This window comes from Plutella xylostella, chromosome 18, assembly GCF_932276165.1.
Source record: "Plutella xylostella chromosome 18, ilPluXylo3.1, whole genome shotgun sequence".
Taxonomy (NCBI): Eukaryota; Metazoa; Arthropoda; class Insecta; order Lepidoptera; family Plutellidae; genus Plutella; species Plutella xylostella.
This window is the reverse complement of record NC_063998.1, coordinates 10,695,305-10,767,393: the sequence shown is the minus strand read 5'-3', so window position 1 is coordinate 10,767,393 and position 72,089 is coordinate 10,695,305. Positions and strand designations below refer to the sequence as shown.

The following is a 72,089-nucleotide window of genomic DNA, read 5'->3' as shown; positions in this document are numbered from 1 at the left end:
GCGTGGCAATTAATGGAAGAACATCGACCCATCGATCCCTTATCAGGTACACCTTGTATGAAGTTGGTCCAAATATAAACATGATTATCAGTTCAATGTCACGAGGCTACATCGCATTCCTTAGTCACACGAAGTCCCAAAAAGGAAGCAAGTACGTGAGTATGTCGGATATGAACCGTTCACTCTCCTACTGACCACCCATAATAACGACACATAAGTACACTTGGTTTTAATACATGTATCTCAATGAAGTTGTTATAAATCCAACTAGGTATCGAACTAACGAAACCTATTAAAATAATGATGCTCCTATATTACATTACCATAACTATACATTTATTAACTTAAGTATAGACTTTTATCTTCATGAAATGAGAACGAACGTTAAGTATATGATTAAGGAGTTAAAAGCAGCAATATAAATGTTTACTACTTAAAGGTAGGAAATATGTATAATATTAGATATGGATATGTATTTTTAAGTAAATATTTATCATGTTATAAAATTAAGAGATCGTACTTTAGTAATAAGACGGGCTACTCGGTTAAAAATAAACTTTTACGAATCTAATAAAACCTGAACGGTAAACTTGAGGTTTTACCGCAGTATTTATTATTTTTTTAGTATTCCAACGTAGGTACGTACTTACTTTAATTAATAACAAAACGGATAAATCACAAAATTTCACAGATATCAATAGCACTTTTAATGTTGGGCACTTTAAGTGTTAGTGAAGTTTTTATTTTATTGATTTTAATAACCTTCTAGTGGGAGCAAGTTGTGGTCAAATACTGTTCAATAAAATATGTCGCCGACCGGTAGAGCACGCGGCTCCGGACCAACTCGACACTACTCTATTCATTTATCAATTATTTTTTTATAATCACATAATGTCTTCTCTTTACGAGAAGCCTATGACCAGAAAATCCAGAAATAGACCGTTCTTGGCTAATGAAGACATCACACATATTAAAAAAAGGTATTTTAGAGTCGTACAGATTATTTGAACCAGTTTACACATACATACATACACATATTATGTAACTATGGAACTCTAATTCTTGTTAATTAAAAATGAGGAGAGCCAACAAGTGGTGGCATTCGCTAGAAGTTTGCAGATGTAAAGTTGTGTTAGATGATGATGATGATGATAATGACTATGGGGAAAACGCAACATTTAAACATTCACAAAAATAGGTACGAAATCACAACAACCCAACCTAATGATCTTGTAACTTGCTACACATTAATTTGCACGATAGTAAATGAAAGATAAATATTCAATCCCATAAATCAGTTGAATAAAACCGTGTTAAAATATAAATAAAGCGATCGAAAGTGTGTACGAGATTATCCGCTGCCGCTGCATGAGGCGGCGGGGGCCACGAAGTAGGACCACTACTAAATTTTACGACTTTATTAATCTTTAATTAGGTCCTATACAGAAAGAAAGCTGGCTAAAGCTCTGTCAGATTCATACTAAGTATTTCCAAACCAGCGCTGATAAGCGGCAGCTTTCTATCTATATAGGGCCTTAGATAAACCAGCAAGGATAATCCATATCCATATTCAAACATTTATTAGCCAGCTCAGTACGATCGTAGGCCAAAGGCAGGGTCAAGTCAAAGTGTTGTGTTTTGGTGCTCCTTGGGAAAGTATTTCCGGAAATTCAGTAATAATTTCCGCCGAAGATGAGAGCTAGAGATGTCATCGGGTCTAACAGCTGTCTCTAGGGCCTTCGCGAAGAAATAAACGCTATGTTCCTGGCCCCACTTGAGAAAGCAAGGACATAGTTCCACAAACACTCGGCCACAGCAACCGGCTCCAAATATCCGAGCGAATATTTCATTGATTGTCACGAAACTGGGCGAATGTCGTTGACCTCTACCCGCTAGCTGTGTGCAGGTCGCCTAGGTCACTAGCAACTATTCACAAATTCGCTTAAGCACTACTTATTGGTTTATCATGTGTTTCGATTACAATTTAAGTACTTAAGTACCTATGTAGTTGAACTTGCATGGTTCTTCTTTTCAGCGAAGTAAAAGGATTAGCCGGTCAGATAAGTTTTCAGTCACAGACTGCCCAGGGTTCGCGCAACCTATCTAATCGGGGAGACTACATTTCTATATCCCAGAATTCCCATGGGAAACTCTTTAAAGGCAAAGCTCACGCGGAAAAGCTAGTGTTTAATAATAAATAACCTAGTGTCGATAGGATACCGATGGTTTTCCTAACAGTGATTGTATTTTTTATGAAATTGCTGGTTACTAGGTACATAGATAGATATGAAAACGGAAGCTTTGGAACTATCAAAGCCCGCCTCTGGAATACACCTTTTATTATACCATACAAAAATGATCGAACAGCTTTTTAATATTCATAGGATGTATCGCTACCACTCGGGAAAACTTTGTGCAATAAAAATATCAGATAAAATAACTTTGAAAAACAGGAAAAAGTACATGTTTACAGAAAAAATACACTAGAACATCATCGTTTAGATTTTCATTAAGTTCCAACTTACCTTTCCAGTAGAACACCACAGAAAAAAACACGATTGTCGAAGAGACATAAAATTCATAGGTACTTGTTCCTGTACTAGAGCACCATTCCAAGAAGATCCAGATAGAGTAGGTACCTACCTACCTAGGTAGGTACTTAGGCTCCTACTTAACTAGAAACTTATTTAGAATTTCACTATTTTTGAGAATACAATCAAAATTACCCATTCATTAAACTCAGAGCAATGGCTATAAATAGATGGATCTATTCTCTTACATTACAGGAGTAATAAGTAATGAGTGATGAGAACATAAACTAGAACTCATGAGCTACGCCTCAGCGCCTGTCGCATTCGACATAGCAATTACGCACTGATGAGTCCCGCTCAGTTAAACAGTCAGGCGGTAAGCAATTATTAAATTAAAGTTTTGTTCCACGGCTCAGTGTGTTGCTGATGGGGCAAGTTTTAATTACGTTATGAGGAACTATGCCGGGCCTGCTCTTGTCTCTCGCTATCGCATTTACACAATCAGATAACTTCAGGAAGTTGGGAATGTCTCAATCCGCCTTCTAATTCTGGCGAAATCCTTACAAAATGTCACAAAATACCCACTAATGGGTATACGTGGCTATAGTGAATTAGGGTTATAAGTATTATTACCAAAATAAAATTATTTATTTAAATATTTATTACTGAAAGAGTGAATGATGTTGTTCCTCGCACTGCATGTCCCGCGGTCGCGCCTCCGCACATTATCATAATAGCCATATTTTATTCAGGACAAGCTAGTATTACGTTACGGCGTGTTGAATAATTTAAGCGCTAAAATATCACTTCAACGGCGAATTCAAATTATATGTCTGCTGAAAGGGTACTGAAAGAAGTGTTTCAGGAATTGCGGAGTGCGACGGGCTCGATGGTTATGCTAATTTTGTTCAGGTTTGTGCTACTTAAGGTAAGCGTCGACCTATCGGTATCATACACAAGGGGCGCATCGCATTCAGCATTATTTGTACAGAAATTCACACAAGTTCGTCCACTTCATCGGATTTTCCAACGCCGTTTCTCCATACATTTATGACAATCAGTTTGGTGCGATGCGTACGATACTGATAGCTGGCCGCTGACCTTTATAGACCAGCCCCTGGCCTTTCAGCAGTCATTCACGCACTCGCTACACCCGCTCGTGTCTACTATGATCTTATAATTTGAAAGCTATCAACATATAGATTCTCATTGTTCACACCATTTCACAGCATACTAAAATATATACGGGACACATACAATCAACTAAGTACACAAATTGATAACTGGAGAGGTTATAATCTCCCCCTTAGGCAGGTGAATTGGAGACACTCAAAATTGTATACCTACCCAAGAGGGGCTTTCTCCAGATTCTCCCATACAAGCAAATCAAATACCATCACACCATAGCCCAGTTCAAGTTTTAATTCCGAATCATACTTATTATAGAGAGGTAAAGTAGACGTTGTCAGGTAATAAATACGAGTATGCATTAAGACTAAGTGGTAACTACAACAATGTCGATAATAATGATAATACATAGGTGTTTAGGAAGGAAACAGAATTTAATATAAAAACAATTATCTCCACATGAAACCAGCTACACCTATCAATTAACATCTTATTTTGTTTAAATTTTCAGTAGGTGTCGAGTGAGAGTCAAACCTGAAACTGTGTCATTGCCATTCATGACCGCATCAGCTCTGCGTTATCATCATCACGGGACCATCATTATCCAGCGTCTCCAAAGGAACTCATATACATACACTCACGAGCAATGAAAAAGATCCACCTGCCATTGCCATATTGTGCTATGTTAATACGTAATCGATGGCTTACCTCACTAAGCACCATTCCGCGAGAACACAGGATACGAGTCACTTCATCCAATCGCTACCAGCTTCCTGTCCCCACTCCTTTGTCCAGCACTTCCAGCAGGTCTGGAGGCCAGCGCTTTTGAGGAGACAAATGACTACAAACTTTCTTGTCATTGCAAGTCTTTCGGAACTTCTCTGACCCGTAATCATAAGTGTACTAAAAACGAACTACAATTAAAAAATCTTCAACGTCAAATACTTCCGATCATTACAACAAATTGTTTCTGCGATTCTAGATAACATTTAATGACTGCCAACGTATTACTTATTTCCAATCACAGAGTGCGGTGGCTTAGTCTGAAGCGTTGATCAGCCGACACCAGTCTTTGCTCTCAGTTCAACCGTGTGAAGAGATCGAGGAAATACCATGTGCTTCATCATGCAAGTAATTTGTGGTGCGCTGCAGATTGCGGCTCTCGCCCTGTGTATTATTTAAAACTTGTAAGTAAATAGATATTATAAATAATTATATGATAATTGATAGTTTATAAGACGGCTATACGGACGGACGATCTAGTCAAGTCCCCGGGGAAGCGCTGGATGCGGGCTGTCTCCGATCTGGCAAGATAGAAATCATTTGGAGAGCCCCATGTTCAGCAGTGAACTTCCTATAGCTGAGGTGATGATGATTGATTACTATATAAGACACGATGTATGTGACGGTAAATTATGTGTGATTGCTATTATGGTCTATACTGTACTCCAATATATCACCTCTATTTACTAATAAATTTGTTTCAGCGACCTTCAGTTACCTGTAGAATGTAGTTAATTATCTTCCTGCAACTTTTTTCATCTTCGCCTTGAGTCTTGATCACTATTTCACGGTGGATGCAAGGAAACTTTAAGGTGAGTTAGTGTATAGAGTAGTAGTTTTAAGGTAGTCTCTTAACATAATATATATATTCAATAACAATAATATTTTGTTCCCTTGCAGAGTGGTCTCCATAATATATTGGCAAGAGGTTAATCGATCACAAAATACAGAAATTACTTTTAAATTAGATATACAGACACAGATAAAAATGACGACAGAAATAATAACAACTATAAACCTAAGCCAACCCCAAATCCTATAAGTAATGGATATGGAAGATTTGGATACATATAAGTGTGAGAAAAAAAAGTAGTTCTTAACTCGGATTCCAATCAGGATGACTGAAAATAACGTTACAGATCACACATGATTATATAAAGATGAAATTCAAGGTATAGAAAGTACCTACTAAGTAAAATTTAAGACTAAAGTTCATGTCAGAGGACCTCCAGTGAAACTGCGTTTGTACATTCCTGATTGAAATGTAAGATATATTAACTATTTGCATTGATGCTAATTTCATATTTTTTAACTATGTAGGCACTCTTAATTTTTGTAAATTTAACTTTCAGCCAGTGGAACTGCTTTGCTGGAAATCTGATGTTATAACAGGAACATCAAGAATTTCCACCAGGTCGTTTCTTACTGCTTGGAACTGTTTCATTGGTGCGAGCATGCTGTTGTTATCATGCAGTGATTTCTAACTAAGAACATTTTGTAAAATCTTTACATCCTTTGATACTCATCAAACTACACTTGCGACCAATGAAAAAGTTCCAGTGGCATTGGAGCTTACCTAGTGGTGGAACTTTTTCATTGCTCGCGAGTGTATTAGTGTCCTTTAATACCATGACTGTATAAGATAAACTTTCATTTTGAAGCAATTCAAGGATAATGTTTAATATACTTATTGTTAGAGATTAATAATTTATTCCTGTACTTAGACAATTATAATATTTTAATAGCAGCAATGTGTTTCCTTATTCAATTATGCACTTGGAATTCGGATGCAGCTCATTTCAGTTTATTATCATTATCAACAATTACCTACATGCATAATAGGTTGTAGTAAAAAACGGCAGAGGAAACACCATCAGCAGGCAGTGTAGGTACTTACCATATTGCTGATCATAGGATGCTTCCACGGCCCACTACTCTGTCGTCGCCCTTTCTCAACCAGCATCTAGCGGCTACTACATATCTTAGGTCGAACTGAATGGAATCTGTCCTCAACCAGCCTTCACCAGACAGGCGACTCAGCTCCATCTGGAGGTTCACCAAGCTATGTAGGATGTATACCTACCTACAGTTCATGATCTCCCCTCGAGAACCCAACGAAATGGTTATACGAGTAGCTCTCGAATTGACGTCACGCTTTATAAAAAGTGCCACAAATTATTTTCATAATAAAATGTGAATTATTTTAATTTTGAACGACAGTTTGATTCGCAAATAATTTTATGTAGATTGGCCTTCTGCCTCCTTTGAGCTTATTAATGGCTGAGCTGTTATGGATTGGGTTACGTTTTTTCATGTGTTTATTATCATTACTTTTAACAGGGCTTTTAATAATGTGGTATAGTTTATCGAAGGTGATCAGACAGCGCAATACATCGCCGCTAATTGACGGCCCGGGGACGCCGCTGCCGACGCCAGCCAGCAATGAAAAATAAACTATACAATTAATTATTTTGTTAAATTACGCTCCTTGATTTATTGCTATCGATGGTTGAACGCAAAACAACGGTGGGTGAAACTTTTTAAAGCCGATAAATGCAGGAAACAGTTTGTAGTGGTTCGTTTATAGTATAAACGAGTATAAACTTTATACTCGTGCGAGTCAACAAGGTACACACAATTTTCAACTAAAGTTTTACTTCAAAACACAGTCAAAGTGAGTCAAAGTCACCGGTTTTTTCGCAGAGAGTTAGCGGCAGAGGAAAAGCTATTTCCTGATTGGAATTACGCAGATTAATTCACTCAGAGTTTTATTTTGCATAAATTATTATGCAAACTGCAGTTGGTCTATTCGACAGCAGCTTCAGTATTAGGTACCTATAGAATTACATCTACAGTTGTAAGTAAAAGTGCATCGATGTGATGTGAGATGGATCAGTCTTATTTTTCTTGGATAAAACCCTCGCTCTCCCGGGAGTGGTTGCGGGTTCTAATCCCGGCGCGGGTGCGAGCGTCCTATCACGGAACACAATTACGCCGCGTGTGCAATGCAATTACAGTGAAGGAAAACATCGCGAGGAAACTTGCTATTTTATAAGTAGAGCCTAGACGCTACCAGGGAAAGGAATGCCGAGGATTTATAAAATAAATATAAGAGTACTTACTTTATAATGTTATGTACATTTTTGTTATAAAAAAATGTTATGCTTTTAACATGTTTGTAGTTAGTTTTTTTGTTATCTCCGTGTACATAAACATTTTCCTATAAAAGGTTGAGTTTTTACGTGTTACGAAGCCATCAACAAGTTTTACATGCCACAGCCGTATTCATAGACATGCTGCGTCCGCGGGATGAATTCAACGAATTACCTATGTATTGATGATCAGATTATAAAAAAATGTATGCGGTATAATAATTGGCAGAACTAGCACACTGCGTAGGTGGGTAGCAAACAAGTTGAGGAAGAAAAACTAACTATTCACAGTATTCACCCATACAAAACTAAGTCAAGAAAGGGCACATAAATATTATTAACTAATCTTGGATAGAAAACTATGGAACGAATTTAATTAAAATAATTTTTAAAAATAGGTAAGTTTACTTATTATAATGTTTACTAACGAGGAGACGACTATGAATAAGGGCGTTGCTCGATGGTCTAGCTAGGAAGGGAGTTTGTAATTTTATTATGAACAGCTGTTAAAAAACTCTACAGAGTCTTAAACAATTTTAATTTAATTTAAGTATAAAAATATTTTACAGCACTAGTATTAAACACCTAGGTATTTTATATAGTCCAGTGTAGGGTTTGTAAAATACAGAGGTTACTTCTGGCTACAAAATAGTACTCCTGGCTTTGTGAAGATAATATATAACTATGTCAGAAGAACTAGCTTGCTAGCCTATCTTTAACAGTAATATTGAAAATTTTGATTAAAACCGCAATATAACGTTGTTGTAACTTGGCCAAATAAAATTACCTACTACTTAATCGAAACTGTTTACAAAATTGCGAATGTTTTAATACTTTGTGATTATGTAGGTTAGTATACCTACATTATAATATATCAGAGGCCTTCGGGCAGCTTGAAAACATCTGACAGTCGGGTAGCCCACATATCCGACAACTTGAGTGCATTGTACTCATTCAAAAACGGGGATACGGCTCGCGACCTATCACGTGAGTACAAATGTACAGCGAAAAGCCTCTGACTACCCCTTCGGGGATTACAGTTGTGAGAATATTAGATATCATGACTACCTACAAGATGCCATCACCAGGGGCGTATTTACCCTAGGGCTAAAAGGGCTACAGCCCGGGGCGGCAGGCGGCGAAGGGCGGCCGGTAGGCCGCCCTTGGAATTTAGGTTGGAGGATTAAAAAAGTCTATAAAAATATTTTAGGACGTACCTACGCCTAGAACGGTCCTGAGCCATCTTTTCACATGTTAATTTCATTATGTCTTAAGAAATATGATTTAAAGTATGAAAGCCGGCATTTGTTCAAGGAAATCTAAAGATTATTTTTTTGCCTCACTCAGTACGGCATGCACAAATTTATATCTAAACATTCTAAAATGTACCTACTCGTCTATCCAGAAAGATCTTTTTTTTATTCGGAACCTATCATTATATCTATGCAAATCTATCACCACAATGTTCTTATACATTTATGTAGGTCGTTAGGTACTCTACACTTCTTCTTTCGTGTCAGAAAAAAAGAAGCAACTTTGACAGCATTGTGGTTGGCCTGGAGTAAGTCTTCCCGAGTGCAGGTGGAAGGGCACAGGGGACAGGAGACTAAATGCTCCATAGTCAGGGGGGCGGTATCACAGCTCTGCTCGCAACCGATTTAGAGTCTTCCAAATGTGCTAGGGGAGACTGTTACCGGGAGCAAGTTTGTCCTCAAGAGGTAGGAAAGGATCCTGGGGCTGTTTTCCTCCCAGAGCCTTAGCCTTGCGTTTTGTGGGTTTTCATCCGTTAAGGACACCTTACTTATTAGAAACGCTTTGCGGCTCTTAAGGCGGGAAGGTGCGGCAGTATGTGAGTAAAGTGGATGTCTAGAGTAGCACTCTTGTTTGGATTTCTCAACAGAACATGCCACTTTTCGCCGTATGCTAGGTGGTGCTATCCCAGCCAGAGAGTAGACTTTGTAGAGCGGTGTCGGTTTGAGGCATACATCCCGTAACTATACGAACAGTGTCGTTATGAGCAAAATCTACTTCTCTAGCATGCGCGGATCTTGCCCATATTATCATCATCATCATCATCAGCCAATAATCATCCACTGCTGGACATAGGCCTCTCACAAGGAGTGCCACAACACTCGGTACTCGGCCTTCCTCATCCAACCACTACCGGCTCTACCCGCCTAAGGTCGTCAGTCCAGCGGGCAGGAGGGCGTCCCACGCTGCGTTTACCTGTTCGTGGTCTCCACTCGAGAACTCGTCTACCCCAACGGTTATCGGTTCTTCGGCAGATATGACCAGCCCACTGCCACTTCAGCTTGCATATTTTGACAGCTATGTATGTAACCTAGTCCTCTGACGGCGGATAACCTCATTTCTGATACGATCCATCAGAGAAACCCCAAGCATAGCTCTCTCCATAGCACGCTGAGCGTCTTTAAATCGGTGGACCAGTCCTACCGTCAGTGTCCACGTCTCTGCACCATACGTCATCACTGGCAGGACGCTCTGGTTGAAGACTTTTGTCTTCAGGCTCTGAGGAATGCGAATCTTGCCCATATGGGGCAGGCAAATTCAGCAGCTGAGAAGCAGAGTGCTAGGCTACTTGTTCGTAGAACTTGTGGAGAGGCGCCCCAGTTGGTAGACGTAAGCCGTTGTTTCGGGAGCTGACTCTCTTCTTGGTGTTTTGGCAGTGGTTTTGTGCGTGAGGGATCTATCCAGGGTCACTCCGAGGTATTTTGGTTACGAGCAGTGCTGGATTTTTTAAGTATGAGGCCGGCTGGCGTATGTTCTTTTCTGAACCGGTGGAATAGACTATTTTTTTTCCGCCTCCGTAATTTTTTGAAGGAAATCTAAAAAAAATATGCTTTACTCAGTCGCCCTGCACAAGTTTATTTCTAAACTATCTAAAAATATTTTTCTGGATGTAGACGGGTACAATCCAGAAAATTCTTTTTTTTTGTTCGGAAGATATAATTATCTATGCAAATCTATCACCACAATGTTCTTATACATATGTAGGTCGGTAGGTTATCGTTCATTCCTTGACGGGGCGGAAAACTACAGGAGCCCAGGGCGCGCAATCTTTAAATACGCCCCTGGCCATCACTGCATAAAAAGAAATCGGCCAATTACGAGTACGAAACGTATTTTGTTTTATACATTCACGAGCAATGACAGGTGGAACTTTTTAATTGCTCGCTAGTGTGTTAGTAGGCCAGCGTGGTGGACTAGGCCTTAACTCTTCCTTCAATGGAAGGAGTCCTGTGTCCCAGCAGTGCGGACATGATGGGTCAGATGATGAAGTGTGTTAGTAGCATAGATTCTAGGCAGCCGCTATTAGCCAATGAAACCTCCGACCCGTGTCGCACTGTGCGACAATAACGATTACTTAATCGATATCTATTATCTCGTATTGGATTGTATTATTGTCATAAATTCAGATGTCGGTATAAATCACCACTATCACATGTAGCGAGCAATTATCGCGAGCATTCATTAATGGATATAGGCCCCGCAACGACGTCACGCGATTATACAGGGTGCTACGGCATTTATCTACAGGATGATTTGACGTCATTATACCTTAAACTACTTAATAGGTAATCAGGCTACTATAAAATAAGTACTTAAACCAAAAAATTATAGACGATAATGAAATGATGATGATGATTGATTTGAAATTAATTTGAAAATACGGGCCTTAAAAATAAATCGTTTTAAGTCGTTGTCGACAGTTGACTACTAGGAATACTGGTCCATGTGATAAATTACTTACGCAATGTGCCAATTTACTAAAATATTAGCAACGAGTCATGTGGAGTGGGCGTGAGAAGTGCGAGGAAATAAAATTATAAATGTACTGATTTACGAGCACTAGGCTAGTACTGCTGACGAGTGAAAGTTGCTCTAATTTTTGACACTAACCGATCATAAATTAAATATAATTAAATTACCTAGGTAGGTAAATAATTTTAACACAAGTAACTAAACTATGTTGGCAACGTACGCAAGGGGCACCTCCTACCTAAGATATTCTTTCTAGAATAGCCCTCATCTACCACCATTAAAATACCAAAAAAGTATACGAATAATAATCAGAACTGACTATTGATAGATATCCCACAAGACTGACAGAAGATGTACTCGTAACACCAGACAGGATGTCACCAACTCTTTGAATACCTCCGCTTTCTCCAACATCTACATATTAGCAGCCAAAATTATAATAGAAAGAAATCCAGTTTCGCCAATAGATACAATAATTACAGGCACGACTTGTTTGATATTTATAGATCTCGTCATTTATGTCACGAAGATTGAAAGGTCCACTCTTTCGCAACAACAATATGCCATCCAATATGTCGGTTGTTGGTCTTGTATCTTGATTTACATCGATATAATAGCCATTGATCGTGAAGCTACCAATGGTGTAGGGCAATAGTATGTAGGTAGATCAGCCATCGGCCTCGCTAGGCAAGTCAAAGCCGAAATGTAAAGTACGAAATGGAAACAGTAACCGTTTCACCAGGACGATACTTGAGCTAAGAAGCTAATTAATTACGTACTCACGGAAAATAATCGATAATATTACTCATAGTACTCAGAAATAATGAGAAGCCCTTAGCAGTCCACTGGTAGACGTGTAGGCCTCTCCCAAAGAACGCCACTGGATGCGATCTATAGCTTTCCGCATCCAATCATTACCAGCCACCTTTTGCAAGTCGTCACCCCATGTAGCCGGAGGGCATCCTTATAAGTTATTTGGATCCGTAAGATCACTAGCCACTTGTAAGCGATGACATTGCGCAATTGGAGTATGATTTTATTGACCAGTTCATGATCTCATACGTGCACGTAACTTGGTAACTTTTATTGTAACTATCGAGACTCGAATATTGCTGGGATCGACTGCGGTACCATCGGTCTCGAGATCGTTTCTTATTCCTCAATAACTTGGTGTATAGTTACTTACCTAGTGTAGTATAGTAAATATAATATACTTATATATTAGTCTGCTCTAGACTTAATCTCCGAAGAGGCAGTCAGGAGATGACTTGCAAGCTCGCTCAAAAAATTATTCAATTTTCAATTGTACCTATGAAGTTAAGTGACTAACAATTTTCCAAAAGTTGTAGAAGAAAATAAATGTTTTTTTCAAAATAATCTCTTGAGTCATCCCGTTTCGGCTTACTATACCGGTTTATTAACGTCAACAATACACTAATAAATCTTCAGATAAAATAATGTTAACATAGAAGTATTTTTATTGTGAGTTGCCTATACATGTATGTAGGATGTAGGGACAAGGAGTATTGCATAGTAGAGGTATATTGTCTATGCTGTTTCCTTTTATAAATACCTATTCTCTTCGAAAATGGCGTTTAGCACGAAATGTTGTTCTATCGATCTTGGGTGTAAATAAATAAAATAACGATTGTTCAAGTGCACCTGCGGTTTTATTTTCATCCCACAACTTTTGGGGGCTCGTCCGGGATGAGAATAAGCCAAAGGTGCTGAAGATGGTGTACAAAAGGTGTAAATAGTTGTAAATAAGGGGTCGTGTTGCGTGAAGGAGTTCGCACACGGCAAAGATGGCGGCATGGCGGCATATTGAAATATAATTAAGGTGGAAAAATTAAAGGTGTATATTGTATAAAAGTTGAAGGTGATAATGATTTATACGGATTATTAATACGGTGAAGGTGAAAAATGAATTACATGATGATGACGGCGGCGACAATCCCGACTTTCTCGGGAGCAGACCCGGCGTACACGGCGGCAAGGTGGGTGGAGGACTTCAGCGACAATGCAGAAGTGTCCGGCTGGACACCTCCACAAAAACTTCTGATAGCGCGACGTGTTCTGACTGGTGTGGCAGGTCTGTGGCTCCGCACGGAGGAAAAATTCAAGAGTTTTGAGGAACTGCAGCGGGCACTGCTGGAGGAATTTCCTGACAAGGCTGATACGAAGCACATTCACGAGCTGATGACGGACCGTAAAAAGAAGATGGCAGCATCAGCTAAGGAGGAGACGAGAGGCGAACAACCGGCTGATGTGTCGGTAAAACAGGTACCTGATCAGCGACAGAGCAGCGGATACAGATGTCAGTCGAAGATGTCGGCAAAGCAGACCTCTATTATGTTCGAAGTCAGGATGGACGAGGCGAATGATTATTCGAAGGAAACAGAAGTGACAGCCATAAAGACAAAGGAGAACGAAAACGAGAAATGTCAACGTCAACGTCAGGCGAAAGTTGTAAATAAACATATTTTACAGAATAAAAAGGAGGAACTTTTGGAAACTATAGAGATACCAATTGAGTTGAATGAAGTTGATGAAGATGATGAGTTATATGAGGAAAAGATTATTGAAGTTGAAAAGGTGAATTATACAGGCGAGGTTGCTAGTGTTGAGAAGAAAGATGGCTCAACAAGGAGATTTCGTAACAATAAGGTGGTTAGCGAAATCAATGTCATAAGACAACTAGAAGAAACGGACATGCAGTATCGAGATGATTGGATAAAGAAGAAAATACCTTACACAGAATACGAGAAGAGATTTATGGTGATGAGAGCAATGGAGCAAGAAATTGCGAGAAGGGCACACGATAATGGTACTTTCTCAGGAAGGATAATGAAAGATGCAATGACTAAAGACTACCATGTACTCCGTTGAATATGTGACGCCATGATTTTTATACCTAAGTTTTTATTTGTATGATGATGATGATGATGTCGAATGTGTGACGAAGAATGAGTGTGTTTTAATTACGGTGGCATTTTTATTTCAAAAGAAGTAAGGTTGTTAAATTTGAGTTCGTTTTTGATTGTTAATTTAATGTTATGTTGTTATTTTTACGTTTGTTTTGAAAGTAGAGTGTAGATTTATGTTGTTTGATTTTATAAATATGTTTTTCATAGTCTGAGGGCAGACTATCTGCAGGATGGCCGGGTTGTAGGATGTAGGGACAAGGAGTATTGCATAGTAGAGGTATATTGTCTATGCTGTTTCCTTTTATAAATACCTATTCTCTTCGAAAATGGCGTTTAGCACGAAATGTTGTTCTATCGATCTTGGGTGTAAATAAATAAAATAACGATTGTTCAAGTGCACCTGCGGTTTTATTTTCATCCCACATGTATATGAATTTATGAGAGGTCTAGAGTACCCCACCAAGAGACAAGACAAGTAATAAAAGTATATTCGGAAACTTGCTTTGAAATAGTTTTACATTACATTCGGCAACACAATGTTTATTTGTGTCACACCAGCCTGCACAGGATGTGTGTAACACACAGATTCACACGATCGACTTTAGGTCGACCAGTTTACGCTGAATAATTTAAAAGAATATTGCTCTAGTGCGTTTGCATAATGGACTAGTCTATGTCATAATGAGGCTCCTGATAAGAGCTGAAATGTATTGTAAAATTATGCGACATGCATTCAGATCAGACGCCTTTCTTGCAAAATGCAACATTTATCAACATTGTGATAGGGTAGTAGACGTGAGTGGTTTGATATTGGATAAATGTAACAAAATGGTGACAAAATACTTCAATCCATAAAATACCTAGGTGCTTTAAGTTACCGAAAATAACTAATACCGACGGGGAATTTAAGAAAAGGTGGTAAACCTATTTTCCCGTTGACGCCACTTTCTTTATCAGTCAGTTCGACCGACAAAAAGAAAGTAACTGGGCCAAACTAGATAAGTCTAGGACAGGAGTATGGAGTTTAATAAGGCCTATATCTTTCAATGAGCTGCAATTGCAATAGCCTTTGTCATTGTACGATGCAAATAGATTCCTAGTTTCTGTATTGCGCACGATCAACAAACAAATGTGTAAAATTTGCGCCGCGGAAGCGCATAGCGGTACCAACTGTACATTCCTGGAGAATTGGCCACATTCTTACAATGTTTCCAATTGTTTGGTAACTGCTTATGTATAGTACAAAAGTATACTACTAAAGTATAATTGTATGTTGAGAGGAGCAATTTAGTTTCCAGTTGCACACGTACAAGCAACTGAGTACATAGGCAATGAATACAGTCATGTTAAAATAATAGTATAAGTTCAAATATAATAGGTATCATAAAATTAGGGATACCCTGTCTGTACATTATCCGGTTGAATTAATGAGCGTGGGACACCCCTGGCTGGAAGCAGATGGTGTATAGACCCAGATAGTGTGGCGATCTTCATACCAAACCCATGGTTTTATGTCCAAAATTTAACCATATAACCAAAAAGAGGACCCAAATACCCCAAAAAGCATATAAAAAACAAACGTAAATGTACCTATACTCAGTTATAATATTCTAGTCTATGCCTATACTTACATTGAAAAAATATAAAATGCTCAAATAAGTGAACCTTGCAGTGAAATACTTACAGCTTGTCTCTAATCAAAACTTAAAACGTCTCATGAAACTGTAAAATTAAATAGAAACTTGTATCAAAATGATCCTCCTCACAGTTGAGTGCCGCCGCTGCCGACTCGCTGAAACTTTCAGCAACTACGCGACTCCGTTTGAGACCATGTCATCTTGTAATTGAATATTTCCACATAACTTTTGAAGCTATCAAAGTGTGAAATATGTAGTTACGAAAACTGCCCACTCGGTGCCGTCTAAACTTATTGCATAACTTACTCTGAAAATGTTCAAGTTTAGAATAAAAGTCCTCATAAATGTGACCATGAATGTCAGTTTATAAATAAGATAAAAACTGCATACCTTAAGCGATTAGGTCTCTTCGGAACTACCTGGCTGCCACAAACTTTAATAAACTCCTCTCTTTTCATCCGGGTCCGAAATGAGACAACTATTCCTCTGCGATGTATCTACAGTTGATGTGATTTTAATGTTTTACTGTACAGACCTCCTTCATAGATGAGATACTGGCGGCTTCAGGCATCTCGGGCGACCTCAACGCTAAGTGCACCGGGCCAGGCGCTGCTATGAAGGGTTACTGTCCGATTCACTGAGCTTTATCACCTACTCTGTACCCTGAAAATAGATAGATATATAGATACAGTACTCTTTATTTGTACACCAAGAAATAATTATCAATTTTACATAGACACTTAAATAGGGTACAAAAGGCGGTCTTATCGCTTATAGCGATCTCTTCCAGACAACCTTTGGATGGATGGACTAGAGATATAAAATGGGTACAGTGTACTTACTCAAGGAATATAGTTTAATTTAATATTATAAGTTGAAAATATAAGTCTCTGATATATTTACTTCATGAAATACTTAAAATTTTCATCACTACATTATAAATACACAATTCGTTTGATTCCAGAATGAATGAAATTTCCCTTTAAAAGCTTTGAAGCCGCAAGCTTTAGTGCTCATTTATCCTTACTACTATTAATGTTAGGAAGAGTAACTTTGGTGAAGATTAAATCTACACATCCATAATTACGTATAATGACGTTATTTCTGCCCACTGATAGTGACCGGATAGGAAGTGTCCGCAACTAGCCAAGTTAGTACATAATGTGTAATGTGCGAGATAGGGCGTAGGGTGGAGAGTTTGAAGCGTATACGACATTTGACGATGACGAACTGATGACCTTCGTCATTTGCTTGTTATTTACAGTGCGGATATAGCTAGAAGGAAAGCTTTAAGCTGTGCCATTAGTGCAACTATAGAACACGAAATTTTATTGAAAGTTAAGCTCCTTTTAATGCTTTTCAAGTTTAAGGGTTAGGTCTTAGGATTTTAGAGTTTCAGGTTAAAGTAAGATTTATATTATAAGCATAAACGGGTTACACTCGCAAGCAATGAAAAAGTTCGAGTGACATTTATGGAACGGCAGTGGCTGGCAGGTAGAACTTTTTCATTGCCCGCGAGTGTACTTTTACCTTTTTTAATTAGCTGATTCATTTATCTATGACTGCGACGATAATATCGTAATTATAAGTTGAGTCCACTAGTTATACTTCCAGTCACTGGGTTCTACCACAGTATTCGGAAATAGAATATTTGAAAAAACAATTAAACATTTAGATTATTTAGATGAAAGTGTCAACCAATCAGCAACCCCGTCCCTCTCCAACTAATATCTTGCGGGAAGTTTGCGGTGTGAATGTTTAACGAAGAAGTAATAAAGAAGGGGCACTCCGCAGTTCCCTAATTAGATAATTATCGAGGAGTGGGTTTTGTTTTATTAATTATCCCTGAAAATTGGGTCGGCAGTATGCTTGCGAAGGTTTCCTTTATATTGACAATCTTAATTTATTGATGATCGTGAGCTAATGGCGAGAATAGGGTCGTATTTTTTGCTGCACACTGCTTTATGGAAAGGGGTAGTGTAAGGTTCGTGGGGATTAAAATTAGATAGGCTTAGGTATTATATTTTTCTTTTCTTTAAACAATTGGAGCTAGCAACTATGAATACTCAATTTGCCTACTGTCCTAACCTTCTAGACAGGCGTGATCTTATAAAACTATCTTATCATTCTTGACATGGTTCCGTCGGCGACATTCCTCCTCCTCCTAATGACAGCTGCCACTCATCATCAACATTAGCATCATCAACTGCATTTCTGCAATGTTTCGGGCAAAATGTTGTTAATACCGCGTCCTCTCGCATTCACGTCATAATTATGACAGTGAAGGATTAATCCACATGCGAAGGTAAACGCAGTTCTAACCAGCTCTTTCCTGCGTTCATTCAAGATTAAAATATACGTAGGTACTACTCAACCTAATCCGATATTTCAACATGTCTGTAGGATAAACTAATTAATATTGCAAGTAACATACGTAATCATAGATAGTACTTTTGGATAAAATGTAATGGAGAGATAAATACTGAGTCAGTGTTTATCGCCCACATAAGTCAAAGTACAATATAAGTTGTTACGCATACCCATATGTTATAGTTCACCAAAACCAGTAATGTACCCTTTTACCCCCAAAGCTCTACCGGTGACCCGCATCGGAACACTGCACACAGGGAGATGTACCATCAAAACGGCAAAGCTTTCTTCGGCAAGAGTCATGATTGCCACAGTAAAAATATAGCTGCACCAGCAAAAAGGATAATAGAAGCTATAACTATATTTTTTCAGTTAATAATAGGTATACCTATGTGCCTATGTATGTATATTGAAATATCGTGAAAAATACTTGGCATCTATTAGGTATGTTCTAGAAGGGAGTAAAAGCTCCTTCCACTCTCGAGTAGCATCTGTGTACGTACCCTAGTTTTGATCTCAGTCAGACTGCTGTATTTTTCCTCCCCAGATTTTTCCCCTCGGACTATCTCCCCAATTTCAATGTGCGTCCAACCGCCCCTTGCGCGCACGCATATAAGCTCACACTCGCGACCAATCACATCATTTGATCTCGCGCCACCGCGAGACCGCCGAGTGAGAGTGCAAGTGTCAGTGAGCGGAAATGAAGATAGTGGTGGGTGACTTTTTTTTGTTTTTGTGACGTAATGAGACGTATGTAGGTTATGTTCACAGTTTTTTTTGGTCTACGCGGTAAGCGGTGGTGATGTGTAGTTGGTAATTGCAAAGCTTTTCTTATGCCATGAGTGGAAGCAATATTGCCGGGTGGTTTGGACATTCGTTAAAGTGAAAACTGTTAGAAAACTACCCTCCTTAAACTTAACTTAGTTTTTCTTACATCATTATGTGCTCCTAAAAGAGTAAGTAACACACACACAAGTCTGTTACTACATTGATGGTGCCAGGTCTACCCAGTTGCCATAAAGCTACTCTATCATTTCCAATCTACATACTTGGCCTGAAAGCAGTGCACTTTTATCGTAATTGTGAAGTGACTGATTTAGTATGTAAAAATTATTTGTAAACATCATTTAACAACCCTTAAAATTTGACCCCAATGTTGGACAAGACATCCTGCCTCTCTTCTGGCACTCTAGTAACGATGCAACCACAACAATGGTTAAACAATAGCAAAATTTCTAGTTAGTACATACGAGAACTTTTAGAAAAATAACTGTTTAACAGCTTTACAGTTTCGACAACGACTGATGGGTAAGTTACTGGATAGCAGAACTTACCCAATCTGTTCACCTATTCATCAGAATTTCTATCCTTTCATACCTTAAAAAGATAGAGGTGAGATATGATGGATAAGTTTTTATACCAAGTATGTTTGTTAATTTGTAGGCAGTGCTGTTGTTAGCGCTGGCGGTGAGCCAGGCAGCGGAGATTAAAGCATCTTCTAGAAGTACACAGAAGACAGAAGATGAGCCCAAGAACGAGAAGAGAGAAGCAAAAGAAGGAAACTCTGGGCTGTATAAGAGGACGCCGGCTGTTTCAGGTCAGTGAACTGTGAAGTTAATTTATGTCTGATTCTTATTGACGGTGACACATCTCAAAATAGTAGCAAAAATCATATCATAATCATCACCGCACCGTGCATGGTAAATTGCGACCCTGCTAGGCAGCTGATGGTTAAACATAGAGAACTAAACAAATTTACGGTTAAGATACAAATTGATTCATCACTCGAGGAGGTTAGTAAACAGTACTTATATAGTCATGATATTGAATCCAGTTAAAACTATGAAAGACAAAGATCGTAGCTTTCATTAATTTATGCATTTTTTCAAGGCCGAAAACTGGGTCCAATAATCCAAATTAAATTTACCCCACGCATGTAAGGCAGGATTAAATTGACACAGTATATTTAAGTTATTGTTTTTGGCCGGTTCCATTGAACAACAGATATTGTCCGCTATTTTGGATTTTAAAATTATAATCATCATTTTCGGTCGGTTTAATTTTGAGAGTCAGTTTCCCTAACAATAGTAGGATTTTAATGATTAAATTTTAAATTTCCTACAATGTTGTTATAGAATTTTGCTACAAAACCAAAGTAATTTTTGTATACGTGAGACAAACAATTAGCAATCGCATGAATGGCGTATGGGGTCTATAGATCACAACTCTGGATATAATGAATATTCTTATCTAATTGCGGTCTTTTACATTTCCACTCCTTATTTAAGTAATTACTTAATTTGGTTTTATCATATTTCATGTTTTTATTTAGTTGATAAGTGTTAAAATAGGAACAATAAAAGATAAATATTGAAATATGAATCTCGTAGCGAGTATACATTTTTAATACATTAGACATCAACGCGGTGTCAATTTCGTAGCAAAAGTAAGTTCTATGAGTGAATTCTTGTATTTAATTTTTTTTTCATCTATGGTCTATTTAATTATATATTCAGCATGTCATATAAAATGATAATTATGTATGTTCGTTTCAGTGACCCCTACTCCAGGCATTGAATACGCTGACTCTAAAGAAACTCCACAAGACAAAGCTCCGTCACAGGTATGTACTTATAATAGTTATATACATATACCAACTAGTGATATACTATACACACCTGATATTCCTGATGGGGTGGTAACAGGTGCATTGCCTTATGTGTCAGCTTTGTGTGAGCTTTTATAGTTTTGAACTTTAAATTCCAACTTAAGGACTCATCATTGAACTAATTTCATTACAATAGTTTAGGAAATTGAGCTACGTAATCGTAATTACGTCATCAATGATGTGTAATGGTCCACCGGTGGACCGCGTCCATATTCGCTGGTAAGTTCCACGCCCGCCCATCACTCCGCCCGCCCAAGCCTATTTATCGCGTCGTCACGTTAGCGATATTTTCACTCACAAAGGCATTTCCCAAGTTAATTTTACAACCTCTTGTGGCTCATAAACTCGTGTTGTTCGGGCAATTTTTGCCACATCAACGTTTTAATTCATGGGGTTATTATGTAGGCGTGACGTCACAGAATATAAATTGGCTGTTAGGGCACGTTGGATTGTATTATGTGTTGAAGCGGGCGGGCGGCCGGGGAGGGACGGCCCATGCCCATATCTGGGACATTTTCAGGATAATGCACTTATGTGTAGTAACTTTGATCGTGTTCATATTATTCGTTACTAATACATTACTTATATATAATACGCATAAAGGGAGAATTTGAGGATATTATCCTAGCCGCCGCGGTATAAATTTTAGGTACAGATGTGATTTAAATTTTGTTTCTTTTTCGACCAATTACCAAGTACTAGCTGCATGGGTATTAGGAAAGTGTGTCGTACGGTAACAAGTATTTATTTAGGATGTTAGGTCATAAGTAGATTAGATTTTATTGTATCCGGTCACTTGGTGCTTGAGCCTGTCGTGATCTAATTATTATGTAATAAATAGCTAATGGATTTTTAAAGTGAAGTACATATATCGTTGATTATCTCTCTACAGATAATTTACACACAATATACAGATGCTTAGTTTCCCGGAGGTTTCAAAAAAAATGTTCAATTAAGCTCTACCTTACAGAATAAATATGTGTATTAGCTCAGTCTAACAGTAACAGTAGACTGAGCTAATACACATATTATTTATTCTGTAAGGTAGAGCTTAATTGAACAATTTTTCTACAATAATATCTATAAAGAGCTTAAAAAAATCATTTTTTAATTGAAGCAGGCCCAAGAAAGGGATAAGTGGAATGTTCAGGGAGAGACCTTTGCCCAGCAGTGGGACAATAGAGGTTAAGAAAAAAAAAAATAAAAAAAATTGAAAAAATAATAAATTAAGTTTAACAACATTTAAAAAAGGTTCTACTAATATCGGCATTCAAGATTATCTGACGAGGAACCTAGTGGCCTCAAACAGTTCACAAACTGCACCTAACTATTTTAATATCGAAGTTTGATCGGATATTTATGTTTCTCAGCGCAGCTGCTTTGAAAATAACGGTTATAGTTAGTTTTAGTTATAAATAAGATATCCTCATACGTCTGTCTATCTTAATGACTACATTGTAAGCCACGTTGAGTAAAGTTGAGTCCTAGCTAACTTTTATCTTTGTGATCCTGGATATGCCTTAATAGTCACGATCTTGACTTATAGGCAATTATCTAGACAACAATGAACACAAAATATCCTTTTCCAAATTGCAAACCTTAGTTTTAGAAGAGTACAATTGAAGTCGAAGTTTGCCAATCGAAGATAGCAACCCAAGTATGCAAGAGTAATTATAGAGTCGAAGGTCTTAGGGTTGAAAATAAAATGAATGGCTACAAATAGGGAATTGGTCCTCAGAGTGGTGGTTGCCGAGACAAATTATCAGGTTTTATCAGATGGTTCAGACGCGCGGCGGCGGCGGCGGGGAACAAAATACCATGCAATTTGTTGATCTTCAGATAAAGAAGAGAATTATCCCCTTTTCAAGGTTTGTTTCTTTGTTATTCAGATGTGTCAGTATTATTTATTTATTTGGGTTTAAAATTAAATACAAACATTATCTTATTATTAGGTAGTTTTATAATATTTTAGTATTTATAGGTACTATTTTAGTTTAGGTTTATTAGTCGTAGATCACATTTTATTCTGTTTTATTTAATAAATACACTCTAGTTTTTTGTAATTTTTTCCATGTTTTTGTGTACAAATAAAGAACATTATCTCACCTATTTTTAAATTAAACAAATGATTAAACTGAAACCTGCCATAGCCATAAATAAATACGATCGCTATCTCCGAGTTATTAGATAAGTGTCTTTACATTTACAATCCTTTTGTTATTGGACAATGAGATTTCTGAAACAAGAAACAGGAAGGGCCAGAGATGACTGATAGAGCCAGGGAGGGGCTGGTCGCTGCACAATACTCATTTATGTACAATTATAACTGATTCAGCTGATATCATCATTTGGCCAAACAGTTAAATTCCACTAACAAAATTCCGACACTGGATGACCTCAATTTTTTATACATTTCATGGGAAATTTGAACAAAATGTTTACGTTTTTAGTTGGTAATATTTTGGTGAGCTTTTGAATGTACTTTAATATTGCAGACGGCGTCATTAAGCTAGTCTTTTGCGCTTAGGAAAAACTTGGTGATTTTCTGTCTGGAACTTTTTCAATGCCCGTGAGTGTATAACTTGTGACTACCCCTCGGCTATGCCGATCACCTTAGACTAGGTAGTGGTCGGAAAAGGAAGGCCGAGGACATAGTGTTTAGACAGAATAGGTGGGCTAAATTTGACATTGGTCGAGTCGCTGAGGAACGATATAATATATGGCTACGAAAACGCTTCATCAATGGGGCCTTGCCCTTAGTGAATACTTTTAACTGATGAATAGTGAATCCACGCAAAGTGGTTACATTTATAATAAAATAAATACATTACTGGACATTTACCAAAACACATCACGTGAATGTAAAATAAAAGTTACAGACTGGCTAAAGACACAAAATTATGCAGATACTGAAAAAATCCTTAAATATATATCATAAAAATCTAAAATTCAAGTATTGGACATACTCATTCATCTATTTACATACACAACACGACACACACACACACACACACACACACACACACACACACACACACACACACACACACATACACACACACACACACATACACACACACACACATACACACACACACACACACACATACATCAGCATGATATTACAATATGTTAATATTCACCTAAGCATGTTTTTCTTTATATTTCTTAGTAAGTTATAATCTCAAAGTTATTTTTACTCACTGTATTATTATTAAACACTAGATTATTGATATAATTAAGTACCTACTAGAGATATGGAAGAGCGGGGCCTCCTGTCACAGGTTATTACATAGCCTACTAGGTTGGTCTCAGCACTTGATTATAGATTGTGTAAACCATTATTGTTAACGAAATAAACATTTTTCATTTTCATTTTCATTTTCAGTGAATGTTAAATACCTACTGGGATAGTTCATCAATATTGCAGTATTTATCGACACTCTTTCCGCCAATACAGCCCGTCTTACCCCATCACTATTTAAGGATTACTGCGTATTATTTAATGTTGAGATTTCCTGAAAATGGGTTTCGGGATAGATATTAATTACATTGTTTTGTTAACATCCGCATTCAGCCGTTTTGTGTATTCTGCTGCATGTACTCATTTGTTCAAGAAATTAACAATTTAATATTATATACTTTGTTATTAAATCTCATAGTGAAATACCGCAATTACTAAAGAACTGATTCTTTTATTTTATTTTATTTCTCTGATTAGTATTTTGTTTCTCTTGCCTTGACTTCAGATACAATAGATATACCTACTTTCACATGGTCCAATAAGCATACTAGTGGTGATGTAGACCGACGCATGCGCCTGTGACCCGCGAATGGAGCATTAATAATATGAATATTGAATATGCAAAATGCCGTTTGCTTACAATGCTGGCTACACTGTCACATACGGTCATGTCTCTGTGCTCTGATATGTGTGTTGTATGTACTCGTAGTATTCATGATTTGTACTAAGAGTTTGCGTAATCAATTTGAGGCATGCTGGTAATTCATACAAAAATATAATATATTAGATAATATTTTTTTGCCTCGTACAAGGGGCTCCGCAACACCCAGTCCCATCATGTCATCATGGCGTAGTGGTTAGTGACCTGACTACTGAGCCGATGGTCCCGGGTTCGATTCCCGGCTGGGGCAGATATTTGTTTAAAGACAGATATTTGTACTCGGGTCTTGGGTGTTGATATTTATATTTAGTATCTATCTATCTATGTATTTGTGTAGATATATCAGCTGTCCGACACCCATAACACAGGTTCTGCCTAGCTTGGGGTCGGATGGCCGTGTGTGAGATGTCCCCACATATATATATATATATATATATATATATATATATATATATATATATATATATATATATATATATATATATGTAGCCATCACCTGCTAACTCTGCCTAAGATCTGTCCAGTTCGTCCAGTTACAAAATCTAAACGTTTAAGTAAATAGTCACAATAATATATGTTTCTCTAATGTAGTAGATATCATAAGCATAATGAGTTAGTATCGATGGTAAAAACCTTAAGTACCTTTTATATTTAGCTCAAACTTTGATAAAGTAGACAAGACACGTGCACGGTAAGTTCATTACGTATAGCCAAGCCCACATAGTTGTGTGACATATGGACTATGGGTACGGCACAACGCATGGCTTCGACCGGTCACTGCATGAGACACATGTGTAGGTATGTTATAACGATCAATGATTGTGAGTTTCCCTTGTCTTCATATGACAATATTGTGTAAGTGATTCAATTCTGGCAATGTTGGTCTGGTTACGTGGTAATTACTGTAACAGGTTATTCTGGGTGAATCGCACTTGTCCATCCATTTTGGGTCAGCCGAGGTAGCCGCTCTGTGGCACGTCAAGTATCAGCTTTTATGGACACAGACATACCACATACATTTGAGATTCGGTAGCAGGAGCTACTTCCATGTTTTACTACTACATTGTACATTACATCTTAATCACACTTTCCTGTAACCCATGTGGTTGTGAATTTCCGTAATTTTCCTCAGATAACCTTTACCTTATATATTTTTTATCCAATTTGATAAATCAGTTGACCGCCTCGCAATCCCTGATAGTGCAGCGAAGTTGGGCCACTTTTCTTCGTTCTTTACACAACACATTCCGGCTCGAAACTTCGGTACGTTTTACCTTTTGCAAGTTTTAAGTTATTCTATTTCGGCTCACAAAAGAAACCGAAACTTTTCCGCGGTTGGAAGTAACAGCCAGTTACAAAGTATTTAAATTGTACGAGTTTTTTGGCCCTTAAATGCGGGGTCGTATTTATTACGTGTAAGGAAAAAGCTTTTGGTATGAGCTTGAGTAAAATTTTGAATGTTTTCAGGAGCATGTTCTTTAATAAATCTATATTCTTGTAAGTTAGCGTGAATTAGGACCATTAAAGCGCAAAGTTCGCAATATCAGCATAATTTATTTTTATCGTTGAACTAAACCGAAGCCGCGTCTCGCCGCGTCACGTGACGCATGACGAGGGTTACTCTATACTGACGGAAAACAATTTAACGAGAGCTGTCGTGCAATCGACACGTCTCATATAACCAGATAGAGTCGTGGCTCACGCAACAGCACTCCGAAACTTAGTTTTCCGTCATGTAGAGTGACCCCCAGGCGGCGGCGGCGGCGGCGGTCGGACCGGGCGTTACACATACTGACCACTTTCACAGGCACGCCCGCCGCCCGCGCCAAAACTGTAGCACATGTGTGTGCCACAGCCGCTCCCACTGTAGTGGCGCTGATTAAAAAAAACACATAAGACTAAAATTATACAATGTAAGCCTGCAGTCCTTATATTAAATGGTGTTGTATAAAGTTACGGCTCAACAAATAATGTGAACAATTTTTCCTATCACGTATAATACACACGTATAATAAATCAAGGTTTGGTAAAATAGATTATGGCATAAATACTTGTTTGATAGCATCTAAAAATCTTTCCAGTTGAAAAGGCATTTAAAAGCAGATTTTTAAAATCATCCGTCCTAATAAAATAAAATAAATAAATAAATAGTATTGAAATTAAATGTCTTGAGAAAATTCTAGTAACATTACTATCCCATAACGTGCTGTGCGTCGCAGCCTGCAACGCACAGGGGCGGGCGTGTATACGGGTTCTTGATCTTGCGCAACACGCACTGATGTCATACCGACACCACGCATCAGGCAGGAAGGGTATGTGGAGAAAGCTACCTTTTTGTAATTGCTACTTTAAATGTTAAAGTCGGACGGTAAACATTGTTGCTGCCATAATACTTTATGTGGTAACTTGCATTATACAATAATATACATATTCCTTTATATATAATAGAGGCAGTTATTTTAATTATCTAAATCTAGACAAGTTAATGTTACAATTGAAGGTATCAATATGGCCAGAAACTTATAACTTGCAGCTAATTACAGTGCATTTGTATAGTACCATTTCCATATCGTGCTTACTTTTAATAACTTCTAAAGGTGATACCTATTACACTGTAAATTGCAACAGATATTATGTATATTCTCCTTCATGGGTTTATTCCCTTCATGTTGGTCGACCGGGTTTCATCGGTGTTTCAGAACCAACTAGTATTTTCACCTACATTCTACCCAATCGTTTATATCACTAATCACTATTAGAAAGCTAAGCTAGGATTAAACGGAGTCTGCGCCCTTCGCCAATCACTATCAGTATATCACACACGCTATGTTGAAGTATATTTAGATTAAATCTTGGCATATCCCGCTGTTTCTTGCAAAACGCTCACTTACATCAGAAACTGAGTTAATTGGATTATAAATACGGGTAAATTAAATGTGGGCCACGCCCGCTCGTGGTGAAAAGGTCACTCGGCTTAGTACTCCAGTGACATGTCTTGAGATTAAGTTCAAGACAGCCTAAAGTGTATTTAATCAGTGCCTTACTTTTCTTATTACTTTATATAAAAGCATTCAGACGCAAAAAGCTTAGTTATAAAATGAGCCTTGATCAGAGTCCATTTCTAGCAAAGGTGCCCTGTCCAAATAACTTTGAATTTATGCTACTTACTTGTCACTTATATGATACCTCACATCCGGTGAGCATTGCATAAGCAATATTTGAATGCGATCAGTGATTGAATGAGACCAATCAGTATTATAATACACGTCGGAATTAATCTAGATTGATCGTCGCGATACAGAGAAGTGAAAGGATAGCTCGGCCGAGCAACAGGTGACTACGCTGTCGTAGATCATCAAGACATCACAGTATTGTAATATACTATTAAACAAATACACATAAATGTCCATTGTAACGAAGTGTGAAAGATCGTCCAGTAAAAAGTGATTTCCCTGGTGCGAGTATCCATCGAATGTAAAGCTATTGAGGACTCGTCCGCATTTTTCTATGGAACTATGTCTAGTAGACGACTACATCCATTCAAATTCAAATTCAAATTCAAGCATGAGTGGTAAATTTAAGCATGGAGTTTCAGTTTCATTAGCCAATAGTATATAGAGCCTATGAGTTGACAGGGCGGAATTCATTCGTAGAAAATGTGCCGAGAGCCGTAAACATCACCAAATTGTCTTTTTACTATTCAGTCCAGCTTCAGTATTCAACGGAGAAGAATAATAATATGTAAATGAGACGATGTATTAATAAATATATAAACACAGAACATAAACAACAACTAAATACACTTAACTGTAAATTAATTTCGAAGAAAAACATCGTTTTTAACAATAAGAGATATCCGATGGATTCGAACCAGCGCCTCCGCAGCCGCATCCGCACCATCGTCTAGAAACAATTTAAGTAAATTAAGCAATTATGTAACAAAAGCAACTACTTATTACACAACTAAACAGTCACCATTAAAAAAATATATATGTTGGTTCCACTGAAACCATCCTAATTATACGGAGAGGTGTAAAACTGCCCACTTTTATTTTTCGTCACAAAATATATTTTTGATGACTCAATGAAATACAATTTTATGTTATTTCCACGTCATCCAAGTTCACGGTTCCTTCGTCAAATTGGTGTGATTTATTAGTCAATTACTTTTATACAGTGCTTTTTAACTTTACTTTTCGATGGTTTTGCAGATTTTGCTACTTATGAAAGTTACCTTTGCCTTGTAGCAATATAGAATATGGCGAGTTATACCTACGTAGGTAGAGAGATTTAAGACGATGTAGTATAAGATACCTAGATTAGTGCTTAAGTTTTGATATTCAAAGAAATAGATACCATATGATTACCACGAAATAAGCTTACTTATCAGCATAACTATTATCTGTTACCTACTACATATTATATGCCACTGAGCGGCGTGTTACACATTTGTTCGAAAAACATACTTCTAATTTTCGAATTCGATTAAATTAGCATACAAATTGACTTTTGTGCTTTGACAGCGAGGAAAAATACCACTGATTTTCCGTTATATAAATTATGATATTATCTTGTGGGGAAAAAACAACACGGAATACGAACAACCGTTGAATACAGTTATTTTTTGAAAATCTTTTACTCGAAGTTGTATTTTTTTTTCTTACACTCTATGTTCGGTTAATAATTGAAAATAAATAAATTTCTCTCTTCTAAAAATTTCATAAAGTAATTATTATTATTCTGTTATTTAATATTTTAATCCAGATTCAAATGCCAACTACTTGGCTGAAGCATCTCGAAGTTCCGGTGCTCGTGCTAATTTAGGAGCGTTTTCGTGAAAATCACTTGAGATCTGAGTATTTATCGAGAGCCCTCCCTGCCGCCCCGCTGCACCCGTCAACAAGGAACCTCTTCGCTACAAGCACCTGCAATAGCATTAATAGCTCTACGTTTGAACTGAAAGCTTTTTGCTAGAATTTCAATTACCAACCGACGACGACCGAATGGCGTAGTGGTTAGTGACCCTGACTACTGAGCCGATGGTCCCGGGTTCGATTCCCGGCTGGGGCAGATATTTGTTTAAACACAGATATTTGTTCTCGGGTCTTGGATGTGCCCGTAAAATGGCAATAGGCCCGCCCCCTATTACATTGGGACTAACATTACACTCTGGCGAAAAGTGGGTGCAGCAATGCACCTCTGCCTACCCCGCAAGGGAGTACATTAGTACAAGGCGTGAGTGCGTGTTTTTATTTTTTTTCAATTATCAACATATTTTGGTTTCGGCCTAAATCCCTTCATTGGAAGGAGATGCGTGCCCCAGCAGTGGGGACGTGATGGGTTGTGATGATGATAATTTAGTTTTCAACATAGAGAGCGAGTTAGCAACAGAGAGAGAGTTAGAGCCTCATAAGTCGCTATAAGCATACTTTTGTACCTTGTTAAACTCGCAAACCGCCTATTCATTAATTTAAACGGTTTAGGTCTATAAAAGTCCCTACAGTATCAGCTACTAGCTACTTTTGAAACTGACTGTACCTAACATGACATTTAAGATAATAAAAACAGATTTTTATTACACCCAAGGTATTGACAAAAAAATTAAGAAAATATAGTAGGTACGTAATACGAGTATTATAATTTACAAGTCATTCAGCATAAATTAGAAGTGAAATTTGTGTAAAATTTATTGCAGTCACTGAAACTGCCGAGGCAGCCTCGTTGGGAAATGAAAATTTAATTAGGAGGGAAAAAATGCGTTTCTTAATTATACCCGGTTATGTTGAGTCAACGGATTCGTTGCTAAACTGGTCAAACTTTTGAACCAAGTTAATAACAGAAAAAATATAATTATAATATACCTAATATAAGTAGGTATTATACGATAATAAGTACTTAAGTATATTTTTATGACCAACACGCTAAAGTCTCTTTCGGCCATAACTTCGAGAAGCAGAAAAAGTTCCATTTACGTTTTTTGCAACTAACAGGTATCGGTTTTTACATCCTGCCGTTACTGCTAATGCTGGTATTATCGTCCCCCGCACCCCCCGCGCCCCACGCCCCCGCCCGCCCTCCGCCAGCCCATGAAGCCTAATGGCTACTGAGAACAGCTGAGAGCATCTGTAGTCCAAATGATTACTGACGAGAAAAAAATATATAATTTGATCATTCCCGACGCGAATAACACTCAAAACCTCTTCCTTTGAGTCACTAAAATGGCCGATTATTGCTGAGAAAAGAACCGTCTATTTCTTGAGGAGTGACGCACACATCGACGCCTCGAGTGGGGCGGGCAATTTGGACCCTTATTGTGGACTTATAAGGGATCCGAGCGATTCCTAGTGTATTATAGGCTTTGTGAGCGCTTTGCATATTGATGGTTAAGTTTATGAAATGTTTGCCAAAGTGTCGCCTCGATCAGGGTCCGCTGATAAGAGCCGTGACTACGCGAACGGGAAAATCCAGCGAACACCGCAGAATTGGAAGACAAAATGTACGGAACATTAGCTGCAATTTACGTAATAAGATTGGCAATGGCAGTCTTTGCTGTGGAAGCACATCGATTTTTTTACTGCATTCTCAACCTTAAGGCTTTAGTGATAGCGCTGCGTTCTAGCTAAGTGTTGCATTAGCAAAGATTATGCTTGGATCGGATTCTCCAGAAAAGGGTTCTATTTTTGCGTGAAAATTATGTGGCGATTACCTAGATGGGCAAGTAATGAGCTGGCCGGGTGCGGGTTGCCGTGGTAATAGCACAATCATCTCACTTAAAGTATGCTATTCACAATTAGTTACCAATGAAATCATACTTGTGTATAAGCATAGAAGTAATGTTGAGGATTCGTACGATAATTGAACTAACAAGTGCAATTATTTTACTCTAGATTTATCTAAGTAGTTACACATTTACTTAGGTACATTAATTTATTTCCAATATTTTTTTTGTTACCTAGGTATACATCATAAAATCATCGGTACTAAACGAAATCGAAAGTACCTATTTTAATACACCCATGATAACATATTTCAACAAAAACAGCTTTCTGTACCTGTTCAGTCTACCGCACTGGGCCCTGGACCAACCCTTTCACTGATCGTCCCCATTAGACCCGCCAGCTTGTCCCGCGCGGCGACACTCCACGGAATTTATGGTGGTCCTTTGTCACCGGGGCTCAACCTCCGGGGTAAATGGGTCGCGGGCCGATGCGGGCTATTCTCGCTAATTTGCCTAAAGTGCCTTGACGTGGGGCGCTAATAATTTAACGCAGAAATAACTAATAACTTTGTTTCTAGTAGTCCGAGTAATAATTATAAGGCCCTGACAACATCTGTAACAAAATGCACACTGGACTCTTGTTTGATGGCATATAAGTAGGTACGCATACCGAATAAAATATAACGAAGGCCTTTCCTGCAGTGGATGGAAAAAAAAATGATAAAATCCTAGGTCCGTACAAAACCGAATACCTGAAATTTTAAATGATGAAAAGGAGTTAGTACAAGTATATTTCTTACTCCTTGCAGGTGTTCGGTGCTCGCCTCCGAGCCACCAGCCCCGCGCCCGCGCACGACTGTGAAGAGGGCGAAGGCTTGGCCGATAAGGTCAGTTTCTAACAATACTACCGAAATTATAAGCAAAAGTGATCCTAAAATAGCATAAAATGTACTAGCACAAGGTCGTTCTAGAACCAGAATTTACTGCAGTCTCCCCGTACTCTCATATTCCTGCGGAAACCCAGATCGTCATTATCATGCTCATTAAAATCCAAGTTGATTCTCTACATTCAGTGCAAGTAGGTTACGAACTACAAATAACAAAGTAAGAACTTTTTTCATAATTTTCCGCGCGCATTCACTCCGAATCTCTCCAGCCAGTAATTAAAAGAGAACGCAACGAAAGAGGCCGAACACCAAGCAGTCCCCAGCGTTTAAGAATTAATCGCCGGCCTACACCGGGCTCCCTTTAACGACAAAAGATTTTCACTTGGCGTACTGTAAATTCATGAGGCTTAGTTTCTGTAAGATAATAGGATTGTTTACTTTATTTATGGAAAACATTGAAATGTAAATAAACAGGGAAATATGTTTACTGAGGCGCGAGCATAAGATTCGATACTATTTTCGAATCTACACGAAGGGTCGCTTTTACCAAACGCTAAACGTAGGTATTTAAATGAAATTTTAAATACATTTTGTACTAACTGACAGACGTATGACAGGCTACTAAATACGTTTAGCGTTTGGTGTAATTCCACCTAACATGGAAAAAACAAATGCCACTTTTGGAACTAACGAGGAACTAACAAATTTGGCTTACATTTTGACAGTGACATTTGACGATACGCAACGTAAACGGAGGTTTCGAATCCTGTGCTCGGGCAACTGATCTACGGGCTCTACCTGGTTTTAAGTATTGTGTTATTTCCCTTGTAGAATTTAATGAAAGTATGATATACTTACATCTTTAGGTTTAGAAAGAGATCTTTTTGCAAACATCGCTTCACCATTAAAAACAAGTTTATGTTGTAAGTGTATATTTTCACATAATAGCAATCATAGTATACAAATTAGAGAACTATTTCTGCAGACGCGGGCCCTACCTGCGTATGATTTGTGATAAAGGTTTGACATTTCGTTTAATCTGTCTCTGATATTGTTTTGTTTTAAAATATCCGGATACGGAACCTTTATCCTTGATCATAATATCAAAATTTTCAAACATAATCTATACCGAGGCTCTCTATTCGTCTATGAATAGAGAGCCTCTGTGGAATTATCTGTGGAATTTACGGACCGATTTTCATAATTTTGTTTAAGTATAAAATTAGTGTAAAAATATCTCTGTTGAATCCATTATTCCGCAAGGTCCATGAGAGGTTAGATTACTTACACAACAGACCAAAAAAAATATACCTATAATATTATAGTGACTTTAAATTTGAAAACATAAAAGTGAAACAACCTGTGACATCATGGCCAAATGTTTTAGCAACTTAAAGAGCATGCCTATATGTTACATTTAAGGGAACGCCAACGATTCTCCCTTCCACACATCACAAAACAAAACACAACCCAGCCGTTAGCACCGCATTAGCTTTCAAAAATGGAACGCCGATTCCAAAAAGGCCGCAGCTTATTACGCTATTTTTCAGCCGGTTTCAGCAGGGAGGTAGGACTCATTATCACAAGGGAGAGCTCTGCGGCGGTATCCCCATGTATAATAGCTAATTTGTCACAGGGTGTAAACCTGGAATAGATGTAGAGAAAAAGTATACATTTTATTTTAATTATTCTTTTCTTTTAGGGTGTGGTAATCCGAAATGACGCCATTAAACATTTGTTAAATAATTATTTCTGTGAACATATCTAATTAAAAAGTAAATAATACAATGACATAATATAATTTGTATATGGTGCTACTTTTAAACAATAATTAGGTACTTAGCGGAGATTAAAGGCTACTTTATACAATTTCACGACGTACTTAAACATTAACTACCTCACATTCGTAGCCCTAAAAATGACCAACCGATTTAAGTACCCATTTCGATTATATTAAGTAGTCTCTCCATGTAACTAGTTTGTTTAATATACCGTATATTAAAAACATAAAAACTTTTTTATTGAGCATCTGTGTTGTTCAATTTATCGATATCAAAAAGCTGTAAAAAGAGCCATGTTTCAGGCCACAGATGCAGTGCGCTGGAGTGGACAATAACTCTATATAACTCAAAACTTTGTGGTGCTGAGTGGACTAGCAAAAACAAACTTACCAACTTTCAAGACAGTTTAACGCCCCCAACCGTATTCGTTTAAAAGGCATATCTTGCATTCCCAAACGAGAGAGCTTTTTAGGGATGAAAAGGAATAAATTAATGCGGAATACCTATTATTTTTTACCTTTACTGAAGTGTATAATTTGCTTGAGGCATTGTACATTTATGAAACATTTACCAATTCAGATGCTTATCTATTTGGAATAACAAGGGCTTACAACTTGCTATACTTATATTATGAAGGTTATAATATTTCATATTTGTTTGTTTCAGCAAATCTACGCGACTCCCGTGCCGCCCCCGGCGCCAAAGATCTCTGACGTAGTGACGCAGGGCGTCCCGCTCCCACACGCCATCGCCACGCATCTCTTCTCTCCTGTCTCTGTCTACCAGGCCAGGGTAAGAAGAACTTAATGACTAACTAGATATACCTTTTTTAATACCTACGTGTTATAGTAATATTCATTCAATTTTATTTGATTTCAGCTTGGATCACCGACGCAATACGAAGTATCAGCACCTGTTGCATCTCAACTAGCATACTCTGAGCACAAAGTGTACCAGCCTGCTCCACAGAACTCGATACAATTCTTCAACCCATCGCAGAAGCTTCAGCAGAATGGTCCAGAAAAACCGAACAATTTCGCAAGATTTGTCACTTTCAACCAGCCACCGCAGCAAATATTCTTGCAACCGCAGCCGCAACCACAACCTCAACCGATTCTGTACACCCAGCAGCAGATCCAAGGTCCTCAGCACCCTCAGCCTCCACCCCAGCAGTTCATCCAGTACGCGATCCCTCAAATACCGTACGCTCCTCAGCCGCAGCAGATCCTGTTCTCGCAGCCCCCGCAACCTCAGATTCAGTTCATCCAGCAGCCTCAGCCTCAAGTGACGTACACTCAAAGCCAGGTTCAGCAACCGGGAGTGTATCCTCAGAACCCTCAGGCGTCGTATGCCCAGACTCAGGTTCAGCAGCCTCAAGTGTACCAGCAGCAGCCAGAGCCGCAGGTCCTGCAGTTCTTGCAGCCACAGCCGGAGCAGTTCGCTCGACAACAGAGCGCCCAGCAGCAGGCCCCGTCGGTGCCGCCACAGAGGCAACAGGAACTACAAGCTAACGCCTTGTTTGTGAGAATACAACAGGAGACTGCCAACGTGGAGGCCCAACGACCACAGCCAGCCCAGAGGGAATTGAAGAATCTGCAAACACCGCAAACCAAAACTTTGGAGAAGGCTAACTTCGGTCAACAGAACTTCAACGAAAAGGGTCAAGGTGGAGCAGTGAGCTACGCAAGCTTCTCTCAAAGCCAGCCGTCACAGAACTACGTCCATCCGTCCATTCAGTACAACACGAAGCTTGAGCCGGTCCAGAACGCGCCTCAACAGAACAATCAGCAACAGATCCAAATCCAGCACTACGAGCAACAGCAAAGAAATCAACAACAAAACTACCAGCAGCAAGCCAACCAGCAACAACATTACCAACAGCACCAGGCGAATCAACAGCAAGCGTACCAGCAGCAGAACTATCAGCAAGCGAACCAGCAGCAAATCAACCATCAGCAGAACTACCAACAACAACAGCAACAGAGGAGTCAGCAGTACCAGCAGCAAGAAATCCAGGTGCAGCAGCAGCAGATGGTATATCTGAAGCCACAGCAGCAGCTGTTGGCGGCGCCTGGCGTGCAGTACCAGCCAGCCCCGCAGCCAGGACTCCAGTACCAGCCAGCAGGTCCCCCGCAGCCGCTGTACCCGGCGCCGGTGCTCCTCCAGGGCGGGTTCCTCCCCCCCGCCCCGCAGCCCCTCGCCGCGGCCCCCACGTACGCCCCCGTGCAATACTTCGGCAAGTTCGCTCAAAACATCTTCGGAGGCTACCAACCGCAACGATAGGTTAATTCTTAGGTTATGTTTTGTATTGTTATGTAGTGTGATTTTTTTAAATTTGGTGCTAAAGCATAATGTTAAAATAATGTTGCTAAGGGTGTTTATTGTAAAGTTAAGAAATAAATTAGCTATGATAATGTAAGAATGTAAAAAGGTGCCGTAAGTATTTAATTAAACTGTGATGCCATATTATTCAATATACTTAATTAGTATTTGTAAACTAAATATATTACATTTTTTTAAAATTTAATTGTCTCATTTCATTTCTAGATAGCTAGCTCAAACTTATGATATAGTTCTATAATCTGAGATGCCTATACCTACAAGAATAGGAATAAAATAAATGAAACCCAACTACCTTCTGAGACGGCTTTAAACAAACTATAGGTACCTGTAGTCCACCACGCATCCAATAATATGACGTCCAAAGTCAAGAATACGCCGCTATAACCGTAAAAATATGGGCTGTTATAAAAACTAACGTTTTATAGGGGTGCATGATTGTATAGTAGTAAACCGTCTCTTGACACAATATTAGGTAGTTATGACATTTACATGAGGCCAAGGGTCATAAGACCTCCTTTACACTCGTAAACTATGGACGGATAAAAGTTTAGAGCTTATTTTCCGGAATGTCCCTCCTCGGAAATGGGATCCGATTTAACATGAATCGTAAAAGTTTTATGAAAAATAAACTTAGGCAAATGTACCTTTTTATTGTGAGAGCACTCGTCGAGAAGTGCTTAGGCTTATTGTATATACCTGCCTAATACCTATTAATCTAGTAAAATAATATACATCATCATCATCAGCAGGCTGTTCATAGTCAATTTTTAAAATCCGCAAGCTGAGGAGGCAGTGAGTCAGTAAAATAGAGCATGAGTGGAGACCACGACCATGCAAACGTAGCATGCGATACCCTCCGGCCCGCTGGGCTGACAACCTAAGACAGCTTAGCCAGTGGCTGGGTGAGGAAGGCCAAGGATAGAGTGTTTTGGAGCTCTTCGGGAGAGGCTTATGTAACCAGTTACTAGGTTTACCTTAAGATACCTATATTATTACTTACATCGGAATGGTTTCTAACAACCTTAACACATTGTATCATTTGATCACAGCCATTAAGTGTGCTATATTAAATTAGCCGTAACAGAAGTTAGCCATATAATCGTTTGTGATACCACTTAAACTTACATAAACGACATAAGTAGAATCTGCGGGCGGTTCAAAGGATATGGCGAACGAGATTCTTTGCCAGTTTCCCGTAACATCTATTCAGGAGCTCGTAATATCTCTGAGTTACGGCCGCAGGTGCTATTAAGGTTGGGTAATGGTCGCCTGACCGTGTGTGGATAAAGGACAGTTTCATTTTTACTTAGTATATAGGGGACATTGATTATTACATAATAGAAAAGATTTTAGCGTATAATGCGCACGCTGGTGATATTAATTTGCTTCTTTGTTGATATTTAAGTTAGTATAAAATAAACAAAGCTACTTACATGTTTGATTAAGTTAGAAAAGTTTCCCTGATTACACATAATTATAATCTTACTTATAAAACGGTTTACGTCTATGCCCGGGCCGAAAGCAAATTTAGGCTTCCTAATTAAAAATACCTAATAATCTTCCGCCTAACTTTAAACATGGCAGTTGAACGACGCTGCCCATAACTCGGTTAATGCTCGGTGATGAGCCGCCACGCCACCAGGAGTCTCATTCTCATACCACAAGCACAGTTGTGCGACCGTCATGGAACCGTGAAAAGATGCTCGAGGAGTTATTTTCGCCATTTCTTTCCTCTTTAATGACGGGGCCTTTGTGAAATGGTTTTAGAATAATATTATGACTATTTATAAGTAATTGTAAAATTCTACGTCAAATAAACAATATTTCATTTAATTTCCGTAAAACTGGATTTATTTCCACTGTGACCTTAACAGGAACGTTTTTTAAAAGCGTCGTTCAATAAATTCATGTTTTCTCAACATGAACAAAGATTAATACAAAGGCATATTAATAGCGTTTACTTGTGAACATCAACTATATACTGAGTACCTACCTACATTATTTCTACAAACGTTTTTTTAACGAACCCTCGAAAACGCCACGTAGGTTTTTTGTCCAAATGGAAAATGACAGTTTGCGATTTGTTTGCGATGTCTTTTAAGGAGGAGAATAGGCACTCAGTACATAGAGTGCGCCGCGTAGACACTTCATTAACTTTACGACCGTATTCACAAACGCGTCGTTCACTGAATTCCGCTAATGAAAATCCGGGATTAGATCCCGCCTGCTGATCATGTTATGATAATGCGTGTGGGTACAATAGTAATTGAATACGATAACCGGAATTAAGGAGCTCAGCCAATAAGAATAGAGATCATGAAGGGCCGTGAAACATTGAAATATTTACCGAATAAGGGAAATCTTATTAAACAAAGCGTGGAAATATAATTTAAATTAAATCATGAAGTTGAAGTTCTCCATAACTATTGTCATGGTTTTATCGATTATGAGTTTGTAGGTACTTAATGTACTTACATGTATTATCAGGCTTCATCCGTAAAATGATAATAGATACGTAGTAATAACAACTGCTCTCATTTAAGTTAAAGTGAACATTATCAAGATCACTTTCATTACATTTTAGATAAGATTTTTCTGATACTGGAATGAAATATCGGCTGATCTTTTGTTGCGAAGATTTGGATCTAAAACTATTTTCGTGATAAGATCTTCATACAGAATCACATTGGGCGCGTGGATTCATTATGAGCGGCTGCGGCTGCTATTCTAGATCTCTCGACACTGGAAATGTTTCGAATTGCCTGGCGATAGAAAGTTTTATCAAGGGAGTTGTGTATTTTTTTACTAACAAGTAGGTAACTATACTTTTATATCATCATCATCATTATCAGCCCGTATCTGCCCACTGTTGGGTATATAAGCCTCATGAAAATTATGATCGACACTGCAAAATAAACGTAAGGTAGGTTAGGCAATTCACACTTCTGTCAGTCGCTTTCATTCCACCAGCAACGCAGAGTTTCCCTCGCTGTATCGAGTGCTGTTAGCTATTTTTAAACTGAACAAACTCAGAATAAGCGACGGCACAATAGTTTCCAGTCGGTGGACGTAGAATAAGGCGTCGCTCGCGGTGTAAAGTAGCAATCTTGTACGTGCCGCGAGCCGCCGCGCCGGGATGATGGAGCTAGCTCCCAGGCTCTTGACCAGGGGGTCACTCTACCTTACAAAACCAAGTTTAGAAAATTTACTACTGCTGTGTTAACTATAATTCTATCTTGTTGCTTGAAACGTGCCGATTGCACGGCATCTTTCGTTCTTTTGTGTTTTTGTAAAGATAGAGTAAGCCTCCAGGACTTCGCTTTCCTCAGCGAAGACGCTACTTCGAGAGGCTTTCAGAGCGAAACTGGTGGGAAATTAGAAAGAGGTCCCTACAATTTCAAGCATCTTTTGATGGGATTGGGATAGAGATTAACAGGTTTACCGACACATATCTGATACATAATTCTTGCCTCTGACAACACTCTTTGTCCTCTACATTTAAATTTTAAAGTACGAATGACAAACCGGCTTCAAAACATCCCTCTTCAATAAATACATAAGTACAGAGAGTTAAATATTGTATCAAAAAAAACGAATCAAAATCGATTGCTTAACGATTTATAGATCTAAAAATACATTCGGATAGACTGGCTTTGTTTTATACTATGTAAGTATGTGTGTGTGTAATCATGTAATGTTGAAGCTTGTAAAGGGACAATTAGGAGAAAACCAGGCTATCTTTCTCTATCTTTTATCTGACACGGAAAAGGGTCCCTTTCAGGTATCAGGTGTAGCGTGTGATAGCAATCAAGACAAATGTTTAATTATGATTGGAAAAGAACCCAAAGGGAAATGGTTGTAAGACCTCCCTTACTTTCAGGTGAAAATGAGCCCATGTTGATTAAATAAAATTGCTGAAATAACGTTACATGCCTTTTTGTATTTAATCTTTTCCGTTTCAATAGGTAAAGGCGTATTATAATATTGTGAGAGAAAAAAAAAGACACGCTAAGAGTGTCTTAAACCTTAGAAAAGCCAATATCATACAGTTTTGCGGTTGAGCTAATCTTATATCCAAAAAAACGCAACCTAAAAATGTTTTCCATGATTTTAAATTAAATTTTACAGCTAACATTTCTTCACAACACACTTTCTTGTTAGAAACTTAAGGCTCATAAAGAGATATCGTCCCGAATGACACTAAAGTTGTTGATGATGTAATTGGGACGCTGACTGTAACTGTAACAAAGGTTTAAACTTGAAATTACTGAACATTAACTAAGGAGGTTTATTATTGCCAAAACAAATATACCAACTGTGGTGTTTGTATATCAGGTAGTTGTAGAAACTATGAGACTATTATAAGAGGGTAGGTTTTTGTGTCGTGTTGCATTCTTGAATAAACGGCCATACAAGACAGTCGCGTTCTATTATTCACCCTTACCTAATATATTACAGTGGCGACGAGGATGGGATGCGAACCCACGCGTGCACAGCACATTGGATGGATGTGATGTGATCGGATGTGCCGATTATAAAGCCACGTTAAACCCCGCCTTACTGGTAGATAGGTACCCGTTACCTAAAATAGATGATGTTATAGTCAGAATGAGTGGGTCAATGTACTTCTCTAAGATCGATTTATCACAGGCCTACAATCAGGTTGAGTTGGATGAGACTAAATTCTATACAGTTATAAATACGCACAGGGGTCTGTTTAGGTACAATAGGCTCGTATACGGATTAGCGTCTAGTGCCGGTATATTTCAAAGAATTATGTGCAATTTATTGCAGGGTATTCCTAATGTCGAGATATTTTTGGATGACGTCATCATAGGCGGGAGAACAAAAGAGGAACACTTATCCGCGTTAGAAACGGTTTTCCAAAGGTTGCATCAAAGTGGATTTAAGTTAAAAAGAAGTAAATGCGTTTTCTTGGTAGAAGAAATCAAATATTTAGGCTATGTATTGTCACGGTTCGGGGTTAGGACAGATCCAGAAAAGGTAGAAGCTATTACTAAAATACCTAGACCTAACAATGTTTCCGAGGTGCGGTCGTTCTTAGGTTTAGTTAATTTCTATGCCAAGTTTGTTCGAAACATGAGCGCGAAGTTGGTACCTTTATACGAACTGTTGAAAAAGGGGAAACAATGGGTATGGTCAGCTGAATGTGAAAATGCATTTAATGAGATAAAGATGTTGCTAAGCGGGGCGGAGGTACTAGCGCATTACGATCCTCACAAACAGCTAATCGTGACGTGCGACGCGAGCGCGCGCGGGGTGGGGGGCGTGCTGAGCCAGCCCGGGCCGGACGGCCGCGAGCGCCCGGTCGCGTACGCGTCGAGAACACTTACCGACGCCGAGAAAAATTATTCACAGATTCATCGGGAGGCTCTGGCTATTATTTTCTGTATGGGAAGTTATATCTAGTCGCGGTGGACGCTATGAGTAAATGGATCGAGGTGTTTAATGTACCTAGCACGGTAGCAAAATGTACCATTGATAGGTTATCCGAGTTATTTAGTCGCTTCGGCATAGTTAGGCAACTGGTATCAGATAATGGGCCCCCTTTCACTAGTAGCGAATTTAAACAATTTACAAATAGCAACGGTATCGAACATATTTTTACGGCTCCCTACCACCCGGCGTCTAACGGGGCGGCGGAGAATGCTGTTAAAACAATAAAATCGGTTATCAAAAAGGCGGTGCAGGAAAAACAAGACATAGATAAGGCGTTAAGGACGTTTCTGATGTACTATAGAAATACCGAACACTCAACGACTGGGGAAACTCCAGCTACTTTGTTGCTAGGCAGGCGGATACGTACGCGGTTAGATATGTTGAAACCGGACAGGTTAGGTCGTGTACAGAGGGCTCAACAAAATCAAAAAATAGCCGCCGGGGGAGTAGTTAGAGAGGTTAATCAAGATGAGCTAGTCTGGTATAGGCAATATCTAAAGGGGGAAAAGTGGTGTCCAGGTCAGGTGGTTAGTTGTGTAGGTCCTAGTAACTATACGGTTCGAGATAGGAATGGGGTACTTGTTCATAAACACATAGACCAGTTAAAGGTGCGGAACAGTAGGCGATCTCTCGCGTGTCCTACACCCAATAGTATCGGCCTAAATTCTCAACCCCAAACGACTAATGACTTGGGGCCACCGGGGTCGCCTGCCTCGGGTGCGGCGGGCTCGGCGGGGTCGCCGCGGGCCGCGGTCGCCGGCGCGCGGGCCGCCGCTGCCTCTAGCCCGCGCTCGGAACCATCATCATCATCACCATCCTCGCCGGAGTGGCACTTCGCCTCTCCGTCCGTGGCGCCGCCCAGTCCGCGCCCAATTAGAAAATGTAGAATAGATAAGAAAATAAATTATAAGATTTAGTTATTCATAGTTGAGTAAGTACTTATAAGTTAAACGATGTTGGGTGATGGGAATACTAATAATTATGTATAAATAAAATTATAAGTGCCGATTACACTATAAAAAGTGGATTGAAATATGTAACGAAAGTGATAAGGATGTTGTACTCGCTAATTGCATTAATGGGGGTTTAAGATGTAAGATTTTTTTGGAGTTGTTATTTAAGTAAGTACCTATTTGTCTCTGCAAAGTAGCGATAGCATTAAAAGGTTATATGATGTTAATTTTGTTGTCTATTAAAGTCTGTTAAGCTTAGCTTGTTTCCTAGACTTGTGATAGGTGAATTGCTGTTGAATTTTATATATCTACTTTGTCATTTAAGGAAATGTTTAGTAGTTGTTAGGGTTAATTTAGTGTGGAGGAATGTGGTGTTTGTATATCAGGTAGTTGTAGAAACTATGAGACTATTATAAGAGGGTAGGTTTTTGTGTCGTGTTGCATTCTTGAATAAACGGCCATACAAGACAGTCGCGTTCTATTATTCACCCTTACCTAATATATTACACCAACTTTATTAGACGTGGTATGGGTACCTAATATAAACTTTATTCGTAGGTACAGTATCAAACCGTGACATAATAATTGTAGTGTATTGTATTGGTAGCTCAGTCGGGTAAGCGCCCGCTTCTCAGAGATGCGGGTTCGAATCCCGGCGAGGAAAAGAAAAAAAAAAAAAAAAAAAAAAAAAAACACGCACTCACGCCTTGTACTAAGGTACTCCCTTGCGGGGTAGGCAGAGGTGCATTGCTGCACCCACTTTTCGCCAGAGTGTTATGTTAGTCCCAATGTAATAGGGGGCGGGCCTATTGCCATTTTACGGGCACATCCAAGACCCGAGAACAAATATCTGTGTTTAAACAAATATCTGCCCCAGCCGGGAATCGAACCCGGGACCATCGACTCAGTAGTCAGGGTCACTAACCACTACGCCATTCGGTCGTCTAACAAGTCATTTCATAACAGTCATTTAATTAATATTTTAAATACTTTACGTAAGTATCTAAGGACTTTCAGCTTCAGCTCCACATGGGTATCATGTCTCCAACAACGACGCAACCACTTTGGTCTCAGGAAAAACCTTTTCTTCTCAGAAAAGCCATATTGCTTCTTCAGGCTTCTAATGAAATAAGGCTAATTATTTAAATTATACCACATGTCGTGGAGTCAAGGTGCATATTGCAATATCAGATCGGAAGGGGCGTTGTGCCTCGAGTAATGATTTGTAGTGGCCTGTGTCACGGGAGCGCTGGCTCATTCAATGGAGTGAAGGAGTTAATAAGAAAATGTATTATAATTGTTATTAACACATTGATGGACACTAGATTAACGGTGAAATTCATAAAAACGCACAACATTTTTGTATGGGAGTTGAGTGTTGATCTGCTGGTGCACATGCCGGCACACTGCCTAGGCGCAGTAAAGAAAACACGACGTCAATGACCGTTGTGTGCGTGTGAGTTCACACTTTTTTCTGTATGAAAACTTATTGCTGTGTGAAAAAAAGGTACTCTGGGTGCACATATAACTTTGAAATCCTTCCAAATAAAGCACAACAAGATGGTCTTCATACAAACTCTAGGTAAAACAGGACTGCATTGACCGTTGTTGAAATAATTAGAAAAAGAGCGGGGACTGCATTCGACGTTGTGATTTTTTTCTAAAAGTGTGGTGGACGTCAAATGCAGTCAGTGTCCGTCAGTGGGTTAAATATCTAGTTTATGATTTATAATACAAAGTATAAAAGCAAAATCTTGGTTGAAAGTTATGGAATAGGCTTTTAGGAGGTGCTTTTTAGCAGGTGGCCAACATTCCAATCGAGGAGGATTTAATATTCGTAATCATGTTTAATCGTCCATTGCAGCCCTCTCGATACTTCACAATCCACGGTGGCCTTCTTGATAAAATACAGGCTATCTGAGCCCTGACTAAAGTCGCTGGTTGCTGAGCGTCATACCCTAATAGGGCAAAATAGCTCCTAACAGCGATGCACATTTGTTGTTGTCCACAAATATTTTATTCAATACTAAGTACCAGCACCACGTCTCGAGACGTGGTGCTTCACCAAAGGGCTTATCCACAAGCTCAGAGTTGCTCAGCGTGCTATGGAAAGGGCTATGTTAGGCGTGTCCCTGCGAGATAGGATTCGTAATGAAGAAATCCGCAGGAGAACTAAAGTTACCGACATAGCCAAAAGGATTAGCACGCTGAAGTGGCAATGGGCTGGCCACGTAGCCCGCAGAGCCGACGACCGCTGGAGTAGAAAGGTTCTGGAGTGGAGACCCCGTGTCGGCAAACGGCGTGTCGGTCGCCCCCCAACCCGTTGGTCTGATGATCTGCGGAAGGTAGCGGGAAGCCGCTGGATGCAGATGGCGGGTGACCGTTTGGGGTGGCGATCGTTAGGAGAGGCCTATGTCCAACAGTGGACTACAGAAGGCTGAGAGAGAGAGAAGTACCAGCAGTGACCATCTTCAGACGATAGCTGCAATAGGTCGGTGCCTCACTCTTATAATGTAACAATCTAGATCCTCCCGTGCCTATGCCCGCTGCCTCCCGTGGCGTGGGTCGCGCGGGAAGGTGCAATACCGGTACTAATAAATGTGGCGGTACGCCGCCGCCGCCGCCGCCGCCGCCGCCGCCCCCGCCGCCACACGCCGGCTGCCACTAAATTACCCGCGCGTGGCGGCTGCACTGCTTTGTCTCACGTGCGATATGCTTCTCACTTGTGTCTTGTTTTGTTTATTGAGGAGTTTCTCGCATGACATAGGTAGGTATTGTAGGTAAATTTAAATTCAAAAATTCAAAATTCAAAATAGTTTATTGTCGTAAATAGGTAAGCAATTACGTATTCGGTTGACGACCGAATGGCGTAGTGGTTAGTGACCCTGACTACTGAGCCGATGGTCCCGGGTTCGATTCCCGGCTGGGGCAGATATTTGTTTAAACACAGATATTTGTTCTCGGGTCTTGGATGTGCCCGTAAAATGGCAATAGGCCCGCCCCCTATTACATTGGGACTAACATAACACTCTGGCGAAAAGTGGGTGCAGCAATGCACCTCTGCCTACACCGCAAGGGAGTACATTAGTACAAGGCGTGAGTGCGTGTTTTTTTTTTTTTTTTTTTGTTTTGTAAGCAATTATACATTAAATATGACCTCCAGAGAATTGTATTGAGGTTAATTTATGGTTTTATAATATTATTTATGAGCAAGGCATACATATCTACATAAATATCCAGAACTACTGTTAGTAGATCATTGTCATTATACTATAAGTAATTTTCGTAAGTTATCAGTTACTATCAGCTCAGTTATCACTACATGAAGAGAAACATACGAGCGCGCGGTTATAAGGACACGAAATTTGCAAACATATTTCATTTTTATGCCCCATTCTACCTCTTTTATCGAGATTGTAGGATCTTAGACCCTTTATTTAAACATAACACGTCGCTCCTCCCGATGGGAATCGCCTTATGTATAACTTTCATATCTTCCTCGAATTTTCTCTATTTGTAAAAGGCTACGTTACAATTTTGTCCAATTTGCAAGGAAACCGGCGGAGATTAATCTTACGCGCGCGGAACGGATCCAGTTTTAATTTCAAAAATCTTGCTTCCAAAAACGCCCGTAAAAAAACTTGCGGCAATTTCACGAGCGGTAGTTTTGCAATTTTTTTCGTGCAGGCGGTTATCACCCGCGCGCACGCCGCCGCCGCCGCCGCCCCGATGTTTCCGCGTAGAATAAAACGTAGCGCTTCACGCAACGCTTTTACGATTCCTTTTATCCCTTTATATGGTTTTCACACTATTTTTGTCTGTGTTTAGCTTGTGAACTGTGACACGGCCGCCGGCTTCATACCGCAACACAACTGCGCCAACAGAAGCCAATTTTAAAAATTCGTAGCCGTTGAGTCTATTATTTTCGTTTGCGTGGATTACACATGGTTGGCACGGCCAGTATTTTATAACGAAACGGGATTTTCATTTCACTCTACTTACCTAATAGACTTTGAACATGGACAATGCGGACTCGAGTGCAGTAATTGTATGATTATTTAACGTACATTTTAGTAAATAAATAAGGTTATGAGTTTACACGGGAAGCGAGGTTCAGGGAAATGCGACATATTTCCCGCAATGTATGTAGTTTGGTTACACCTAATTGCTTTGTCCAATGACACGTTCTAGCGAGCATGAAGTGGCTATAGACCGATATCTAATTATTGCACAACCGGGGGCAGCAATCCACACTGATTAGTTGTTACGAGTATGCTTTGTCTAATTGTCTACGTATTAGAGTTAGAGCACTTGAGTGTATGTTTGACAAATATTGTTTGGCAAAGATCATCGGGGTGCAATACAGGTGATGCAAAAGTGGTATAGTAGGCAGAAGTAGGTGACTCTGGAGGTGGAGGGGAACTTTTGTTCTCGTGAAGTCTCTCTTGTGAAATATGATGACTAATAAATTTTCTCTCCCTGTAGGTATAATATGTGTGTGATGCAGTAGGTAGCATCTATTTGTTTGGAGCAACGGGGCTCTCAGTAGGTAGGTGCTTACCTGGGTAACTAAAGAGTAAACTTGCATAGAGCTTTGGGCTGCAGTTACTTACACTCAGGTAAGACACGAAGATTTAAGTATATTTATGTACTTACTTTAATTCAAAGGGTAGTAAGGGAAAACGTTCACAATTATTACAGTGACAACTTTAGTGTGTTTTAAAGAAAATAGTGTTACTTAAATAAATATCAATAGTAAATCTAAAGGAATAATTTACTTACAAAAATTTGGCACTTTCAAAGTGAGCTCCAATCTTTAAAGTCTGTATAAAAGCCAGATAATCTCATAATTAAATAATACTATAATGCCTAGCCGTATTTACTGGTAGCAGGTAGGTGTGTAAGTTTGTCTACTAGCTGTGCCTCTATCATCGGCAGTATTTACTTGAGACCTCCACAAGTCCACATGCAAGCTCCAAGGAGTAGATTAATTAGAGATATTACTGTTAATATTTAATAAACACTCAACCACAGATTATCTAATTACATAATTAATCAATATTAGTCACTCGGTGAGTGTTGTACGAAGATGAATACAGCAGATACTCATCACATAATTAAGGAAGTATAGGGTAACGTAACGTACCAAGGGACACTTTTGACTACCCCAACTTTGAATGAAGATATTGCAGCGTACAACTAAGATATTAATGTGAAATTTACTTTATTCGGTAGGATATATAATCTATTATCACTAGTAGTAGTTTTTGGCGGAGCTTTGGAATGGCCGGATTTTTTGAAATTAAGATAAAAGTAAAAATGCTTGTTTTGACCCAAGGTACGTTACACGTTTGTACCTTGGGACACTCTTAAGTGTACACACGGCACCTCCAAATGGTTGGCAGGGCACACAAACGTAGTGTATGTGTGCACACTAACGTGGTCTATGTGTGCAATAAAGCAGAAATCGGTAAATACACCAGTAACAAACCACACACACACACACAACAGGACAAACGAGTTTGCGCGTAGGCAAACGCCCTTACACCAGCTGTGACATAAAAATATCAACCGGTCGAGTAAGTCAAATAGTTATAAAATTGACTTGAAGCAAAATTTCACAACTTGTAGCTATACTCTTCGTAGCTCATTGGTAGTATGTTAGACTTATGAAACATAGGTCGTGAGTTCGAGTCCACTGATGGGTATTTTTATTTTACTTTATTTAAATTTAGCGTTAATTTAAACGCTGTTGTATAAAATAAATTTATTTGAAATTGACAAATGACTACAAGCTGCATAGCTGTCGACTATTTCTCTTCGCTAAAAATATATGATTCGTTCTTCATTTGAGAAGTAAAACCATTCTACCCTCATACAATATGAATAAACGAAATTAGTTTTTAGTTTTAGTGACAATTCACCTCTGCGTCTGCATAGTGATTCACTTTGTGATTTGTCAATTTATAATTAAGTAATTTATCTTCGCAGTCACTATGGAAAGTCATTTGACCATGTTCAAAAAGGCGGAGATAATTGTATTCTATGAACAAAATATTACAATTAGTGAAATCGCAAGACGTTTAACGGTAAGTAACATAGAATTGTAAATATTTTATTTGACTGTTAGAATATTTGTATTTGTATAAGCTAAGTATTTGTTTTTTTTGTTTGCAGAGGAGAACTGTTCAATTATGGGTTCACCGATACGCAGATTCGGGACAGTAGTCGTCTATACGGATGCATCACCACGCCATCGAGAAATCGTAGCTGCACATAGCGCTGATCCATTCTGCAGCACCCGTTCTACGGCCACAACACATAATCTATCCCTACAAACCGTACGGGTTCACTTGCGTGCTGCAGGGTTGCGGTGTCGGAGGCCGACGAAGAAAATTGCTCTAACCGATCAGCATCGTCGAAACAGAGTGCGTTTTGCGACTGACTATTTTAAACTTTGATTGGTGCAACAATGTGGTGATATTTAGTGATGAAAAGTCCTTTAAGTCAGACAAGGATGGATGGTAAGATATTATGGCGAAAAAGTGGTGAAAATTATAGTTATTGGGGTTAGCTCAGTAATTTTTATTTTTCCATTTGTATAAGATTTTAGTTATTTTGTTAAATACTTATTATTATTTACAATTATGGGTAAGCCAATGTGTTAATGATGTTATTGTTACTGAGGTTGGAATAAGTTATCTTATTTCTAGCTAATTAACATGTTGATTCATATAACTAATGACTTGCCTATTTACTTTAGTAAAACAGCCAGTTCATCCTTTTCTGATGTTTATTATGATTTAAAACTGCAAATTGAAAATTTTCCTTATTAATATAAACTACAACTATGTTTTAAAACGAAAAACAACAAAAACGTAACATCCTTAATGTTTATGTTACGGCAAGAATAAATTTTGTAATTTTAACACTTAATAACTTGTTTCATTTACTTTCTGTGTTGCTTTTATTCGTATATACTACAATACTATTATTAGCCATATTAAAAAATAAACTAAATCTATAAAAAAAACAAAAAAGGAATTTTGCAAGTTCACAGGGATTTGAACCACCATACCGATTATAGTAAGTCTTGTATCATACCAACTGAGCCATCCAATCTATTACAATGCATTGCAAAATTTTGCTTCATATCATAAAAACAATGAATCATTGTCACTGGCACAACTACATGCTTACAATATCCGTGTGTGGGTTGCCCAGAACTAAATAATTACGTCGACGTCGCTGACACACACATACACTACCTACGTTAGTGTGCCCTGCCAACCATTTAACGTTGCCGTGTGTACTTTGGGACAAATTGATTTATAATATTTTTAGCAAAAAGTCCTGTAATCATCGAAATTTTATAACTACATTGACATCATATTATCATTAGGAATACCAAGGTGCTGCGTCGAGCCAATGTGGGTGGCATTGAGGCTTACCTCATGCGGCGACAGCTTAGGTGGTGCGGACACGTGTCTAGGATGTCAGAGCAGAGGGTCGCAAAGCGCATCTTCTATTCAGAACTTGAGGAGGGCAAGCGAAAGCATGGCGGACAACTCCTCAGGTACAAAGATGTGCTGAAGCGCCACATGAAGAGGTGCGGCATAGAGCCTTCTCAGTGGGAGAAGCATGCCGCCTTAAGACCTGAGTGGAGGGCTTTGGTTAAAACCAAAGTCCGTGATTTTGAAGTCCACCGGCGCGCAGAACTCGACTTGAAGCGCGATGAGTTAAAAGCCAGACTACCTGCGCTAACTCAATATAATTATGAGAATGGTGTGCTCACATGCCCGCAATGTGCGAGGGTCTTCACGAATAAGATAGGCTACACAAGCCACATGCGAGCACACGAGCGACGAGTCTGATCCTCGAAGCGGTCGCCGTGACTGAAATCGGTCGGACCGCATCATCATCATCATCATCATCATTAGTTTATAACGATAAATGATATTTTGCGATTATGTATGAATCTTACGTTACAAAAAGGAACATTCACTTTATATAAAATAAAAAGGAATATATTTTCCTGTTTTTACTTTATCTACTGCTTGTTTCAAACGTTCCAGACTGACTGCAACTCTCTTCATTCCAGTTTCACTCTGCCACTTATAAGAACAGAGATATAAGACGTAATTTAGAAGTTAGCAGTCTCCATAGTACAAAACCATAGGAAATAGTGTCCCAAGGTACAAATTTAATCGTGTCCCAAGGTACAAAAAAGCAATTTTTAACAAAAAAAACAGTATCTTTATTTTTATGTTAGGAATCTTTCAGATAATTGCCGTATCATAAAAATGAAATAACTGAAAATATATACGTGATATCCATGTCTCAATTTTGAGCATGCCTCAATGAGATAAAGCAACTCAAAGAACTATACAAAAGTAAATTTTGTCTCCAAAAAACTTAATGTTGTCTTCACCTCACACTCGATCCCGGTATAATCACGAGACTCACTAGTTTGGCCAAGCGAGTAAAACACTACGCATAGGGTAGAATGATACTATGTTAAATTTACCAGTTTTAAAAATAAAATCATTGACCCGAGGTACAAGCGTCCCAAGGTACGTTACGTTACCCTACCACTGAGAAGTAAAGTTAAGTTATTTTTGGGTATTCGAATTTATTTCGAGTAGATTTTATTCAGTAGTGGTTTATGAAAGATAACTGTTACGGACAGCGAGCTATCTATCCTGCTCGCACGCACAGCGCTCCCTCGCACCCACGCACGGCGCGCTCGACCAATGAGCGCGCCTCTCACGAACAAAGGCAATGGAGCTCTATTGTTCTTGGGTATATATATTGGCCCATTTTACCTGCTACGGCAGTCTTAGCCTCGCTTCGACTCGGAGTTCTGCTCAGCGCAAGCTAGCAAGCTCACCACCGCCGACCGAAAGGAAGGCACCTAAAAGGGTCGAACCCCCGGTTCCCCTTTTACGCACATGGTTGCGTTACTCCGACCGCAAGGAAGGAACCCCGACGAAGGCGAATCCTCGATTCCCTGAGTCACCCCGCCGAAGTCCGAGCCAGGGAGCAGACTTCGCGCGGGCTGGAGCCAGCAGCCGCTGGTCCAGACGCCAACCGGCCGGACGTCACCCCGACGCCACGCCCGACGTCACCCCGACGCCACGCCCGTCGTCGCCTCGACGTCACGCCCGTCGTCGCCCCGACCTCACGCCCGTCGTCGCCCCGACGTCACGCCCGTCGTCGCCCCCGACGTCACGTCACGTCAGACGTCCTTACAACACGTCTGACGTCCCGACGCCGAGGTCGTCATAGCCTGACACCAGGCTACCACCAGCTGCGGACCGAGTCGGCAAACGCCGCTCCTGCAGCTCCCTCAACTCACGGGTCGAGACGCGCCCTCCCCGTGACACCAGCACAGTGAAAGTGACAATCAGTGAAAGAGACAATCAGTGAAAGTGACATTATAAGTGTAAGAACAGTGATATGGACACACCTAATAATAATCTTTCTTTGTCTTTTAATGTGCATTTTCGTGTGTGTGATTAAAAGTTTAATAAACATTTGATTGAGTTATCGAAGTCTTTTTACTCAGTCCAACTGTCCTCAACAGTTTGGTCCTTCGAGCCGGATAGATCAAGCGATCAGTATCAGTGACATAAAGTGAAGTGTAGTGAAGTGAAAATGGTGGTTACGCGCTCACAAAACGGAGACCGCCCTCTGGTTCCGTCTCGAGTCTTCGACGAGCCGCCGGCTTCACCGTCAGTCACTACGGACTCGGCAGCGCCATCCACGGCCGCGCCGCCGTCCGTTCTCCCGGCCGTTACGTTTTCAACGGCCTCACCGTCGACCGCAACGCAGTTGACGGCCGCATTCGCGGCAACTTCCTCCCTCGCCGGGCCGTCTGGCGCGCCGGCCTACCGCCCTCTGGTAGCCGGTCGCGAGACGGGGCCGCGAGGGTCCTCCATCGCCCACTCAGGGCGCTCTACGATGTCCTCTCGCATACGCCAGGTTCAGATGGATGCTGAGGAGCAGCTCGCTCAGCTGGCGCGAGAGAAACTAAGTATCGACGCAGAGCTACGGCGCAAAGACATTGAGTTACAAGAGGCTCAAATTCAGCGCCGCCTTGCTCACGAGGTCGAGGAACTCCACAGCACTCAGGGCAGTGTCCGCGACGCTGACAGTGTACGCGCCGCCGAAGCCCTAGACGAGTGGGTAGAGAAAACCCGTGCTGTACGTGACAACGATGTTCAAGTGACAGTGCAACAAAGTGAGCGTCGCGAGCCCGACGCCCGCTACATACGTCAAGACGACGCTTGGGCAGACCAAGTCCGTGCAGTGCAACACAAAGTGCCAGTGCAACCTAGTGAGCGTCGCGAACCCGACGCCCGCTATACGCGTCGCGACGACGCTTGGGAAGAACGACCCCAAAGTGATTGGATTGCAGTGAATGTTAGTGACTCAGTGCATGTGATTGAAAGTGAACGTCGCGACGCCGGTGCCCACTATGCGCGCCGCGACGATTTGCCAGTGCATGTGACTGAAAGTGAACGTCGCGACGCCGGTGCCCACTATGTGCGCCGCGACGATGTACCAGTGCTCGCGAATAGTAGTGAACGTCGTGTGACAGTGCCAGTGAATTTGCGTGAGCATCGTGATCAGTGTTATGGTTCCCGCCCCGCCTGTGCTCCACCACCGACTCAAGCCGACGTCGGGCCCAGAATGGGCTACACTCCTCACCCCATGTACCCACCAAATTTCCCGGGTGAGTTTCCCACTTTTACTGGTAACGATGGAGCCGGAGTTGGATGGCTACAATTCCGCGCCGCAGTCACCGACGCAGAAAGGATGTACGGGCTCACCCGGTATGAACTTATTACTAAGCTGCGCCGCTGCATACGGGGGGAGGCAAGTCGCAACATCGATTATCTGTTGCTGAAGGACGACGCTGACCCGTATGAGGTACTGTCTTACTTGGAGATGGAATACGGATGTCCGGAGTTTTTCATAGACACCGCTCTGACCCGGCTGCATTCCCTGCGCGCACTGAAGGCGCAGGCGTCCTCCAAGGACATTTCAGCATTCGCATCCACCGTGTGTCGTGTAGAGCATACGCTAAGAACACAAGACAACGACCACGGTTACCTGACAAACCCTATTATGATGCAGGATGTAGTATCTAAATTGGGACCGGACTTTACCCGGCCCTGGTTCCTCTACTGCGACGCTCATCGCCATGAAGGTAAAGCGCGCTTTTCCCTGCTGGCTGAATTCTTGAAAGAGCAAGCGTCAGTAACGGCGAGAAATACGGTGTCCGTGAACAACCCGTACTCGGCACTATTCAAGGCTGCTCCACCTCGTCCACCAATTTCCACTCGCCCGACAGCCCCATTCCGCCAGTCAGCGCCGGCACATCGAGTCTTCGCAGCGACGGACGACGTGCTGCATTGTCGCTGCTGTGACGGCGAGCATACACTGAAGAATTGTAATAAGCTGCAGACTATGACAGTCCATGAGCGGTGGAATTGGGTGAGAGACTCAAAATTATGTTTCCGATGCCTAAACAAGGGCCATCACAAGAGCAAATGCAAGGCGCTGCCATGCAATATTGATGGGTGCAATTACCCACACCATCGGCTTCTGCACGATCCAGATAAGCCGGTGAAGACGCTGCAGGAACCGCAGCCCACTTCCAGTACGGGGGGAGGTCCCCCGCAGACACCTGAGAACGCGAGTAACTCCGTAAGCACAGCCGCTTCCGCAGAGCATTACGCAATGAGTGCCTCATCCACCAGAGCGTCGAACGTTCTATTACAGGTGTGTAAAGTTAAGTTAACGGGACCCTCCGGCACTGTTAACACATATGCTATGTTGGACATGGGCTCCACAGTAACACTGATGGATAAGGAAGTAGCCGAAAGAATCGGCGCACTTGGACCACGTGAACCACTACGGGTGACAGGCCTCAATTCTATGCAGAACGAAGAGAGCAGTCGCCGCGTTACCTTCACTATCCAAGGCCACGACGTCGACGAGGAACAGGCTATCTTCGCCCACATGTACTCCAAACTGATGCTACGCAAACAAACAGTGCCTAAAGAGGTAAATGAATACGCTCATTTGAAGGACCTGAAGAACGTTAGCTACGAAAGCGCCACGCCACGCCTTCTGATCGGAGCCGATCAGTGGCACTTGATGGTCGCCCAGGCTGTACGAACAGGCCTCAAGACGGAGCCAGCAGCTACCCTGACTCAGCTCGGCTGGGTCATCCACGGCCTGCTGCCAACCCGTGCCTCGAGAGAGGCAACAGTGCTACACATAAGCACAAGCACCCGAGACTTGCACGTCAAGAACGACGCTGCTCTCCGGTGGACCACGGCCGCCAATTCCCCGTTCAAGACCGCTGCTGCCGCCATCCTGCTGCAGCCTGTGGTCTCCGTTCCTGTACCACGGCCACCTGTCGTCCAAGTACCAGAACAAGGTGACTCCTCACAGCGACGTGAGTTGCCTACGGGGGGAGCCTCACCTCCCACATCAGCTGTTGCTGCCACGAGCCGGCAGCCAGCTGATCAAAGCTGGTCAGATCATGCAGACGAGGTGACTTACGACCACCTCGACCAAGAGATGCCTTACAAACATCTTAACCTGCACCGAGACTCCGACCAGCGACACTGCGCCAATGACGCACCGGTCAATCCACCGCGTCGTCTTCCCGCTGCTGTGACCAAGCGCGGGACCTCCACTGACGCGGCCCCACCAACAGTAGCGAGCGAAACCTCGCCGCTACTCTCCACTGCACGTCATTCCCCGCGACGCTGCCTTTTCCCCGCTGCTTCAAGACAGCGCGGGGCCTCCACTGACACAAGAGTGTCACCTTCTGCGACATCAGTGCGCCAGCCTACTTCACTGAAGTCATCCGAACGCCGCATCCCGCGGCACCATCCCGCTGCTACCTCCCGCAGCTGGGCCACGACCGCCTCGAAACGGCCGTTTCCCGAGACGCGAGCCCACAACGGGGGGAGCCTCTTCTCATCGAGTCGTGGCCGCCCCGGGCCCACAACACGTGGCCACCCAAGGCCACCTCCAGCTACATCAGCGGGTACTGCTACGCCGCTGATGCTCCGTCGGCGCCGCTCCCTGCCGCGCCACCCCGCTGCTGGGACACAGCGCGGGGACTCCACTGGCCACTCAAGGCCAGCTCCAGCTACATCAGCGGGTACAGCTACGCCGCTGATGTCCAGTTGGCGCCGCTCCCTGCCGCGCCACCCCGCTGCTGTGACACAGCGCGGGGACTCCACTGGCCACCCAAAGCCCCTTCCAACTGGATCAGCGAGTACAGCCACGCCGCTGATGCACAGTCGGCGCCGCTCGCTGCTGCGCCAGCCCGCTGCTACGAAACAGCGCGGGCACTCCAATGGCTACATGCAGCCAACGACGGGCGCATCCGCATCGAACCCTGCGCCGCAGGCGTCTCAAGTGCGCCGCCGTCGACCACAATGTCCCGCTGCTACGAAGCAGCGCGGGATCTCCACTGGACGCACGCAACGAGCTCCAGTTACACCAGTGAGCAAACCTGCCGTGCTGGTGTTCACCGCACGCCATCTCTCTCCGTGCAACCGCTGTCCCACGGCTACCCTTGCTGCGGCACGAGTCGTCGACGGGGGGAGCCCTCCCTCGTCCACCGACAAAGCGTGCAACCCTGCACCGCTTCCACTTCCTGCGTGCCTCCCCGCTGCTTCCTCACAGCGCGGGGACTCCCATGATGACTTTCCTTCGTCAGCAACGAGACCAGAGAGCGTGCCAGCTACCGCACCGCTCACAACTGCTGAGCGCCGCACCCCGCGGCACTGTCCCACTGCAGTGGTACCTCCTGTGCAGTGTGAGATTTCCACTGGCTGCCCCCAGCCAGCACCGAGGCCTGTCAGCACTATTACTGCGATGGCACGCCATACGCACTGCCCCTTGCCGTGCTGCAACTTCCCTGCGCGCTGTCCTTCGCCGTGCCGCAACTTCCCCGCTGCATTTACACAGCGCGGGGTCTCCATTGGCTTGACCGAGCCAACTCCAGCGCCGACGTCTACGAAGCCTGCGCCACTGACGATCAGTGCGCGCGGCTCCCCGTCATGCTACCCCGCTGCTCTAAGCCAGCGCGGGGTCTCCGCTACAACCGCGGCCATTCCCGGACTTCCGCCGACTGCAACCAGCAGTCCAGCCATGGTGCAGATACCGCCACCGAGGTGGCCTCGACGCGGCTGCATTACACGCTTCAACAAGCCACAAGCGGAAGCTTCATCGAGCCCATTGACGCCCGCACCGGTCGTCAATCCAGAAGGGCTACCCACACCGCCGACATCCGCACCAACGATGCGGACCCCGACGTCTTCCCAGAATTCCTCCACATGAATTCCTCGCTGTCCTCCAAAGAAAGGCTCATTCCATATACGCCGGGGGGAGACTGTTACGGACAGCGAGCTATCTATCCTGCTCGCACGCACAGCGCTCCCTCGCACCCACGCACGGCGCGCTCGACCAATGAGCGCGCCTCTCACGAACAAAGGCAATGGAGCTCTATTGTTCTTGGGTATATATATTGGCCCATTTTACCTGCTACGGCAGTCTTAGCCTCGCTTCGACTCGGAGTTCTGCTCAGCGCAAGCTAGCAAGCTCACCACCGCCGACCGAAAGGAAGGCACCCAAAAGGGTCGAACCCCCGGTTCCCCTTTTACGCACATGGTTGCGTTACTCCGACCGCAAGGAAGGAACCCCGACGAAGGCGAATCCTCGATTCCCTGAGTCACCCCGCCGAAGTCCGAGCCAGGGAGCAGACTTCGCGCGGGCTGGAGCCAGCAGCCGCTGGTCCAGACGCCAACCGGCCGGACGTCACCCCGACGCCACGCCCGACGTCACCCCGACGCCACGCCCGTCGTCGCCTCGACGTCACGCCCGTCGTCGCCCCGACGTCACGCCCGTCGTCGCCCCGACGTCACGCCCGTCGTCGCCCCCGACGTCACGTCACGTCAGACGTCCTTACAACACGTCTGACGTCCCGACGCCGAGGTCGTCATAGCCTGACACCAGGCTACCACCAGCTGCGGACCGAGTCGGCAAACGCCGCTCCTGCAGCTCCCTCAACTCACGGGTCGAGACGCGCCCTCCCCGTGACACCAGCACAGTGAAAGTGACAATCAGTGAAAGAGACAATCAGTGAAAGTGACATTATAAGTGTAAGAACAGTGATATGGACACACCTAATAATAATCTTTCTTTGTCTTTTAATGTGCATTTTCGTGTGTGTGATTAAAAGTTTAATAAACATTTGATTGAGTTATCGAAGTCTTTTTACTCAGTCCAACTGTCCTCAACAATAACTATGGCCGCAACACGGGTTCATTATTGACATCGATAAACTCATTAAATTCTCGTTAAAGTAACGGTTTTCTATGTAGATAACAAACCCGTGTTGCGGTAGCGGTCCAAAATAGTTATAATCTTTTACCTCTTCCACAGATTAATAACTAGTACCCTCTAACAAGGGTCCGAGAACCATTGTTATCGTGTACAGACTTGGTCTGATTTATTCATTTCTGTCAAAATCAAAGGACAACCTGGAAGGATCGTGGAAAGACTGAGCACTCTAGAAAGTTCCGCAAGTTTGAGGTTTGAGTTGCGAAGTATTCTCCAGGTCTCGTCCATTACGCGAGCCAGGATCACCGACTCTTGGTGAGAAACTGATTGGACCCAACACATATTTTAAAATTCATAGATATTAGTCGTGGTAGCGTAACGAATAAGGTCTCGGATCTTATTCGTGAGGCCATGGGTTCGAATCCAGCCATTTAGGTACCTACCTAAGTACCGTGGACGTTACAATTTACTTATTGATATTTGCACAAAACACGCACACCCACATAGCTTAACAGTCCTTCAAATACTAGGGAAGGAAGTAGTAGTTAAGGGTTGTGGTATAATCTCTACGCTAAGTAGGTTATGTAGATAAATTTGAAACCTAAGTTCATGAACAAATATTTGCTATGCTAGGGTAGAAACAGGAGGCAGTCAACATATAGACCCCCAATTTACAATGAGGTCGAACGACAGCGTCCGACCGGTACAAAACTGTAAAGTAGGGTAAAGAGTCGCTTACTACGCTGAATAAAAGATTTTTTCTTCTGCTGAGCTTATTTTGCATGCCGTCAATAATTCATTTATGATAATGCTATGGCGAGAAGTTCCGAAGTTGCTGTAACTGCGGCATCGAGAAGGCATTGTGCGACACGTGAGTGATTCTGCGCTATTTTATACACCAATTTTTGCATGCAGTTGTTTATTATGTTTTATTGTGAAGGGTACATAATAATAATAAATTATTTTATTGCTTCTTAAACAGTATTGGAATTGTATTTAAATATTACGTACTATATTGATGATGATGATGATGATGATTCTGTCCGACCGGGTTCGGAAGCGTTCCTGTTCATGAAACCCGCATTCATCTTCTCTTTTGCCATCATAGTCGCCGCCCACACTACCGACTCTTCTTTGACTGGTTTTCGGCCTTCACCATGGTGACAAACCCAGTCTAACATAGGTAGCTCTGATGTTTTCACGGGTATGCTTAGAATAACATTATCATTGCATTCTAAGATTTATTAACTCTTAGGTCGGAAATAAACTGCTTCATACCTCGATGGTTCCACTCACACACGGTTAACTTTGCGCATTATTTCCAGGTTTTACCAATGTTATACTAATAGCGTTCGCATCTGATATCAGTTTGAAAGAAACTTTTCATTATCATATTATCAAGATGTCAGAAATTGTTGTGAATATATCATAAAATAATGTTCAAACTTTCACTCACGTCCCTACAATGTTACGACGTTCAGCGGAAAAAGAAAAATAATGCTGTTATCTTAAAGTTTTCGTCTAGACAGGGTCGATCTAAGAAAAGACTCGCATGAGTAAAAATAATATTTATTTTATGTACAAAAGCTTACAGCACAAACATTATTGTTAAAAAATCAACAAAACGCTACACACTGTAAGTTGAGAATCCTAGAACATTTGGCAGTGGGGATTCCGCTATCACAATATTCACAATCGAGAACAAAACAATTTGAAAATAGAACGATCGAACGAACGGCACAACCGAGACGAGATTTAACTTTTTATACAGAGTATTTATTAGTGGCCAGTGTGTTTAGTGATGTCCGTAGTAGCCGCCGCTGTACCCGCCCAGTCCTCCGTACCCGCCGCCGAGTCCCCCATACCCGCCGAGGCCGCTGTACCCGCCGAGGCCACCGTACCCGGAGTGTCCGTACCCGCCGTACCCGTTGTACGCGACCTGGTTGGCGTAGCTCACCGCCGGCGCGCCGTAGTACCCGCCGTGGCCGTGGCCTCCGTAGCCTCCTGAATTAACGAAGATATAATAAGTATTAACAAAAACAATACAATCTAAAATATTAACTACGACATAATAGACGAAGAAGTATGGTGTTGGAAAGAGGAACATGGAAAACCTATGTTGCAACCAGGTGTGATTGAACTGCCTGTGACAGTGGGCGCTGCAGTCATGAGAACACCGACACTAACGAGGTGACTACCGTAACCGGCCACCGTTGCAAACGAAATTTGTCACGTGAAATATTTAAGTACACCTCCAAGTATACAATTTGAACAATCCAAGGCGACAGCATTACTTCCTCGCGCATTGTCTCGTAATGAGACAAGGGCCGAGGCTGGCGCTTCCCGCCGGACGGACAGTCGTATTGTGTACAACCAACATTCGGAAATTATGCTATGCATCTATTAGGACGATTAAGGCATTTTAAACAAAGAAAGCAGAAATTGTCTATAAGAACATCTTGAGAAAATGTAGAGATCCTGACACTCTCAGAAAGAAGATATTTAAATGAGGAACATGAAATCGAATAAATCGTTGGCAATAAACCAGTGACTTGGCTAGTAGCCATTTCAAATTGTATACCGTATATAAGGTACTATTCATGCCTCTGGGAGACTCCTTTCATGAACCCCGTAACGTCAATCTATCGAGAGTGATTACAGGACATATTTAATAAGATAATAATATATAGTCCTTACCGAGTCCTCCGTAACCTCCCAGTCCGCTGTAGCCTCCGTAGCCTCCGTAGCCGCCCAGCCCGTGCGCCGTGGAGTACGACACCTTGCTCACCGCCACCGGAGCGCCCGCTGTGGGGAGGCAATCATCATTAGTCACAAGAAGAGAAAGGAGTATGAGCTGAGCGCCAAGCTTCAGTAAAGAGGCACTAGAAGAAGTCAGTGCACCAGCTACAGGAAGTCCATCATGATTAGTCACAAGAGAAAGGAGTATGAGTTGACCGCCAAGCTCAAGTAAAGAGGCACTAGAAGAAGTCAGTAAGTTGCCATTGAAGGACGGATAGAAAGTTGAAATGGGTTTTAGGGCTTGAGAATCGCGTCGATTTCTAGTCTGTGTTAATATGCATAGTTATTTATAGGTTGAAAGGGGAATGCTGAAAGAAAAGTATTGTGGCGTTATCCTTGAGTATTTAGCAAGGACGATTGTTGGCAGATGGTTATTGTTTATGTAAGAGCAGGTTAATTTATATTTACAGAAGGTATGTTTAAGATCAACAAGTAATGTTAAAGCTTGAATATTGTGTGTTTCCAAAACATTCCAAATAATTATATCTTACAAAGTTTATGAATTTGAACTGTGGGAAAATTACAATGTGATATGCAGAAGTAATTATAATGAACACTTCCACAATTGTTATGATAATTACAGCCATGAACAACTTCCGAAAAAACAACAATGTAAATTAAATAATTGTTTAAAAACAGCGTGGCGCGTTCTTGTAAAAGACATTGTAAACAAAACCTTATTAGAGGTAAATTTTTTTACTCAATGAAACCAGATAGGTATTAGCTAGTAGAGGCTGAAGAGGCGAAACGAGGACAGAGTGTTGTGCAGAGTCTAGAGCTTCAGATAGGGCCCTACCTTACTACCACCCATATTAGTAATTAACAACCCTTAAGCAGCATTGCCGATTGTTGATTGTTAAGGTGTTAGTGGTGGTACGGTAGCTGGTCAGTTCACCAGCCAAGTACAGTAAACTTTACGGCAATTGAGCAGTACTTAAGACAAGAGTCGGCTGCCGCAGTAAGCATGTCACATCGCCACAAGACGAGGTATTGTTCCGCTGGTGGGAACGCGGGGACCTTGACACGGATCGCTCGATCACATAATTGCCATAATTTCGTCTGATTCATAGTTTGTTTTGTTTATTGTTGGAATCGATCGTGTTTTTTTTCGGAAATCGATTGGCGTGATTTGAATATTGAGTATTTTTGTATTTAACGATTTTTTTGTTTAGTCCTACAGAATCAATATAGGAATGTATTGATGTAATTGTAATAAAAAATCCAAGCAATGCCTATATTTCAAGATTTTGCTAAGGAGGTAATTCGCAAATATGTTTTGTTATTTAATGGTTTTTGCTAATTTTATTACTCCAACCAAACGTATTCTAAAAGTTTTCAGGGAATCGTGAAATACCCATTTCATAGAAATGGTGTACATTTGAGATTCTTAGAATTATAGAAAAATATTTATTGGAAAAATAAGGCTGAAAAGGGTTCTGTGTTATCCCTCTGGTTACTAAATCTGTAAATGTTATATCTGTGTGTTTGGCTAAATCTCCTCATGGGATCTACCGAGTTTAGGATGAAATAAGATCCTATCTCGTAGGAGTCACAATAAAATTTAATACATATAGGTAAGGTATAAGCTTATTTTGCGATATAAACCTAAACCAGTAGGCAATTTCTTAGGTCTTCTAATATGTTTATATATAATATGAAATAATTTCCATATTTTATTATGCACATTCATTATCCTGTGGGCTTCTGTAGTTATATCCGTTAATAATATATGAAAAATAGCTTTCGTAAACATAAAACTAAGATATTAAAGTTAAAGCTTTATACTATACTTACCATAATTCTTATTGCGGGCGCGATAACAAAATGCAGAAGTTTAAACCTAAACGATATTTAAACTCTGTTTAATGAGCAGATCAGGAAGAAAGCTGCTGTTAAATTGGAATAACTTTGAATATTACCATAATAATAATTTTATCTTTCAGTTTTCATGCAGTAAAATAAGTTCGGATCTCATGAAAAAAATTAAAATGGTGAATGCTAAGAATAAACATTTAAATTTATTTATTTTCCTTTATAAATTATTTATTCCGTTAGTGTCCCTGTAACCTAATTTAGATAAAATAAATCTAGGATTCCTGCATTTTTATACATGCGGCGTGCATTTGAATAGGAAGTAGGCAGTGCTACTAAGAACTAATTTTGCGATTCTATTAATTTTAAACTCTACCTTTTGTCCACTAGATATACTATATGCACATGTTATTTGAGGTGCTCTAATTTACAATTCAGCGATATGATTGGCTGCTTATTTTTATCTAGAAATTCTAAAATTAAATCGATTAGCCTGACCATCGAAACTCAGACACCATGCAAGCAAGAGGTTTGAAACGCCTTGTAAATGTCTAAAATTTTGTTCTAAACATCCCGTCAAACGTGGTGGATTTTTTAAATGGAAATACAGATAGATAGATTTAAAATAGCTAAAGACACTGAGGGTACCGGCCCTACTTCCAACCCTGGTCACGGGGGCTCTGACTAGAGGCTTTTGATCAATTTAAAGTTGGCTCCTTCCCTCGGATCCAACTCACTGAAGCACTTTGATCAACTTGTCAATAAACTCATTGTAAAAATACTCTTTGTAGTTGGTTTTAGAATTAAAGCGACATTTAAACATATTTGAATCTATTGCTCACTTGCTTTCACAGTTACAGTGTTTGGTGCATTGTAACTTATCTGCACTGCACAATCTAATAATTATGCTATGTTCATGTATCATAATTATGAAAGTTGTTTAACTATAAATAAGTTATAGGTACTATAGCTAAATTTTGTCAGTGCAAGTTACGTTAATTTAGTATTGTTTACAAAAGTTTTACAAGCACAATTTCTGCTTAAGACCTATTTGAATTTGCTTTGAACCATGCCTAATGTTTTTATTAAAACGAATTTTATTGCTAAACATGAATTAACTTCAACAAAAAAATATTGTTAAACGTGGTTTGAAATGTCGGCACATACCTACATACATGAATATTTAAGTAAGTAAAGTTTTTCCAAAACCGATTTATATATTACAGCAGTTTTTCAACACTTTTATCCGATCGACACTAGTCCCGCACCTTTCGGTGATTAATTCACGAACTTAAAAGGTTAGTTTTTTTAAACTTCAGACCACACGGGAATACAAGTTGTGGGCTCAAAGCTCAAAGCTCGCCAAATCGAGGCGAGCTTAGGGTCTCTTTACACAGAAGCATATCTATTGGTATATACAGTACCTTATAACTTTTTAAATTCTTGCAAATATTGCCAAGTATGAATAAAGAAAAATATAGCTTTTTATAATGTACGAGTATTACGAGGCATAAACCTCGTTAGCGAATAATAATAAACGGCGAAAATTTCGCTGATATTCGTATTAAAATAGATTATTATTGTGTACTATTTAGAAAGTAACCGAATAGAATGTAAATCATTAAAGTGAAATTTATCCTCAATATGTCCGAGTCCTAGCTAGATTCGGTTGTTAGGTCCTCGATATATTAATGGAGTAAGTTTTCCTCTAAGTTCCCTTTGCCTCGCTACAAGTTTTCTCTGTTAAGATAAATCTTTACAACTTTGTGTTGGAGGAGGAATGTATCGCTTCACGTTGCGGAATCCGCGAACAAATACCGCACATATAACTTAAATTCTTATACGAACAATTTAAAAGGTTATTAAATATCACGATAATTAGTAATTCAGACGAACAGAGCTCATAATTACCATAATCCTAATTCTAACTGTCCTAACTATAATATTATAAATGCGAAAGTAACTGTGTCTGTCTGTCTGTCTATTACTCTTTCACGCCAAAATTACTGGACCGATTTAAATGAAATTTGGTATACATATGGTGTAGACCCTGAGAAAGAACATAGTCTACTTTTTATCCCGGAATTCTCACGGGAATACTTTTTAAGGCGAAGCGAAGCTCGCGGGAACCTCTAGTAAGAAATAAAAATGTTGACAACATACCATATCCGAGTCCGCCATAGCCTAGGCCGGCTCCGCCATAGCCGAGTCCGTGGCCGCCATAGCCGAGCCCGCTGCCATAGCCCAGCCCGCCGCTGTAGCCGCCCGCGCCCAGACCGCCATAGCCCAGGCCACCATAGCCCAGACCGCTAAGCCCTCGCTTTTCGGTCTTCTTGGCCTCCTCTGCCATGGCCAAGCCAGACATGGCAATAACGGCTACGATCTGAAAAGAAAATTAATGCTGTTGGGATATTTTGGCTATACACCGGACCCATCTTTTCTCAGCGAGTGTAAGTTTCAATTACAATTTATTTTACAAAATAATTGATTGATTAAACTAATTCCCGTCACAATCATAGACTCATAATTATGTTTTTTGTAACTTAGATTTACTTAAAGGTATTTTTTTCCTTGAATTTTTCTGCCTTGAATAAATTAGAAACTAAAAATATCTTCGAATAGCGTCAGGTACTCGCAAATTGCTTCAGGCGACACACTCTGAAAAGCCCCTCAATTCTTTTGTGAGTATTTTATTGAATGCTTTATAAAATTAATGTTTACTATTAAGGCTTCGTATTAGATTGGAAATAGCAATATTTTGAGAAATTATGAAAGCTAATTAGTGGCACTTATGAAGCATGTTAAAGCTTAGGCTTTGTCTTAGAACTTCGTAGTAACCTTTTTTAATTAGGAATACCAGGAACATTTCCTAATTTCAGATGTAAGACTTCATGGTGAAAAACTGTTAACTTCGGGCTAATAATTAATTTATTAAAGATTCACGTTTAGTGTTGCGTACACTATAAAAATATGCTATAGAAGAAACGTTACTTGGTAGATAACCTTTTTTAAGTGCCGCGGTCACTAGCCACTATTATAAAGCAGGTGTTTCAGTGAATTCATACGGGAAACGACTTGTAAAATTGACCAAATAAACTACTTAATGAATTAATTGATTACACAGTTACAGAATCACCGCCGCGGTAGAGTCCTACTTGGCTCACTGATTCTGCAGTTTATCACTAATTTCATTTCCCAGGCAAGAATAAGGAACAATTATCTTTGGTTCAGGTTTAAATCGCTAATATCTGATCAGAACAAGTACTTATCCCGCAGCATGTAGTGATTATGAACAAAACGTTGTGTAAGAATGTAAGATACGCTGTGAAATTAAGGTGACATAGGTTAGTTCAAATTAAGAATGCAACGTTTTTAATTTGAGAGTTTCTCTAGCTTTTGTTATTTTTATGATATGTGACACAATTTACAGGTACTTAAATACTATTTTAATTAAATTGCATGCATTAAAAAACTTAAGTTTGTGACTAGATGCACTTTTATTGATTACGGTAGTTATGGGGTGCTTTTATATGGGTGTAATATGCCTTTATTAAAAGTGAATTTAGCAGTTTCTTAGTAATGTTAATGTGAATTATTCTTTTGGAGGTATCAAAATATTATTGTTTTTGCAGTGTTAGCAAAATTAAATGAATGAAGTATGTTAGTAGGATCCTTAGTTTCATATTAAAAATTAAATGTTTTTCAACTCATACGATTTACACAAAATCCGTGCACTGCCCAAAAAACCTTACAACTTATTTAACCCAACCCATATCACTATGTTCAATTGTGTTATGTTTTCCAAAACCAAGCCCAACACATCACCGAACGCTTCTGTTCGAAATTCAAAATCCTTACCAAGAATTTCATGTTGAATGAGGTAATGCACAACACTGAGCACAGCGATGGACTGTGCTGGGGGCTGGCGCACGCGCGCTTAAATACTGCTCAGAATGTTACTGGCCAGTTATAGGTTCTACACATTTTTTCGTCAGCCAAGGATCTTGGAGGTTGGGACTTTGGGGTGCTCGGCTTGTGAAGGTTTTCTTTGTTAGTTTGCTCGTTAACAGCGTTGTACGAAATAGAGTAAGTTTTTGCGTGTTTGGGTGTAAACGAATGAACGTGTTAACAGGTAAGTGGGCGATAGCTTTAGTTGTTTGGTATATAGGTCATAAGGTTTTCACTGAACAAATTTATGATTACCTGAAAAGGGTTAACTTGCTATAACTGTTTCCTAAAAGTGGTATAAGTCCCAACAGGTTCAGTATGAGTTTTGTATCAATGTGTACAGGAAGGTTACCAGTGTTTCGGGGGTTAACTACGATAACCTATGAAAGTAAAGTCATGAAACGTAAGGGTTTGGCAGACAAATTAATAACAAATCACTCGGGCACATTTAAGTTTTGACATTGCTATCATAAAGTTTTTTGCCTACAGAATAACTTTTAAAAGACCTAAACCCCCTTCAGTGTTTTTACAAAATATCAATATTAATATCAATGTTAGTAACTGTAGTAGATTGAGACTTTTGTACGAAACAGTTATAACTATAACGCGTGCGACAATCGCAATGAATAGTCGTTGTGGTCAGTAATTACTCCGGTCAATTGTTTCAGACTATGAACGTAATTATCTCGTATTATGTCCAGATTTTATCCTAATAATATGACAAAAGGTAGCGTTGTTTGTGTGTCACTATCACACCGTTATTTATCCCGTTTTCCCTCATCTACATAAGAAAAAGAATGCGTACGGAGGTAACGTACGTTTGATGATGTGACTGACGATGATCATTAAATTTCAGAAGTTTGAAACTTTGGAGATAACTACAAAGGACATAAGTAATCAGACTATATTATAAAACAAAAAGTTTTATTTTACATAGGTACTAATGACCGATACGATCTGAAACCACGTAAAGATTTTTTAAAGAAAATACAGTAAGTACAAAAGTTAAAGAGAGTGATTGCTAGCCGGGTAATACCTAGTGGGTATGGCTAAACATTCACTGAGGTGACTCACAGCATGACCTATCGCTGCACCAGCACCACAAAGGTGCCACCAATTACCCGCCGATACGAATCACAACACAACGGACATAATCATCGACAGTCGAGGATCCAGACCTACATAAAATGCTAAGACAATACGAACTTACAAATTGCAACATGTTTCCTACAACTGTACCGCCCCCTCCGGGCTGAAGGTTCACTCTACTTTAACAAAAAACAAACGAACGAACGCTGCCATGCAAGCAAAATGTTTAATACGACAAGATACAGTCGTGATTAGCGTAGCAGCGCTCCGAAACTTCGTTTATCGTATTATAGAGTGACCCCCCTGGCGCAAACACACGCTCATACAGAGCTTGATTTTATTAACAGATAAAGGTTTCTTAGGCAACACAAGAGCACTAGGTCTTGTGTAAGGAACGCACTATATTTTAAGACCTATCATAAGAGTGAGCCCATTATTTTAGTTATTAAGACACGTGCCTGTGCTGAATTGTTACTTGTTCTGTGAATCTATGCATTCTAAGTTACTTGAATGTAAGTAAAGGTATTCTTGAGACTGTAGATTGTTCATATTCCCGTTTCATTTGTCTCCTTACTATCGCTAGGCGTGTGACAAGGACAGTTAAATAAAGTTTTATACAAAGAACGCGGAAATTAGTTTTATATTTTAGTCGCTATGCAAATCCCTTATATACGGTAGTTGAAAAATTCAACGAAATTCCCACAGCATTTATAAAATCCAACGAGTTATTTAAAAAGGCGAAATGAACTTTTACAGTTTTCAGCGCTGAAACTAGTTAGAACAGCGATTTAAAAATAACTCGCTCTTTGTTCCCCAGTAAGTTATTTTTTAACAATGAGCGACACATTTTTTTGTAATTTGAAGGCATTTGTAGTAGAACTAGTAGGTTTAAGAATGAAAGCGTATCCAACTGGGTGGGGCTGTATTGCTGAAGCTTTAAGAGGTTGGATGAGGAAGGATAAGGATAGACTGTAGGTGTATATGCGCCTATGTCCAGTAGTAGACGATTGCGGGCTATTGTTTGAATACTTTTTAAATTACATAAGTTTGTTATTTTATATTTTCGGAAAATAAACTTATTACTGATTACGATACTTTATGATGTAAATATGTTTATTGTATATGTATAGGAATTTAAAAACGGGTGAATTTCTGAACATGCGTATACCTTTGTAGTCGTAAATACATTAAAATCTTTGCAATTTTTAGCAACCAGTCTGGAGCTAGGAATAATTACAGACGCCGCCGCCACATCCGCAGTACGCCGCCTGAAGGGTCACTCTTGCTAAACATTACAAAACATAATAAGCCAGCTCTTATTTATTCGTTTTCTAACAAGATAGAGAAACCCTCCTGTAGCCGACAACGCTGGCTGCACCATCAATCATACGTAACGAGTTAATCAAATCGGTAAGTATCGGTTGAGTGTCGCTCACAATGTCGAAAACTCTGCGAATGCTAATTCTATGTAATAATCGTGAATTCTTTGCAGTTTGTCGCTCCATTACGGGTACTGTAATGTCGGCGTTGCGACATCACAGTTGTACTCTCTGGACCTACTGCTGCTCGGCTGTTTGGTATCAACATGTCTCTGAATGAGGCTCTGTGAGCTGATAATCATTACAAGCTCAAGCCTTAATTTGTAAGAGAACTCAAGTGACATATCTTACCACACTTTAACACAAGTCTCAGTGGGGTAAACGAATCGTAGCAAGAGTAGGGTGAGACTGTCCGGACGCTGGAGCGACAACCTTGGATAAGTTACCAGTAGTGGCTGGATGAGAAAGGCCGAAAAAGTGATGTGGGGCTCCTTGGATAAGTCTGACTAGCAGTGGATGATTACAGAGGCTAATTATGATGCCAAGGTATAAATAAAAAAGAAGGTGGAAAGTTTTAAACTAAAACATCCCCATTTTTAAAGTACTTTCCACCTCTAAAGTAAACATGACATTAACGAACAATGACGGCATGTCGACGTAACAACGGGTAATGAAACAAGCCCGCAGTGTAAACTGTTCCACAGTGTAAACTGGGGCGCCCTTGCGAGGACACACGTATACGACATTGATGGTTTTTGTCTAGAAACCTTAGTTTGTCTACCTGTGTTCTCTACCATGCAATGAGCATCGGAGGGCTACTCGGTTGAGAAATAATAAAAATAAATCTTTATTTACACACCATAAAGTGTTTTAAACTTGGCGTGGGACGACCGCCACTCCACTGGATCGTTATGAAGGTGTTCAGGTGACAAGGCCAAGAGAGGGTAGAATCTCTCTTTGGGGAAACTTTTGTCTAGCAGTTGAAGAGTTCTGTTATGATGGAATGGGGATGATACAGCAGCCATGATCACCTGATCAGGAATGAGGATGAAATGGTTCATTCCTTAATTTTGTTGTTGATGAAAACCCCAGGATAGCAATATTTCAAGGTTTCCCGAAAGGAGTTTGCATAATATTTATTTAACGGCAAAAATTAAGTTACTTAACTTTAATAAAAATATGCAGTTTTATAGCTGGTTAATCCCGGCGAGCAGTTGCCGAGCGGAACAACTTTAAATCAACATAATCTGATTCACTTACGCGCCGCCTGAAGGCAGTAATGTGCTTACTAATAATAAGTTAGGTTAGACGCAGCATAAAACGTCATCCTTTGCCGGATCCCACATTTATACATACTTAGGTACCTAGGTTTAATAAAAAATATAAGTAAATTATCTGCACATTTGCAGCTATAATTAAGGTCTAAGCTCTTTCGGTAACTTTCCTACAAACTGCATTATAATAACACATTTTGAAAAAAAACAGTAAGTAAAAAACAACTTATATTTTGTTAAATTTGCAGAAATATTTATGTGCGTTTTGGCCATTACAAAGGGGTAGAAGTAAGTAAATCATTTATTCTTACTGGTGTTAAGGCAGTAGCTTAGTCAGAAATTGCGCTGAGCTAACTTTTAACGAAATAGAACCAGTGTATTTTTCAGCATCCCCATGTCAGAAAATTTCAGTATGACCGCAGCGCTGTGTGCCAACACGCCCTGTGTGGACTGCGACAAGGTTCCATCGGCATCGACGAGTGTGAATGATTCGCGCCGTGTCAAGGTCAGGTTGTACACCTCCACTTGTTGGTGTAGTGTATGTAAACTCAGTGGTTTCATATATCTTTAAGTAAATACTTACATCTTGGATTAGAATAAAAACGGCTTAGATTCTGTGTCATTTCATTCTGAGTTTTCACCCCAAACTTTAGGCTTTTCTTAGTGCTTGTAAAATTGCATTATTGTTTTAGCTTTTGTACCTGAAATGGATATTTATGTGATCATGTAGATACTTTAATTAAAACCTACTAGCTGTTCTGGCGTGCTACACATCTTTTAAAACGGTATTCCAGGGAAAATTCTTATATTTATTATATATTATTCCACCCATTATTATAAGCACCGTAGGATTTTTTTAATGGAAAAAAAATTAATGTACGCAATAAAGATGACGAGATATGATTTAAAAAAAATCCTAATCTCGTTGATAAATGATGATTAAGCAAAGTACATTAAGATAACCACAAATTAACAGCCTGAACCAATCTTCACTAGAATAGAATAGAATATAACTTTATTGGTCACCACAAATATTAAAACATACAGACAATACTTATAAACTAGAAACAATGAACAAAATGCGGCCTTATCGCTCAGAGCGATATCTTCCAGGGAACTTTAAATATAAAGAAAAAGAAAGTGGCCACTAGAGTGGCACCTACCCTGTGCGGTGCACGGAACACAGTGGTCAAGCGCGAGTCCACCCGTGGGAACCAGGCGCTGTCGCCAGAAACTGACAATTAGACTACGCACACCACCACTTGTGATGCATGTTAATTAGTGACTTCGCACTTCTAATGCCGTATATTGGAAAACAGGCGGGCGGAGAACCAGTAAAAAGCAAGTGTTCCGGGCAACGGCGTTTATTGGAATGAATTTGAATCGAATGAACGTTACAAGGTTAGCTCACTGAACGAGTGATGGAACGAATGAAAGTATTGTG

The 72,089-nt window shown here is 40.5% G+C and overlaps 3 protein-coding genes and 1 long non-coding RNA gene across 5 annotated transcripts in view; 2 read left to right on the top strand and 2 right to left on the bottom strand.

Annotated features, from left to right (window-relative positions):
- Window positions 1-774, bottom strand: part of LOC119692684 — a 2,162-nt gene extending 1,388 nt beyond the window's left edge. The window contains exon 1 of the mRNA XM_038114030.2: window positions 651-774. The gene's annotated coding sequence lies outside the window, so the exon portion shown is untranslated. The remainder of the gene's footprint in view (window positions 1-650) is intronic.
- Window positions 775-4,079: 3,305 nt separating this feature from the next.
- LOC119692738 lies at window positions 4,080-6,183 on the top strand. 2 transcript variants are annotated; one of them, XR_005254355.2, is made up of 4 exons: window positions 4,080-4,846; window positions 5,147-5,254; window positions 5,343-5,706; window positions 5,795-6,183. It is a non-coding gene; the product is annotated as an uncharacterized LOC119692738 (long non-coding RNA). The 2 variants fall into 2 exon arrangements; XR_005254354.2 differs by having other exon boundaries at window positions 5,343-6,183.
- Window positions 6,184-13,300: 7,117 nt separating this feature from the next.
- LOC105380896 (RNA polymerase II degradation factor 1) lies at window positions 13,301-36,792 on the top strand. The gene is made up of 6 exons (XM_048627528.1): window positions 13,301-14,254; window positions 19,755-19,908; window positions 20,867-20,934; window positions 32,412-32,489; window positions 34,937-35,062; window positions 35,150-36,792. The coding sequence occupies exons 1-6, from the start codon at window positions 13,301-13,303 to the stop codon at window positions 36,551-36,553; spliced, it is 2,784 nt and encodes a 927-aa protein (XP_048483485.1). The 3' UTR covers window positions 36,554-36,792.
- A 23,165-nt stretch (window positions 36,793-59,957) lies between these two features.
- On the bottom strand, window positions 59,958-66,950 carry LOC105380859 (keratin-associated protein 19-2). Its single transcript, XM_011550465.3, has 4 exons — window positions 66,874-66,950; window positions 65,179-65,398; window positions 61,102-61,209; window positions 59,958-60,408 (listed from the first exon to the last, which is right to left on the bottom strand). The coding sequence occupies exons 1-4, from the start codon at window positions 66,883-66,885 to the stop codon at window positions 60,200-60,202; spliced, it is 549 nt and encodes a 182-aa protein (XP_011548767.3). The 5' UTR covers window positions 66,886-66,950; the 3' UTR covers window positions 59,958-60,199.
- Between the last annotated feature and the right edge of the window lie 5,139 nt (window positions 66,951-72,089).

Coding starts and splice junctions, on each gene's coding strand:
- LOC105380859 (XM_011550465.3), bottom strand. Junction 61,210..65,178: donor CTATGGCGGACTCGGATATG/GTATGTTGTCAA, acceptor GCCTCCCCACAG/CGGGCGCTCCGGTGGCGGTG. Junction 60,409..61,101: donor GGGAGGTTACGGAGGACTCG/GTAAGGACTATA, acceptor TCGTTAATTCAG/GAGGCTACGGAGGCCACGGC.
- LOC105380896 (XM_048627528.1), top strand. CDS start 13,301: ATGAATTACATGATGATGACGGCGGCGACAATCCCGACTTTCTCGGGA. Junction 14,255..19,754: donor CAATGACTAAAGACTACCAT/GTACTCCGTTGA, acceptor GTTAATTTGTAG/GCAGTGCTGTTGTTAGCGCT. Junction 19,909..20,866: donor GAGGACGCCGGCTGTTTCAG/GTCAGTGAACTG, acceptor TGTTCGTTTCAG/TGACCCCTACTCCAGGCATT.